Raw genomic sequence first — 72,089 nt, forward strand, 5'->3', positions numbered from 1 at the left:
TTATATCACTGTCCAAATGTAATATTCATTCAATACCCTGCTGATAAGGTTACTTTTCTCCTCAAAAATCTTTAAATCAGTGTTTCTCACATTTATCCCTGAAAAGCAATACACATGGATAGGATGAGCTCTGGGTTTGGAATCTGTAGCTTTAGATTAGAATCCTGACCCTACCACTCTCTCACTCTGGAATCTTACCAAATTCTTTCTCTTCTCTGGACATCAGTTTCCCAAACTATAAAACAATAACCATATGGGCTAGGTGGTTTACTATACAGCTCATTCCAGTTGTAAATCATGTGAGTTTACCTTTCTGTCCCTCTCTACCACCCTGGCCACATTCATGCTCTCACCATTTTCCATGAGTTTTTTCAATAGCTTTATTACAGACCTTCCTGCTTCTAGTCATTCTTCCAATTTATGTCCTTTATCTTTGCATTTTAAGTGCTCCATGCATGGTCACAGATGATAATGATTATCATCTACTACAATATAGGCTCAGGTTTGTTCATGAAATGGGATCATTTAAACTGGATAAGAGGAGAAATGATCAAACAATCCTTCATCACTCGTTTCTTTAGAATTAAATTTATAATTTAGTTTATAATTTTCAATCTTTACTTTGAGGTTTTTATTGAATATTGGTTTTTATTTTATCATGATGAGCATAAGATATATTTAATATTCTTTTTTGCATTTGCTTGTGAGGCTTTGTAATGCCTTAATACATGGCCAATGGCAGACACTGCTGTGAAATATATATATATATATATATATATATATATATATATATATGTTCATAATTAACAGAGATCAGTCATACAAGCTTATCCTTTAAGTATTTCAATTTTATGTGACTTGGTACAAATTTGTTCTTATTATATGGGTAGAATAATTCAATGCCTATGAGGCTTTTCAGCACAATTCTGTTTCCCTGATTTTCCAGGTGACTGGTTAGCTCAGTTTCATGTTAGGCATGTCTCTGTGTGACATTTCATGTTATAAAGAGGGAACAAATGAATGCATGGGTCTCTGTGTATGAAAGGAGACAAAGTTTAAATTTTCTTTTCCGATCTTCTGAAATTTCCTGCAAAAGGGATCAGGGCCAACCAACCCCATTACATAATCACAGTTTACATTCCAAGCAAGATTAGAAATGCCCATATAGAGACATAGAGCTAAGTCTAATGGACCAAAAGGTCTTCAGCATGAAAGAAGGTCAGTCATTGAAATCCTGGCACTCGAAGACAGGATAAAAAGGGGAATTTGTGTCTCTGGAACAGACAAGGATGAGAATAAGAATAATACTATCAGCAGCACCATCATCATCATTGACATCTACAACAACAACTCTCATACAATTTCTACCTAAACTGTAAAAAAAATTCTCCACATTTAATCTTGCAATATGAACAGGAAATGATTATCTAGTTTTCCATAAGAAATGGAGGTTCAGAAAGGATGAGCAACATCCAGGTTGGCAGGGGTAGTAGAAAAGAGAGTCAGGTTCTTCACCCAGTTTTTGCGATTCACAGCCAAGAACCCCTTCTACCATAACACATGGTGCCATTGTACCCAGGAGGGCAGGATGTCAACCATCTTTTTCTCTTCCATGTCAGGGAAGGTGAGAACCTAAACAAAGCTAATTGCCTGATCCAGCTACTCAACAGGCATTGTTATATCTGATGTTATTGGTACTAGACAAGTCAGTGACTGAGTTAGAAGCAAAACAAGCAAAGTTCCAATGTGATTCAGAGACACATCGGGAAGAGAGAACTGGGATTCAGACATCATCTATATTCCATTGGTAAGACAAATGAACTGAGCAGATGGGTTAGAGTCAGCAGAGCAGGACAGATCAAGAGTTTTCCCTACAGGGTATTGAGGATCTAGGGGATAATCATGGAGGTATCTGGGTCATCTGGAACAAAGATAATGAGTCCATATTGATATAAAGGCAGAGAGAGGGGAATTTCCTATTCTATAGCCCTTTGCGAGGGACCATTGTGACTCTGACTTTCCTCTGAGCTGGGAAATTTACAACTCATCCTCCACTTTACAGATTTGAACCTGAAGCTCCAGAAATTAGAAAGTTTTGAATCCTTCCCTAATCTGCACCATGGCTAGCCCAATTTCATCATAAATGGAAAAGCATGACATGGTTAATTTGGCTTCCCTAAAATCAAGAGAGATGAGACTCTCAGAGATTTGTTCTTTATCACTAAATTGGCCTGATCTCTGGGAACACTATAAGTATGTACCATGGAGAAAGAGAATTTGCTCACAGGTAATATTCAGTATCAATGGGTCACTTCTATTGACACTAACTGGGTTCCAGATTTCACACTGATAGGGTCCTTGGTCTTCTCTTCTGACATTGATGATTGGTTTAAGATAGTAAAAGAGATATGACAAAGTTGTATGTTGATCCCATATTTAATTAACTTATGGGCAAAATATGACATACAAAATGCCAGGCAAACAGAGAAAGAAGAAACAGAATTAGTATCAGATTTATATTCTTGGACTCAAAGATCAGTGCAGATGGTGACTAACATCTTGAAATTAAAAGACACTTGTTTCTTGGAAGGAAACTCTGGGAAATCTAGATAGCATATTAAAACCCAGAACTATCCCTTTGTCAGCAAAGGTCCATTTAGTCAAAACTATGGGTTGATCTTTCTTTTTTGGGTATAAAGATATGACTATGAGAGTAAAACTCTAAGGCAACTGAGCACTTCAGAACTCAAGCTTTTGAATTGTGGTGCTGTGCAGGACTTTTGAATGTCCCTTAGGCATCAAAGACATCAAAGTAGTCAATAACTAAAGATACTAAACCAGGGTATCCACTGGAAGGTCAACCACTGAAATTTAAGCTGAAATTTGGCCAAGAAATGAGGAGACAGATCTTATTGGAAAAACACCCTGAACTGGGAAGGATTGAGGGCAGTTTGGTAGAAGATGAAATGAATGTATAGTGTAATGAAAAACTTTGAGAGGAAGTGGAGGACAGAAAGGCCTAAAATGCTATGGTCCATGGGGATCACAAAGATATGGACCCACCTGAACAAGAACCACAGAAGAGATGATCTTCTCATATAACCTCATTTGATAGTGGAAGAAAGAGAATCAAAGACAGCAGAGACCAGTTCAGGGTCACAAAGGGAGGAAACATAAAATATGAGGTCCAAAGGCAGTTCTTCTGGTCCCAAGTGCAGTGCTCTATTTTCCTCAGCTTCAAGGAAAGCCTAGGCTCAACTTTGGGATTATAGAAGTGTGTGTGTCTGCTCCATTAATCTAGAAGGCTTCAATTGGGAGCTTTGGTTGGACAGGGTCTTTGAGTACAGAGGTTTTGGAGTTATGCGTTGCCATGTCATTAAGAAGAAATTTATGATGGACCCCTCTCTTCTTCCCTCTGTTCTTTGAGGCTAAGCCTGGGTCCCTGTGTATTCCCTGACCTCCCAGGAAAGTTGAGGTCCATTTTCCAATAGCTATATTCATTGCCCCTCCTGCCAAAGGATGAAAGTTACATTCCTTTAGCCATCTTTTGGTCATGATTAGCTCCTCTGTGGTCCATGTTTTGTGACTTTCTGGTTATATTCACTTTGCTATTTTTATGACCAGTCTAAAAACTGGACTTGTTCTGCTGTCTTCCTCCCATTGGCAGCCTCTAGATTTATGTTTGCCAGCTGTGTGGAGGAAGGGGGAGACACTGGAATTCAGGACACCAATGAAGAAACTGTTGAAATAGTGTAGGGCTGAGTTGATGATGTCATGAATTAGAATATAATTATGTTTGATAGGAAACATGGGAGTGGTGGGGAAAGAACACTTGGCATCTCCTTTATGGGAAGATTACCTGATATCAAGCTTCAAGTTCTGTAAATTCTATTCCTTGCCCACTATTGTGTCCCTTGGGAGCAAGGATGGTCAATCTAATCTCTCCCAAAATCTCATGCCTCCAGAGATACCCATCAATTCCTCACTACTACATCACCTCCAAAAGTTTTCTCTTCTCCAACCAGACTTCTTAACAATGTTAGTAATGCTCAGTCTTCTCTTTATCCTCCTTCACATATGTTCTAAGACTCAGTTCTAGAACTGTTCATAAAGATATCTTTCCTCTCCCTGATAGACACCCCAAAGTTCTGAAAGTGATGGAAGTAGACCTTCTGGCACCAATTGTGCAGGCAGAGTTGAGTCTTTTAGGCAAACAGTGTTTTCATATAGGGTGGCATCCCTACCTGGAAGGGGAGAAACCAAGATGAATATTTCCTGGGTGCATCCTGAGCCTCAATTCCATGAGGGACTGACTCTTCCTTCTTCCCATCCCTACTCACTCAGCAAATAGATCTTCCCTAGAGTTGGTCAGGACCACTGAGATTAGCAAGCTTGTTGACTCTGTCTCATGGATCCTTTAGGTCAACAGTCTGAGGAAGTCCAGAGATCCTTCTCAAAATTATTGTTTTAAAATCATAGGATGAATAAGAATGAAATAGAAAAGATTATAAAGGAAACAAAAAGTTAGGGGAAAGAAAGAAGTAATTCCCCTCCCCCCTTACATCTATGGATCTCCTGAAATTGATGAATCCCTAGTTCAGGTCAAAGGACTCAGTGTTAGAGGAGAAACCAGAGGTCTATTATTGTGTATTGTTTGTGACCAAGCAGCCAGCAAGTAATGGAGCTGAATTTAGATCCAGGGCTCCTGTTTCCATGATCAACTCTCTTTCCATCATAGGAAATTGCTCAAGGTTCAGGCATGAAATGGGCAACCATGGAACAACAAAAGGCAAGAATAACAAGAGAACTGATGAAAAAATGTAAAGGAAGGTGGCTTAGCTCTACCAGATCTAAAACTATACTATAAAGCAGCAGTCATCAAAACTGCCTGGTACTTGTTAAGAAATAGAGGAATGGATCAGTGGATTAGGAGAGGTTCAAAAGAAAACACAATAAATGACTACAGCAGTCTACTGTTTGACAAACATGAAGACAACAGCTTCTGGGATAAGAATTCACTTTTTGACAAAAACTGTTGGGAAAACCGGAAAATAGTATGGCAAAAACTAGGCACAGACCCACATAATATCCACAAAATAAGGACAAAATGGGTACCGGATTTAGACATAAAGAGTGACATCATAGATTAATATACTAAGATATTATCTATCAGGTCTATGGAAAGGGGATAACTTTATGGCCAAACAAGAACTGGAGCACATTATAAACTGCAAAATGAATGATTTTGACAATATTAAATTTAAAACATTTTGCACTAATAAAATCAATGCTACCAAAATTAGAAGGAATGCAGAAAGGTGGGAAACAATCTTTATTAACTAGGAGTTCTGATAGTGAAGGGGCAAATCTTCTGCTCTCTCTAGGTCTGAAAGGACTCTGAAGGGAAATTGACACAGTCTTTTTTTTCTGTTCTAATTTCTTGAGCTCCTATTATGGGTTATCTAGGTACCCCTTTCATTTTAGCCTCTTCAGAGAGTTAAATGGGCTGAATTTCCTTTTTTGGATGCCAAATGCTATAGTGTACTGTGCTGAGGAGGGCATCTATGTCCTTCAGTTTGGGATGTCCTTCTTTTGCCTTAAGGCCTACATCCTAATAAAGGAGCGTCAGGAACAGTCCCCACACCAAATAATCCCTCACTGCACCTCATGGTCTCTTGGGGCAGGTGAACTTCTGGAATAGGTTGCCTGCGTCAGACAAAACTGGAGGGGGCCAGGTGCCATTCTGATAAGATAAGGGATGCTCAGCAGTCTGGACCTAGAGATTCAGAATAGAGATCCATGCAAATTGCCTCTGCTCACCATTCTCTGTACTCATTTAGGGGATCGAAAGAGGCTCTACTCTGGGAGGAAAATAAGGAAGAACTTAAAGTGGAACTAGAAATCATGTCAGGACAAATTGTCCATGAGAACATAAGAAACTCAAGAGAAAATTAACACCTGGCAAGAGAAAATTAGCATCTCGCAATAAGAAAACAAATGCTTGGAAAATACAGTTGGACAAATACAAAAAGAAAATAATTCTCAGGGCAGCAAGGTGGCACAGTGGATAGACCATCGGCCCTGGAGTCAGGAGGACCTGAGTTCAAATCCGACCTCAGATGCTTAATAATTACCTAGCTGTGTGGCATTGGGCAAGGCACTTAACCCCATTTGCCTTGCAAAAAACCCCCCCTAAAATAAAAGGAAAATAATTCTCTCAAAACCTCAATTAGGCAAATGCAAAAAGAAAGTAATTCTCTCAAAACCTCAATTGAGCAAATGGAAAACACCTTCAAAAATAGAATTGACTAATTGGAAATGGAGTTACAAAAGGTAAATGAAGAAAATTCTTCTCTAAGTAAATAATGAAATCTATGGAAACTAATGACTTCATGAGATAACAAGAATCTGTTAAACAAAACCAAAAAAAATAAAAAAAAATATAAGAAAATATAAAATACATCATTGGCAAAGCCAATGACCTTGAGAATAGATAAGGAGAGACATCTTAAGAATCATTAGGTTTCTTGAAAACATTAGGGATAAATAAAAATCCTGGACTCAATATTATAGGATTTAGTGATGAAAAATTACCCTGATGTCATAGAACCAGAGGGCAAAATAATTATTGAAAGAATACATCGATCCCCTCTGGAAAGGGATCCCAAAAATGAAAACATCAAGGAATATTGTGGTCAAATTCCAGAACTATCAGATAAAAAGGGAAAATTCTACAAGAAGCCAGAAAGAAACAATTTAGATACTAAGGAGCCACAGTAAGGATTACATAGGACCTTGCTGAATCAACATTAAGATATTGAAAGACCTAGGATGCAATGTTCCAAAGAGCAAGGGAGCTTGGAATGCAGCCAAGAGTTCACTATCCAGCAAAACTGAGCTTTCTTTCCAGGAGAAATGATGGACATTTAATGAAATAGGAGACTTCCAACTTTTCCTGATGAAAAGACCAGAGCTAAATAGAAAATTTGGATTTCAAACAGGAGACTCAAGAGACACATAAAAAGGTTAAAAAAAAGGGGTAAAAAAACTGCTATCCAATAAGATGAAATTGGTTATATCCCTACCTGGGAGAAAGATTCTCATAATTCTTGAGAATGGTCACTCTATTAGAGAGTATATACTTAGCCAGAAGTAATGGACACTCAAGACTTATCTGTGACACTGATAGAATGATGAATGATTTAAAAACAATAATTCCTTAAAAAGGGGGGAAGAGGAGATTGAATGGGGGTAAATCACATAACATAAAAAGGTGCAAAGGACCTATTTCAATAGAGGGGAAGAAGAGAGGAGGTAAGAACCACCTGAATCTTACTCTCATGAGATTTGACTCAAAGTTCACATACATACATACACTAAGTTAAGAACCTTATCTTACCGTTCAAGTATTAGAAGGGGAAAGGGGTGGGGAGGAAAAGAGGAACTTACAGAAGGAAGGAAAAGATGAAGGGTCAAAGGGAAAGGAGAAAGAAAGGGGAAGGGGTTTGGATATAAGCGGGCAAACACCCTGAAGGAGGTGGTATTCAGAAGCAAAGTACTGGGGAATAAAGTCAAAAAGGGCAAAATGCATACAGAAGGAAGATAGCATGGAGGGAAATAAATAGTAATTATAACTTTGAATGTGAAAGGGATGAACTATCCTATAAAACATAAGTGAGTAGGAACATGGAATAGAAGCAGAATCCTACAATATGCTGCTTATAAGAAATTCATTTGAAGCAGAAAGATACATATAGAGTAAAAGTAAAATGTTGGAACAAAATATATTTTACTTCAGCTGAAGTGAAAAAGGCAGGGGTAGCAATCGTTATCTCAGACAAAGCAACTGCAAAAATAGATCCTATTAAAAGAGATAAGGAAAGAAATTATATCCTGCCAAATGATACCATAGACAATGAGGCAATTTTAATACTAAATATGTATGTGCCAAGTGGTATTGCATCCAAATTCTTAGAGGAGAAGCTGTGTAAGTTGCATGAAGACATAGACAGCAAAATTCTACTGGTGGTAGACCTCAAACTCCCTCTCTCAGATTTAGATATATCTAACCATAAAATAAACAAGAAGAAAGTTAAGGAGGTAAATAGAATGCTGGTAAAACTAAACATTTGGAGAAAATTGAATGGGGATAGAAAAAGAATATCCTTTTTGTTCCCTGCAGTACATGACACTTAACACAAGTACTAGGGCATAAAATCCTTGTAATGAAAGGCAGAAAGGCAGAAATAGTGAATACATCCTTCTCAGATCATAATGCAACAAAAATCACATGCAATGAAGGACCATGGAGAGAGAGAGAGACCTAAAACTAATTGGAAATTAAATAATGTCATTTTAAAGAATGAGTAGATCAAACAACAAATTATAGAAAGAATTAATGATTTCATCCTAGATAATGACAATAATGAAACAACATACCAAAACTTATGGGATACAGCCAAGGCAATTGTCAGGGGATAAATTTAAATATATGCTTACATGAATAAATTAGAGAAAGAGGAAATCAATGGATTAAATATGCAACTAAAAAAATTAGAGAAAGAGCAAATTAACCACCCCAATAAATACCAAATTAGAAATTCTAAAAATTAAAGAAGAAATTAATAAAATTAAAAGCAAGAAAGCTATTGAACTAACAAATAAAACCTGAGTTGGTTTTAGGAAAAAACAATGAAATTGATAAACCTCTTGTTATTTTGATTTAAAAAAGAAAGAAGAAAACCAAATTGCTAGTATCATAAATGAAAAAGGTGAACTCACCACCAATGAGGAGGAAATTAAAGAAATAATTTGGAATTATTTTGGCCAATTCTATGCCAATATATTTGATAAACTAATTGAAATGGATGAATATTTACAAAAATATAAGTTACCCAGGTTAAATGAGGAGGAGATTAAATACCCAAACAACTCTATGTCAGAAAAAGAAATTCAACAAGTCATTATTGAATTCCCATGAAAAATTCTCCAGGGCCAGATGGATTCACAAATGAATTCTACCAACAATTCAGAGAAAAATTGGTTCCAATTCTATATAAACTCTTTGGAAAAATAGGCAAAGATGTAACTCTGCTTAACTCTTTCTATGACAGCAATATGGTGCTGATACCTAAACCAGGAAGAATTTAAACAGAGAAAGAAAATTATAGATGTATCTCCCTAATGAATATAGATGTAAAAACCGTAAATAATATCTTAGCAAAGTGATGACAGTAGTTATCACTAGGATAATACTTTATGATCAAGCAGGATTCATCACAGGAATGTAGAGTTAGTTCAATATTAGGAAAACTGTTAGTATAATAGCTATATCAATAACAAATCTAATTTATGAACAAGTTAAGAATCACCCAGTGATTTCATTGGTCCACTTCAAAAATGAAGCACATGTGGAAACATGTTCCTTTCCTATTTCCTCCCTCCTATGCACAGATATTTCCCTGGAGAAGGCTTTTTCTTCCACAAGGGAAAAAGTGGTTACTCAATATTATCCATGGGCCCCTTGTAATCCTACCTCACTCCTTTCCCCAAAGTAAGAAGGTTCTGTGTGTGTGTGTGTGTGTGTGTGTGTGTGTGTGTTGTGTTGTGTTGTGTTTGTGAGAGACACACAGAGACAGAGAGATAGAGCAGGCTGCTTGTAATATATTTCTCTTTGACTTGGGAGTTCTGGAATTTGGCTATAATATTCCTAGGGGTTGGTTTTTTGGGATCTGTTTCTCAGAGGGATTGGTGGATTCTCTCCATTTCTATTTTGCCCTGTTCTTCTAGAATATCAGGGCAATTTTCCTGTAGTAATTCTTTGAAAATGATGTCAAGGCTCTTTTCCTGATTATGACTTTCAAGTATTCCAATAATTTTTAAATTATCTTTCCTAAGTCTGTTTTTCATATCAGTTGTTTTTTTCAATGAGATGTTTCACATTTTCTTCTAATTTTTCATTATTTTGGTTTTGAAGTATTGAGTCCGGTTTCTCATAAATTCATCAATCTCCCTGAGTTCTATTCTTTGTCTGAAGGATTTGTTCTCCTCAGAGAGTTTTCTTATCTCTTTTTCCATCTGGCCAGTTTTGCTTTTTAAAGCATTCTTCTCCTCAGTAAGTTTTTGAACTGTTTTATCCATTTGACCCAAGCTGGTTTTTAGCATGCTATTTTCTTCAACATTTTTTTGGATTTCCTTGACTAGGCTGCTGACTTCATTTTCATGTTTTTCCTGCATCTCTCTCATTTCTTTCCCCAGTTTTTCTTCTAACTCCCTCATTTGATTTTCAAAGTCTTTTTTGAGCTCTGTCATAGCCTGAGCCCAATTTCTATTTTTCTTGGAGTCATTAGATGCAGGAGCTTGTGCTTCCTCATCTTCAGACTGAGTATTTTGATCCTTCTTGGGCTCATATGCAAAATATTTCTCAATGATGTTCCTCTTGTTTCTCTACTTGCTCATTTTCCCAGCCTAATCCTGTTTTGGGGGTGCTTTCTGAGCTTTTGGGACACTCCTACAAGGGTCTCAGTGTGTGAGGCTCTGTCCTCCCTCCTGGTCTGTGAATGACCATATGCGTTCCCCTCTGCTACAGGGCTGAGGTGGGGGAGGCTGCTGTTCTATGGGCATGCCTAGACCATGATCAGGAACTGAATGTGGTCAGAGCCCCAGCTTCCTCTTCCAGGGGCAGAACTCAGCAGTCTCTCTCTTCACTCCCCTCCCTAGGTTAAATGGGCTCATGCCCTGGAGGCTCCTGCTTACCAGCTCTGCCTGCTTCTGTTTCCTGTAACTCTGTTGCACTGGCCATGTGGCTCTCTGTGTGCCCTGAGGGCTGGGCTTCATGTGCTTGCTCTGGCAGATGTCCTCCACTGTTCCCCCAATTTGTGCCTGGTGCTCCCCTGGGGCGTAGCTCAGGAAACCCCCCCTCTGCTGTGATCCGTGGCTCCCAGTGCCCTGGGGCTGCCTCCGGGAGGCTGAAGTTCTTTCATTCTGGTGGGCCACCCCTCTGGTGGACCACCCCAACAACCCTGGGGAGCAGAGCCTTTCTGCTCTTTTCCAGGTTATCCTGAGTAGGAGAACTGCCTCATTGGGTCCCTCTGTGGGTTCTGTCTCTTGAAAATTTAGTTAGAGACCTTAGCTTATAAATTTTATGAGACAGCGCCTAAGGCAAAGATCCGTTGTTGTCACCATCTTGGCTCCACCCTGATTTCATGCTTTTAAATTGTGGTGCTCTAGAGGACTTTTGAATGTCCCTAGGACAACAAAGGACATGAAAGTAGACAATAATAAAAGATAATAAATCAGGCTAACCACTGGAAGGTCAAATACTGAAGATTTAGCTTAAATACTTGGGCCAAAGAATGAAAAGACAGGTCTTGTTCGGAAAACACCCTGAATTTGGAAGGATTGAGAACATGAGATGAATGGGAAGGAAAGGAAAAGACTCCAAGATAGAGAAGGGGATAGACCACCTTCGAGTGGAATCACAGAGTTTTGGTCACAACTGAGCAACATCCACAAAAGAGATGATCTTTCCCTAAAACCTCATTTGACAGTGGGGAAAAAAGGTCTAACAGACCAGAATAATGCCCAGGTTCACAAAGGGAGGAAATATAAAAAATGAGATTCAAAGGTAAGTCTTCTGGCCCAAATACAATACTCTACCTTCCTCTGCCTCAAGCACAGCCTAGGTTCAGCTTTGGGACTCTTAAAGTGTGTGTATCCAGGAGAAGAAACAGCTCTATGCTCCATCAATTTAGGAGGCTTTGTTTGGTTGGACATGGCTTTGGGGTACAGGGGCTTTGGAGTCATGTGTTGCAGTGTTATTAAGGAGAAATTTTTCATGGTTCCCTTATTTTTATTCATCTTGATCTCCTGGGGAAACTGACAAGGGCTAGGCCCATTATCCCACTAGCCAAGAGGTGGGAGGTAGGACATTTAAACATTTCTTTTTAAAATTTTTTTTTTTTATTTAAGGCAATAGGGTTAAGGGAAGGTTACATAGCCAGGCAATTATTACGTGTCTGAGGTCACATTTGAACTCAGACCCTCCTGACTCCAGGGTTAGTGCTCTATCCACTGTGCCACATAACTTTCCAGGAGGTTCATTTCATTAGCCATCTTTTGAAGTCATGATTAGCCCCTCTATGGTCTAAGTTTTGAGACTTTCTTTTTTTGTTTTCCACCTTTGTTATTCTTGTAGCCTTTCCATAAATTGGACTCCTTGTTCTGCTGTCTTCACTCTGTATCAGTTCGCAAAATAACCCTCATATTTTTCTGAATCTATCAAATTCACATTTCTTATGACACAATAAAATTTCATCATATTTGTACATCACCATTTATTAATCCATGTTCCTTTGGATAGAAACCCATGTTGTTTTCAGTTCCTTGTTACAGCAACACAAATTATTTCTATAAAAACTCATTTACTTATATCTCCTTTCTTTCTGTTTTTGACCCTCTTTGGATATCTGCATGATAGGAGGCACTTCACCCAACTCATACTCCTATTCATTATTTAAGGTTTTCCCCAAAAGTTATGACTATTCTTTCTCAGAGAAAGCTGAAGGATTTTGAATATTTTTTTCTCATGAGTTCCTATCACTGTGTTCTATATTTGCAATAAAAAGAAAAACAATTGTTATTAGCAAATGCATTCATTGGGAGGAAGTATTAAGAATACTGGTACAAAACATGGACAGAAAATCAAAAAAATTGGGGTGCATTCTTCTATAAATATATCTGAAAGAGTTGGTACAAACTTAAAATAAAATGGTAGTGAGATGCCTATCTGAGGATGACTGTAGCTAAGGGTCCTACCCAGCTGCTGACCCTAGATATCCTTTTAACCTTTTGTTAAATACTAAATGAATAGAGTTCACCTTTGGGCTCCAAGGATAAATGTCATTAAAGATTATTTCTGGTATTTCTTTTTGTCATGCACATTCTTGCTCCCCACAACTGCCATTGTCCTTCTGCGATAGGTTTTCTCCATTTGTTTCATGATTTTTCTACCAGCATTAGTCAATTCTGCCTCTGATGGACTCACATGATTTGACCCATCCTTGAGATCATGTCATCCAGAGTCAAAGATTACTGGTTCACTGGAACTCAGGGCACAAAACCCTGGACCCTTTGACATTTAGGACTATGGAAAGCTGATGGATCATCTACACTTGAGTTCAGGACAAATAAGTGGAGAAGTTCTAAAAGAGATTTTACATGGATAAAATTCATAAAGAAAACAGCAAAATATGAAGATGCTGAAAATATTGAAGCACTTGCAGAGCAACAGAACATGTACCCAAATTTATTCCAAATTTGCCTTAGTTTTCACCCATCTCAGGCACACAGATCCTAGCTTCTTTCCCTCCTTGCAGTCTCATTTGGGGCATCTGGGTGCTCTTGGGTCCCTGGAAGCCTTCCCTCTTCTCAAATACAGCTTCTGGGTTTTTCCATTGACCCAGGTGTTTCAATACTCTCCTCTGAGAGATATCTCTGAACCACCTTTAATGAAGGATTTTCTTTTTTTCCTTAGGTTTGAGGGTTCTTCTTGGGAATGATCTTGTCATAGACATGCACTTTGGTGATGTCCAATGTCTGGAGATAGAGAGAAGAGATGTTACTGTCATCCCAGAATAGAGAATGGTGTTAAAAAAGACTCTTCCCTCAAAAATGTCTGTCTCCACTTTCCTCCATCCTGACCCTATTACTTTCTTTGTCCTATCAAGAAAGTTTAACAACAAGCAACATTTTGACTTCTTTCTTAGTTCCTGAGTAAGGTCTGGCTTCTTCTTAGGCACTTACCTGATAGATTCTCTCAGTTTGTACTTCAGGAGAAGTAGAGGAGGAACCCAAGCCCTGCAGAGGCAGAAAAACAACAGTCATAATCTCCAAATGACTAGCTTTCTAGAGCTGAAAGGAATTTAGGAAAGAGCAGGCTTGATCTAGAAGGAAAGTTATGATGTGAGACAATCAGAAGGGGTCTTAGAAATCTCACAATCATGGACCCCCTGAGTTAAAAGATATCTTATAGATCATCTAGTGGGACTCAGATATCAAGAACATTATTGATAAGTGGCCATCTAGGATGTCTTGGAGACTCAGTATAGAGGAGCCCATCATGTTCCAGGTAGCCCATTCCATCTGTATCCATTCTACAAGTATTTTATTAGTATCTACTGCATGCCACAAATCCTGGAAAACCTTCTGCTTTTCCAGCATGGTAATGCTGCTATTAATATACCTTTGTGTCTTGAATAGCACTTGCCTCAGTAGCTGCCCAGCATCCAAAGCTGGGGCTCTATCCAAGGGTTAATTCCTTTCTAGAACGTTTCCCACCATCTTCCCTGATTGATCCACAAAACCCTTCCATGTCTTAACCCTTTCACTCCTATAAACTACCCTTCTGGACATTTCACCCCAACCCTTCTCTCCTCCTTTCTTGTTCTGGAATCATAATCAAATCAACTCCAGCCTGACTTTTGATTCCATTAAACTTGCCAAAGAAAATGCCCCTATCTGTTCAATATTTCTTGGTGTGAAAGCTCCCTCAAAGTAACCACAAGTTCATTGTGGACAATTAGAAAATTCAGGGCAGAGTGTGATGGTGGTGTGAAGCTAACATGCTACTGAAACTTTGATCTACCAAAGATAAATGAAACCTCTATTCTGACATTCAAACACAGATCCCACCAAGAAAAAAAAGTTGAAAAGAAATTTTCAGTGGTAGACACAGTGGAGGATTTTCAGTGGTCTGTCTCTTTGGAGAAGTAAAGCCCAAGAGCAGAACAGGGAAAGCCAGCAGGAGACTTCTAGTCACAGTGCAATCCAGATCCTTGCAGTTTGACAATGCCAGAAGTCCGGGAAGCTAGATAGCAGCAGGGAAAATCTCAACCCAAACATAGTCTGAACCATGGGAACACTGGGGCAAAAGACAAGACATGGGTCTGGAACAAACCATTAATAAGTTGGAACCTGGACATAAAGGAGGAAACAAAACTCTGCAAAGACAGTTCTGGCCTGCATAGGCCACATGTTGGCCAATGACAAGCCAGGGATCAGACTCAAGCCCCAGCATAAAAAGTTTGTATCTATACTCCCTATACCCCAGGAACAGAGCTAAAACAACAAAAATAGGCAAAAAAGCTAAAAGAATGCTCACTATAGAAAATTATTTTATGAAGATGATAATGCCACATCTGAAGAAGAAATTAATGAAAAATCACTCACAAGGGAAGTGTCAAAACAGTCCATAAATTGGACTCAAATACAAAAGCTCATCAAAGAGCTTAAAAAAGAATTTAAAAACCAAAGAAGAGAGGAAGAAGAAAAATGGAAATAAGAAATGAGTCATACAGGAAAATTATGAAAAATTGACCAGAGAGTTCAACACCTTTAAAAAGGATACACAAAATGTATTTGAAGAAAATAAAACCCTAAAAATTAGAATTGAATGGAAGCCAATGAATCTATGAGACTACAAGATTCCATCAAACAAAATAAAAAGTCTCAAAAAATTGAAGAAAATGTAAAGTACCTTTTAGGGAAAACAAATGACCTGGTGAGACAATCTATGAATCATCTGACTATCAGAAAGCCTAGATCAAAAAAAAAGAACCTGGAAAATATCATGCAGGAAATTATAAGGGAAAACTGTCCAAATCTGCTAAAAATATAACTATTGAAAATACACAGAACCCTTTCAGAAGGAGATCCCAAGATAAAAACTCCAAGGGCTGTATTTCCAAATTCCAGAACTCTCAAATAAAGGAGAGAATATTGCAAGCAGCAAAAAGAAAATAATTCAGATACAAAGGAAACACAATCAGACTCACACAGACTCAACACTCAAGGACTGGAAGAAGTGGAATATCATACATTGAAGAGTTGAGGATCTAGGATTACAACCCAGAATGTACTACTCTGCAAAATTCAGCATATACTGTCAGGGGAAAAGATGGATGTTCAATGAAATGGAGGACTTCCAGAATTTCCTGACACAAAGACCAGAACTGAACAGACAATTTAATAGCCAAATACATGACTCAAGCATTGCCAAAAAAGGTAAATGAAAAGGGAAAGGAAAAAATGAACAAAGACAAATCAAATGATTGTCAAATTGTATACAACCCTAAAAGGAAAGCTATAATTTCTACTTCTTGAGAAATTGATTCAGGATAATTAAAAGGTAGAATATGATTGAAGAGAATGAACCTAAAGGATATGGGTATAGTTGGGTCCTGTGTCTCATTGAAGAGGTCCAAGATGGTATCACTATGTTTGAGGCAAAAGGTCCTGATGAAAAGCAGGGGTATTAACTTTAAATTTAAGTGTCTCATTATCCTTTGACCCACTTTAGTTCTGCTGTGCTGATGAAGCTTAGCATTTTTTCTAATGAGGGCATCATAAACTGGGCAGTCTTGAGTCAGTGTCTCTGTAATTTACAATCATTTGCAAAGTTCCCAGGTGAGACCTTCTGAGCCTCCAGTATTTAGAGATCTTTAAGATTCTTGCAGTTAATTAGATTAGGGTTTGACTTAATCCATGCTTCATTTAACAAGAGGTTAAGTACACTGGGTGGGGAGGGAAGGGTAAAATGTGAAAGAAGGAGTTAAGTGGGTGGGGTAAAGAGTGAGAGAAAACAGGACTGGAGGGAGGTACACAAATAGTTAAAGAAATGATTCTTTGACTCATGAGGTGGACTATGTGTCCTTGGAGGGTACTTGAAAAGGGGGCAAAATAAAAAATAAGTATAATTATAATTTGATGAAATTTGAGACAATGTTGCTTATCAAGCAATCAAGCAATCAATCTGTGATTATATTTGATAACAATAGGAATTTACCAAGCAATCAAATAATCAAAGCGTGATTGATTAATAGTATTAGAGTGATAAATAACACCAAGGGAAGAGGCACAAAGATTGATACTTTTAGAGGGAAAGAAGGGAGAATGTGAATGCTGAGTAAATTCTATTCAATAGATTTAGCCCAGAGAGGGAATAAATCTACTTAGATTTAAAAATCTATCCTAATCTACAGGGAAGGGCCGCAGGGAAAGGGAAAGATAAGGGAAGAAGGGACTGATAAAATGGAAGGCAAAATTGAAGGTATAAGTGAAAATAAACTGAAAGTTAATCTTTAAAAGAAAAGTCAAAGGAAAAAGGAGTAAAATTTGGTGAGGAGGAAAAAGAGGAAAGAAAAGAGGAAAAAGATAAATGGGAAAAGATAGCATGGAGGGGAAATGCAGAATTAGTAATTTTAACTATAAATGTGAATGGGAGGAACTGTCCCATAAAACAGAAGCAGATAGTAGAATGGATTAAAAACCAGAATCCTACAATATGTTGTTTACAAGAAACGCATTTGAAGCAGACAAATACATACAGAGTAAAGGTAAAAGGTTGTAGCAAAATATATTATGCCTCAGCTGAAGTAAAAAAAAATCAGGAGTAGAAATTCTGATCTCAGATAAAGAAAAAGTTAAAATCTGTCTCATTAAAAGGGATAAGGAAGGAAGGAAATTACATCTTCAGAAAATGCACCTTTGGTAATGAAGCTATACCATTACTAAATATGTATGTACCTTGTGGTATAGCATACAAATTCCTAGAGGAAAAGCTGAATGAATTACAAGGAGACATAGACAGCAAAACTTTAATAATGGGGGAACTCAATCTCTCTCTCTCAGAACAGAACTAGGTGAATCTAACCAGAAAATAAACAAGAAGGAAGTTAAGAAGATGAATGAAATCTCAGAAAACTTAGATATGATAGACCTCTGTAGAAAACTTAACGGGGATAGAAAAGAATATATCGTTTTCTTGGCAGTACATGGCACCTATACCAAATTGACCATGTATTAGGGCACAAAATCCTTACAATCAAATGCAAAAAGACAGAAATAATTAATATATACTTCTCAGACCATGATGCCAAGTTGGAAATTAAATAAATAATTATATCCAAGAAAATGACACTAATGAGACATATCAGAATTTATGGGATGTAGTTAAGGCAGTTTTGATCTCATAAGTAAAACTAAGAGTTAGTTTTATGAAAAAAGCCAATAAAGTAGACAAACCTTTGGTTAATCTGATTAAAAAAAAGAAAGAAGATAGCCAAGTTACCAGGATCAAAAATGAAAAGGGTGAACTAACCCCCAAAAGGGAAGAAATTAAAGAGATAATTTGTTGCTACTTTGCTGTACTGAATTCTACCAAATTTAAAGAATAATTAATTTCTATTTTACATAAACTATTTAAAAAATAAGAGTTCTTCCAAATTCCTTTTATGAAACCAATGTGGTGTTGATACCTAAACCAGAAAGAACCAAAAGAGACAAAGAAAATTATAGATCAATCTCCTTAATGAACATAGAATGGGGTAGAATTTATATGAGGTAGGCAGAGATGGTTCAATATTAGGAAAACACTCAACATATTTGAATATATCAATAGCAAAACTAATAGAAATCATATGAAAAGCCTTTGATAAAATACAACATCCATTCCTATTAAAAACACTAGAAAGTTTAGGAATAAATGGAGTTTTTCTCTTTTGTTTGAATTATATGGATTTTATTTATTTTGAGTTTTACGATTTTTTCTGCTAATCTTAATTGTCCCCCCCCCCCAAGGCAATTTGGCAGTTTTTTACATTCTTTCCATGGTATACATTGATTCAAATTGAATGTGATGAGAGACGGAACATATCCTTAAGGAAGAATCGTAAAGTATAAAAAAGATAGCAAGATCAGACAATAAGATTTCAGTTTTTTTCTAAATTAAAGGTAATAGTCCTTGGTCTTTGTTTAAGCTCCACAGTTCTTTCTCTGAATACAGATGGCATTCTCCATCACAGACAGCCCTAAATTGTCCCTGATTGTTGCACTGATGGAATCAGCAAGTCTATCAAGGTTGACCATCATTCCCATGTTGCTGTTACAGTGTTTTTCTGGTTCTGCTCATCTTGCTCAGCATCAGTTCATGCAGATCCCTCCATGCTTCCCTGAGTTCCTGTCCCTCCTGGTTTCTAATAGCACAATAGTGTTACATGACACACATATACCACAGTTTGCTAAGCCATTTTCCAATTGAAGGACATTTACTTGATTTCCAATTCTTTGTCACCACAAACAGGGCTGCTATGAATATTTTTGTACAAGTGATGTTTTAACCCTTTTTCATCATCTCTTCAGGGTATAGACCCAGTAGTGGTACTGCTAGATCAAAGAGTATGCACATTTTTGTTGCTCTTTGGGCATAGTTCTAAATTTCTCTCCAGAAAGGTTGGATGAGTTTACAGCTCCACCAACAATGTATTAGTGTCCCAGATTTCCCACATCCCTTCCAACATGGATCATTGTCCTTTCTGGTCATATTGGCCAGTCTGAGAGGTGTGAAGTGGTACCTCAGAGAAACTTTAATTTGCATTTCTCTAATAAGTAATTATTTAGAGCAATTTTTCATATTACTATGGATCCCTTTGATCTCCTCATCTGTAAATTGCTTTTGTATATCCTTTGACCATTTGTCAATTGGGGAATGGCTTGTTTTTTTTAATTTGACTCAGTTCTCTGTATATTTTAGAAATGAGTCCTTTGTCAGAAACACTAGTTCTAAAGATTGTTTTCCAGTTTACTACACTTCTCTTGATCTTGGTTACAGTGGTTTTGTCTGTGCAAAAAGTTTTTAAATTTAATGTAATCAAAATCATCTAGTTTGTTTTTAGTGATGTTCTCCATCTCTTCTTTAGTCATAAACTTCTCCCCTTTCCATAGATCTGACAGGTAAACTACTCCTTGATCTTCTAGTTTGCTTATATTGTTTTCTACGTCTAAATCCTGTATTCATTTTGATCTTATCTTGACATAGGGTGTGAGGTGTTGGTCTAATCCAAGTTTCTTCCATATTAAGTTCCAATTTTCCCAGCAGTTTTTTATCAAAGAGAGAGTTTTTATCCCAATAACTGGACTCTTTTGGTTTATCAAAGAGCAGATTACTAAAATCATTTCCTACTATTGCACCTAATCTATTCTGCTGGTCCTCCACTCTATTTCTTAGCCAATACCAGACAGTTTTGATGACTGATGCTTTATAATATAATTTTAGATCAGGTAGGGTTAAGCCACTTTCTTTTGCACTTCTTTTTCATTGAATCCCTGGAAATTCTTGACTTTTTATTTCTCCATTTGAAATTAATTACAACTTTTTCTAACTCTTTAAAGTAATTTTTTGGAATTTTGATTGGCAGGGCACTAAACAGGTAATTTAGTTTTGGTAGAATTGTCATTTTTATTATATTAGCTCAACTTATCCATGAACAGTTGATGCTTGCCCAGTTATTTAAATCTGATTTTATTTGTGTGAGAAGCATTTTGTAATTGTTTTCAAAAAATTTCTGAGTCTGCCTTGGCAAATAGACTCCCAAGTATTTTATATTGTCTGAGGTTACTTTGAATGGGATTTCACTTTCGAGCTCTTCCTGATGTATCTTGCTAGTCATATATAGAAAAGTTGAGGATTTATGAGGGTTTATTTTTTATTCTGCAACTTTGTTAAGTTGCTAATTGTTTTCAGTAGCTTTTTGGATGATTTCTTGGGATTCTCTAGGTATACCATCATGTCATCTGCAAAGAGAGAAAGTTTTGTCTCTTCCTTCCCAATTCTAGTTCCTTCAATTTCTTTTTTCTTCTCTTACTGCTGAAGCTAACATTTCTAATACAATATTGAATAGTAGTGGTGTTAATGGGCACCCTTGTTTCACCCCTGATCTTATTGGAAATGCCTCTGCCTCTATTGCATATAATACTTGTTGATGGTTTCAGATAGATACCGCTTATTATTCTAAGGAACAGTCCATTTATTCCTACATTCTCTAGTGTTTTTAGTAGGAATAGGAGCTGTATTTTTTTTTTTTTAGATTTTTTGCAAGGCAATGGGGTTAAGTGGCTTGCCCAAGGCCACTCAGCTAGGTAATTATCAAGTGTCTGAGGCTGGATTTGAATTCAGGTACTCCTGATTCCAGGGTCGCTGTTCTATCCACTGCCCCACCTAGCAGTCCCTGTGTGCCATATTTTGAACTTTCCCTCTAGCCTTGCTGGCAAGCCCCAGAGGGTCAGTACCACCACCAGTGCCTCTGCTCTCTAGTTGACCCAAGCCCCCATGGTCAACCAGGCTTTAGCCCAGCAGCTGATCAAGCCTGTCCGGTTCTCTGGCCCTCAGGCTCCTGGGTTCCAGCCCCTCCACTAATCAGTCTAATCTAGGCTCCCAGCCTCTTACCAGTCCCATGCTCCTGGCAGAGTCCACCCTCTGTGCCTAGACTCACCCACGATTGCAGAAGACAGATCCTGAGGTGGATGTTCTTCTCCTGGCTTTTATTTCTGGGTTTTGTTGATCGGATTTCTGTTAAGAGGTTTGTTTCATATTATTTATGAGGGAAGATCAGGAGACTTTAGAATTGTGCCTGTCTTCTCCCTGCCACCTTGGCCAGAAGTATGTAAATGGAGTTTTTCTTAAAATAATGCACAGTATCTATCTGAAACCATCAACAAATATTATATATAGTGGGAATAAACTGAGTATTTCCAATAAAATCAGGGGTGAAACAAGGATGCCCATTATTACCATTACTATTCAATACAGTCTTAGAATGCTAGCTGTAGCAATAAGAAAAGAGAAAGGAATGGAAAGAATCGAAAATGGAAAGAATAAGAGGAAGCAAAGCTTTTACTTTTTTGCAGATGATATGATGGTATACTTAGAGAACCTGAGAAAATCATCTAAAAAACTCTTGAAACAATTAACAAATTCAGCAAAGTAGCACGATATAAAATAAACACACACACACACACACACACATACACACACACACATAAATCACTAGCATTTCTATTTATGAACAACAAGGTCCAAGAGTAAAATATAGAAAGAAAAATTTCATTTAAAATAACTGTAGACAACATTAAATACTTGGGAATCTACCTCCCAAGACAAACCCAGAAACTGTATGAACACAACTATAAAGTACTTCTCACTTAAATAAAGTCAGATATAAATAATTGGAAAAATGTCAAATGCCCATGGTTAGTTCAAGCTTATATAATTAAAAAAATGATAATTTTACCCAAATTAAATTAACTTATTTAGTGTCATACCAATCAAACTACCAAATAACTATTTTACTAACCTAGGGAAAAAAAAGTAAAGGAAGGTAGCTTAGCTCTACCAGATCTAAAACTATACTCTTAAATGGCAGTCATCAAAACTGCCTGGTACTAGTTAAGAAATAGAGTCCTGGATCAGTGGATTCATAGGTTCAAAGGAAACCACAGTAAATGACTACAGCAGCCTACTATTTGACAAACCCAAAGACAACAGCTTCTGGAATAAGAATTTTGACAAAAATTGTTAGGAATACTAGAAAATAGTCTGGCAAAAACTCTACACCTCACACCCTATACCAAAATAAGGTCACAATGGGTACAGGATTTAGACATAAAGAGTGACACCAAAGATAAATTAATAGATCAAGAAATACTCTATCTGTCAGATTTATGGAAAGGGGACAAATTTATGACCATTCAAGAATGAGAGTACATTAAAAACTGGAAAATGAATGATTTCGACTATATTCAATTAAAAGTTTTTGCACTAATAAAATCAATGCTTCCAAAAATTAGATGGAGAGCAGAAAACTGGCAGTTCTGATAAAGGTTTCATCTCTAAAATGTATAGAGAACTGCATCAAATTTATAAGGTTACAAGTCATTCACCAATTGATAAATCATAAAGGATATGAATAGACAGTTATCAAATGAAGAAATTTAAAGCTATATATAATCATATGAAAAAATATTCCAAATGATTATTGATTAGAGAAATGTAAATTAAAAGAACAATGAGGTATCACTTCACATCTATCAGATTGGCTAAGATGACAAAAAGGGAAAATGATTAATGTTGGCAAGGTTGTGGGAGAGTTGGGACATTGATGCATTGCTGGTGGAGTTGTGAAATGATTCATCCATTCTGGAGAGCAATATAGAACTATGCCCAAAGAGCAATAAAACTTTTTATTCCCTTTGACCCAGCAATTCCAATTCTAGGCCTATATCCAGAAGAAATTATAAAAAGTAGGAAAAGTCCCACATGTTCAAAAATATTCCTAGCAGTTCTTTTTGTAGTGGCAAAGAATTGGAAATGGAGGGGATGCCCATCAATTGGGGAATGGCTAAACAAATTATGATATACGAATACCATGAAATATTCTCGTTCTATAAGAAACCATAAGTGGTCAGACTCTAGAGAATTATGGAATGACTTACAGGATCTGATGCTGAGTGAAAGGAGTAGAACCAAGAGAAAAATGTACACATTAATCACATTGTGAGATGATCAACCTTGATAGAAGCAGCTCCTTTCAGCAGTTCTGAGAGCTAGGATGACTGTATTAGACCAGTTATAGACAATGTTATCCCCATTTGGAGGAAGAAAAACAAAACAAAGCAAAAAAAAACCAGAATCTGATGAACACTTTATAAAAGTTATTTCTTATGTATATCTTTCCCTTAACGCTAAGTCCTCATACCAAAAATGTGATCTGTAAACATGTTTATCAAATTATGTACATAAAATACCAACTAGACTGCTGCTGAGGGGAGGAGGAGTCAGAAGGGAGAGTGGAAAGACATTTTTAACTTAAAAATATACATGTGGATATGAATGAAAAAAATAAATTTTAGAAAAGATTAAAAAAAAGAAGATTCATCACTTAGCAGACTGTTTGCCACATAGTAAGCATTGAATATTATTTGAATATGCATCATTCTCTATGTGATTTTTCATTCTTTCATTCATTGAATGACCAGAGAAGAATGAAACAGTCCAAGAATTGAATGGAATTGGATGGAAACAAGAGGTAATCAAACATCCAAGTACCAAACATATAGAGTATGAGGACCAGAGGTAGAGTACTAGGAATAGGAAAGAACACAAAAGGGTCAGGATTCAGTGAGAAGGAAATCAGGCGGGAACATCTTCCAGACATGGGACATAGCCTGAACAGAGGCCCAGGAAAGGCACGTTGATGGAACAATATAAGGATTAATTAAGTTGAACCTATGATTTCAGGAAGGACAATAAAATAAAATAAACCTGGAAACACTGATCTAAGAGCCATCCAATGAGGAAGGATTAGTGGGGAAAGAAATGATCTTGAAGTCAGAAGAAGCAGATTTTTGATCTGACCTGTTACCCAAACAGGCCTTAAAAAATCTGGGTAAATCCCTTAAGTTCAGTGCCTAGAAGAAGTTTAAAAACTACAGGTTCCCCTTTAACAGTGAGAATGGGAGTTCCATGAACCACTGTAATTGATAACTGAACCCAAATAGAAAATAGGGTTGTTTATAGTTTTTTTCCCTTCCAAAAGGCAGCTACTAGGTTTTATTGACTCAGTGGACACTTTGTCAAATCTGTGGCTCAGGTTTATGTTTGTCAACTGTGTGAAGGAGAGGGGAGACAATGGAACTCAGGACACCAATGAAGAATCTGTTGCAAGAGTCTGTGGCTGAGGTGATGAATTTTGTCATATTTGGTAGGAGAGAAGGGAGTGGTGAGGAAAGAACCACTGACATCTCACTTTTGGGAAAATTTCCTGACCTCAAGCTTCAACTTCTATAAATTCCATTCTTTAGTCCTTATTTTGCTGTTTGGAACCAAGGATGGTAAATCTCATCTTTCCCCAACATGTCATGCCTCTGGAGATACTAATTAGGTCTCCATATACTACCACATCACCTCCAAAAGTTTTCTCTTCTCCAGACCTGTCCCTAAACAGACTTCCTGATAATGTTATGAATAGTGAGTCTTCTCTTTACCCTTCTTTTTTATAAGGTAACCTTACAAAATTGTTCATTCCCTTTAACCCAGCAATTCTAATTCTAGGCATATATCCAAAAGAAATCATAAAAATAGGAAAAGTCCTACATGTTCCATCACTTGAGGGATGGCTAAACAAGTTATTGTATATGAATATCATGGAATATTATTCTATAAGAAACATAAATGGTCAGACTCAGTCAGGAATTGATTCAATCAGGAACAGTCTCAAGATTTGTTCATAGATTTTCCTTCCAGTCCCCTGACCAACATCTCAAAGTTCTGGAAGTGATTGAAATAGACCTTCTGTCCCTACCTGTACAGGCAAAGCTGAGTCTTTTAGGTAAGCTGTGTTTTCATATAGGGTGGTGTCCTCACCTATAGGGAAAGAAACCAAGACAGAATAATTCCTTAGTGTATCTTGAGTCTGAATTCTATCAGTGATTGACTTTTCCTCCTTCCCACCCTTACTCACTCAGTAAACAAATGAAGGACCGGAAGAGAATTCTTTCCTCCTCATCCCATCCTCAGACATTCATTTAGTGTCTATTTTTTGACAGGCTCTTTGTTAAAAAAAGCAGAAGTGGGGTGGCTAGGTGGTGTAGTGGATAAAGCACCGGCCTGGGAGTCAAGAGTACCTGGGTTCAAATCCGGTCTCAGACACTTAATAATTACCTAGCTGTGTGGCCTTGGGCAAGCCACTTAACCCCATTTGCCTTGCAAAAAAAAAAAAACCTAAAAAAAATAAAAAAAGCAGAAGCCACTACCTACTTTTAAGAAAATTTGTCTAAAAATTAGTCAACCTATAAACTAAGAACAAACAAGATATATAGACAGGATAAATTGGAAGGACAATCAACCGAGGGAAGACTTGATTCAAGGGATATCAGGAAAGACTTCTTGTGGAAGGTATGTTATTAATTGAATCTGAAAGAAAGTGAAGTCAGGAAGTGAAAAGAATGAGGTAGAACCTTATAGGTGTGGTAAGAGCTTGAGAAAAATCCAGTGGAAAAAAGTCCAGGATTTCTTTTATATGAGACTCTGAGGATCTGAGATTCTAAGATTTCATATATGGGATGAACACATTCAGATTTGTTAGGTCTTCAATGCTTTTGGTTCTAAGAGCCTGTCTTCTAAATCAAGCCTGAATCTTCAAAGATCCAATCCTATCTTCTCCCTTCATCTATGAATCTATCTTGATTGAGGGAACAGAGAAATTCTTGGAACGTAAAAGCTTAATGGATGTAAAAATTGTGTCATTTTGATCACAACACATATCTCAGATGACTCATCAAGGATAGGAGGTGACCCAGAGTTGCCAAAGACTTTTGTCACTGGGATGGAAACTCTGGAAAGTTTCTCTTCTCTGGAAGGACTTCTATCTCTAAATATAGAAAGTCTCATCTTCAATACATTGGTTTTGGTGAGGTGAAATCTTTGGCAATTGCAGCCCATGGTGACACAATGACTAATTTTGTGTTTAAAAGACAGCTTGCATTTGAGTAATAACTTCAAAGATAGATATTGAGGTTGAAGGGACTACAGAGGTCAGATACTCCAACTCTCTCTATGTATCACAAAATTGTGGGATATTTACCCTAGTGTTACACAGGTGCTAAGTTCTGTCAGAATGTGAACAGAGTAGTAGAAAAGAGAGTGGAGAATGGTAATAGTCCCCAACACAATGACCTGTACAAATAGCAACATAGCTGTTAGTCCTCTAAATACTATGGCTTTGAATCTGGCTAAAAAGTGTGTAATGATTATAAATACTGTTGAAAATGAGTCAAATGGAGGATCGTTTTCAGAGTTGCCTTTGTTTGGGCTTCATGATCTTTCTATCAGAGATAATCAAAAGAAGTTGACAATGATTAGAAGAACTTTCCATAGATTCTCTTTGAAATAAAGGACACTGTGGTTAGAGCAATATCTACCAAGGTTGTGGTTAAGTACCATTTTCATTGGAAGATGTTTTCACTTACCATGTTTGGGTGCTGAGTGGTTCTTCTCTGACAGGTAGTGTTTTCTAGCCCTAATGAAAGAAAAGTCAAGTGGGACTCACATTCCCAAGCAAAATAATCCCCACCCCCAGCTGGAATGGACCACTAGAGCAGGTTCAAATTGTATCTTTTGATACTACCAGCTGTCATGCCTTATCCCTAATAAAACTTCCTTACATTAGTTTCTTTACCTATAGATAGCATTATTCTCATTCTCAGCTTGTCTGTGCAGTCTGGATCTGGCTAAATAGTCTTTTCTTTCACTTGATTTTCCACTAGGTTGTGAGTAGTAACCTATTTCCTTTCTTTCTACGGCTCTTGTATTCTTTCCTTGTGTCTTCTTGGACCTCAGTGCCTTTGTTTGAGGATCTTAAAAAGGGTTAGGTCTAGTCCCCACAACACCATGAAATGAATGCCTGTTTCCAAGAGGCTATCAATCTGAGGAATGAAATTAGATGAAAACCCAGAGAAGATGATTCCCAATGAATTTAATCCAAAATGTATGAGTTTGGAAAAGGAAGGTAGAGCAGGTTTAAAAGAGGGTACAGGGTTCAGAAGATCATGCTTATATCTCTTCTCCATTCAGGGTGACAGATTAGGAAGGAGGAATACCAAAAGAAGCATTATTTTACCTTCCAGTCTTTCTGAAGAACAGGAAATAGATGAGACCCCCAATAAGAATCACTCCAGCCAGGACTCCAATCACAATTCCAATAATGGACCCTCCAGATATCAGGATGTCATTTCTTCTTGCTATAGACCAATAAGAGGAAAAAGAACTTTGAGTGTTTTTGATTGGTTTTTCAATAAAAATAGCCTAGCCCTTAAACATAGTGGCAGGTAGACTGTTAACACTAAAAATGCTTGATGAGCAGTGAAACAGACCAGGACTTTGTTCCTCACAGGCTGGGGATATCTTTGGCAAGATTCCAGTAGAAGGTGTTTGGTGAGTATTGGGAATCACCTGAATTTTGGGTAAGCACATCAAACCCTGTATATCCTGCTTCTGATCTCATGATTTCCTCCACACATTGAGCCCATTGCCCTTTCCTATTTCTGTTGTTGGCATCACTCACCTCTCAGTCACCCAGATGAATCCTTGCAAGCATTTTTGATTTTGCTCTTTCAGACTCACATCTAAACAATTTCTTTGCTAGTATTCCTAAGGTTAGTTTGTGCTGATTCAACTTGGATAGTAATTCTCTCATATCATCCCCTCCTTCCATCTTCTATGCCAGAGCCCCTCATTTTTTTTCTTTCTGGTAATAGTTTTCTGATCAGTGTTTCTGTTACTCTAGCACTTAATTAATTCATCTTTATATTACTGTCCAAATGTAATGGCCCTTAAATTCCATAGTAATAATGTTATTTTTTTCTTCAAAAACCTTTCAATGAATGTCCTCACTTTTATCATTGAAAGGTAATGCACAGGAAGAGAAGGAGTCCTATTTTTGGAATATGAGGGCTTAGATTGGAATCCTGGCCTATTATATGCTTACTATGAAATCTTGGTCTAATTTTTTCTCTTCTCTGGGCAACAATTTCCTTGGTTGACTTTTGTCCTTTATCAAAGAAGACCAAAATGACATCACTATGTTTGAGACAAATTACAGTCTGTCTGACTGTGACTGATCAGGCCAATATGAACTCAGCATGCTCTACCTCAGGTTGGGCACAAATAGTCCATGAGAACACTTGGGGTTGGTACTCTAAGCTTGTGAATGCCATGTTTCCTTTGAGCTGTTTCCATTCTGCCTTCCTCATAGAGAGTAGAGGGTATTTTCAGGATCTTCCTAAGACATTTTAAATGGAAGTTATTCAGTTTCCCGATATGGCATTGGTAGACCATCCCTTTCCCAGGAATAGTCTAGCAAGTTGCCATTGTGTATCTCTTCTAAGCCTTCTCATCCCCAGGCTACCCTTCTGAGGTCTCTTAGCTCACTGGTAGATCATATGGACTCTACACCCTTCACCAACCTGGCTGTCTTCCTCTGGACAAGCTTTGGCATATCAATCGCCTTTGTAAACTCATCTATAACCAATAGAATACTCTATTTTGCTCTTCAGAATCTCTCTTAACTCTTTATACCTGGAAATTAATCCATATTGTTATCTCAAAAAGATAATATTCCATTTAATAACTAAATTAGTATATGGGTCTTAGGAATCCTTACATATAGATTTAGGTCAAGAAAAAGTCATCCCTCCTTTAAGATATAATCTACCATGATCTCAGTTTTCCAAGGTCATATCCTCAGTCAACAATTCTACCTCTTTTTCCTACTTCCCATTCCACCTGCCTGAGTCAGGGGAAGGATGTTGTGGGGTTTTAACAATACTCCATGAATTTTGCCAAGCTCTTAATGGGACTTAGAAAGTAAAGGAAAATGATGCCAGAAATCAGAGAAGAAGGCAGAGAGAAGAGGTATTTTCTATTCTGTAACCCATAACTTGGTACCATTGTGTCTTTCTGACCCATTTCTGAGCTAGAAAATAATTCACAGCCCATCCTCTACTTCAGTATGGACTTAAGTGAGATCCCTGAACTTGGAAGGTTTTAAAGCCTTCCACACTATAGCATTATGGCTCACCCTGCTTCATCCTAGATGGAAAAGCATGACATAGCCTGTGTAGACTCCCTGAAATCAAGTGATATGGGAACCTCAGAATTTTGATTTTCAGTACTCAGGCAAATGACTGAATTAGACTGGGGAACACTCCACCAGACTACAACTGTGAGTAATGTAGAATAGAATTTACGCACAAGTATTATTAATTGTGAATGGTTCAACCCTATTGACATTAACTGAGTTCCAGTTTTCACACTGATAGGATCTGTGATCTTCTCTTGTGACATTGATCATAGTGAGTGTCCTGTTATCTGGGACAGCACTATGCTATGACCAGCTGGGGAGTTTTGTTTTATGAACCTCAAGGTATGCCATCTTGATTGGCAGACTGACATGTCAAGATGACATTGTCCTTGTTCTGTACTGGGGTCATAATTGCTACTGTTGATGGTAGGTTTGGAAAGTAATCCAGAAAATTGACATGAAATGGCTATGTGTGGTTCTTATTCTTACCCTTCCAACAAAATATCTGTTTTGGAAGTAGACTTCCTAAGATCTTGGAAGACCAGAGGCTCTGGAAGATGAGACCATGAAGCTGTGGTTTCATTGGCATGGACATCTCTTTCTCTGATGCAGGCCACAGCTTTTCTAGTCCTTAGAAGAAAGTTCATCCCTGAGTTGCTGTGACTATTATAAACATTCACCTGGAGTTCAAGCCTCCTGGTACTGAATCTTTTCAGGCTGAGGCAGGCTGGTCTAGGGATGACAGATTTCTCCATCCTCTCCCCAGGCTGTGCTTGCAACCTTTCTTCTTTGTCAAGATCTGAAAGAGTTTATGCTCCCTTGGCTTGGACTTCAATAAAGCTGGATTATCTCCACATCTTGGGAATATTGATGAAGGTCAGAGAGGATAGGCTAGGAAAAGACCCTGGGGGCCTGGTGCTCAGAGAGAGAGAAATGTTGTCTTCATTCCAAAGGAAAAACAAAAAAGAAAGAGACTGAGAATAGACGAGTTAGCAGCAGCATGTAGCAGAAAGAGTCTTTGACTGGAAAGCTAGAGCTGGTTCAAGCCCAAGAGTCTTTAATCGATAATTGCATCTCCTATGCCTAGGACTGAGTCTTTGCCCAAAGGGGTAGACCTTTCACATTTACAGAGTATTCTTGTGATCCCTTCTTTGGGTTGTTTCCTTTTCTTTGCAATTTCCTTTCCTACAAAATGAGGTGAAAGGAGAGCGAGAATAGCATAAATGAGAGTGGGGAGGAATAGGATGGAGGGAAATACAGCTAGCAATAGCAACTGTGGAGAAAAGTTTTAAAGCAATTTCTCTGATGGACTTATGACAAAGAAGGCTATCCATCCCAAAGACAGAGCTGATGGTGTCTGAATACAAAGAGAAGCATATATTTTTCCTCACTTTATTTTTCTTGAGGTTTCTCTTTTTTAGGAGGGTATTGTGTTTTCTTTTAAAAGATGACTTGTAGTAATGTTTTTCATGGCTACACATTTTTAATCTATACCAAATAACTTGCTTTCTCAATGAAGGGAATGGGGTGGGAGGAAGAATTTGGAACTCACAGTTTTGACACTTGCTCCTGCATATGGTTGGGGAAAATTAAAAAAAATTCCAAGTCCAACACTGTGCACTGGGCTACCTAGTCGCCCACTTCATTTAATGAAGTGGTGTGAGTAGAAGGAGTTAGTGGAGCAGCCAAGGAGTATAAAGATTCCCATCTCCATCACACTTGAAGGATCTTTCCTTAGGACAACCAGAGAAGAAGGAAATGCTGGGAGTATTATCCCTCCATCTTACAGATGAGACCAAGGTGAGTCAAAGAGCTGAGGTGCCTCACCCAGAGGTCACACAGTAAATGTTGGAACTGGATTAGGAATCCAGACCTTCTGACCCCACCTCTAGAGCTCTCTCTTCTTTGGTCCCACCCTTATATCAGAAGTTAGAAACTCTGGAAACCCAGCTCTGCTTGTATCTAGTGGCCAATCATTTGCTGCTTCCAAGCCTGAGAAGACTCTTCAGGGGAACTGAGGGGAACACAACCAAGTTCTTTGTCTCAGCACCCATCACTGGGTCCTCTTGGGCCTCTTTCTTCCCAGATTCTTCAGAGAGTTCAGTGGGCTGAACTTTCTTCTCTGGTCCCAACTACTATACTGTTCTTCCTCCCCCTTATAAAGCTTCTCCCTTCTTTCAGATGCCCCTTAAATGGAATAATTCCTAGGAGACCTTTCCTGATGCCATCATCTGCTGGTTTCCTCCCTGCCTATCGACCTTCTATTTAACTAGAGGGAGCCAAGCACCTGGGTGCTACTTCTGCCCCAGATACAAACCAACTGCTTAGGATTGGGCAGCTCTCTATGGACATGATTTGCAGACATTGATGGAGGGGCTGCCTCCCTCCAGAAGTTGGACTCATTCCTCTTCTCCTCACATGTTTATGTTTGCATATTTCCTTAATAGTACCCATGATCCTTGAAGTTAGTGGCTCTTTTTTTGGATGGGGGGGCGGTTCATTTCCTTTGCATGCAGTAGGTGCCTAATAAATGCTTGTGGAACAAAAGGTGGATGATTCCCAGATCCTTACTCCCACAATAGTCTCTGTCCAGGAGCTGAGGGACAGAAAGATAGACAGCGATGATCAACAGGGCCCTCCCCTAACACTGGCTCCTGCTTCTGACCCCATTGTCTTTGAATGTACCCTGCCTCAGACAGAAGTCTAAGACTATTTCTAGAATGCCCATCATGAAAGAAAGTCCTGGATATTCTGAGCTGTCAGTCCTCCCTAAGAGACCACACAATCTCAGAGCTAGAACCTACCCCCAAAAGGCCTCTGGGATTCTTGACATCTTCTCCCTTCTCCCTTCCAGACTTGATGAGGGATCCCTGGGTAGGGTCATCTGGTTTGGAGTTGAAGATTCCCAGGGCTGGGGAGGTCACTCTCTCCTGAGATAACCCTCTGTGCTAGGAAGCAGCTGGAGGGTACAGTGGACAGAATGTTAGGCATGGGAGTCAGGAAGGCCTGAATTTGAATTCTGTCCCAGCTATGGACTAGCTGTGTGACTGGCCAAATCTCTAAGTCTCTCTCAGTCTCATTTTCTTCTTGACAAAAATAGAGTACCTACATCACAGGTCTTGGTGAGAATTAAATGAAATATGATACACAGAGAGCATTTCACACACCCTCAGACACTATATGAATTGTAGCTTTATTGCCCAATTGGAAAGCTCTCCATGTTGGGAGAGCTGCCCCTGTCTGGAGCCAAAGATGAACTCTTTGTTCCCCATATAGAATTTAATTTGTCACCTCATTCAGCTGCATTCTCAGCAGAAGCTGGGACCTTCTGTCCCTTCAGACAAGCCTGGGCTTCACCTTCTTGGCCTTTCCTACAGGTATTTTGCCTCTATGCTCCCTCTTCCAGCACTGGGAGCCTCAGGATGAACCAGGGTCCAGATCATCCTGGGCACAAGGCAGCCAGGCTTCTGGCTCTTGGGGAGTGGGCACTCTGGACTGGAACTCCACTGATCCCAGTTGGCACATGAGTATCAGAGATTGTCCCCACCCCAACAAAGCTCCCCCTGCTTCATGGGCTCCTAAATATCTTGGGGCAGGTGAACTTCAGGAACAGGTTGCCTTGTCTCAGGCATACCTAGAGGGGTGCAGATGCCATCCTGTGCCCTCAGTGACCCTTCTACTTTCACAGTATGTCCTAGGAACAAGGAAGTTACCTTCCATCTGCCTAGAGCAGGCTTGAGGAACCTTTTCTTTTCTCCTAAAGGTCATTTGGATTTTGTAGACCTTATATGGTCTGTGGCTCTGTTCTTCTTGCTCCTAATCTGGGCCTCAGAAGCTGGGAAACTCTGAGCTTGCCTGGGCTCTCTGTGACCCATAATCATGTCGGTCTGGGTTTGGGGATTCTCACCCCCTTGGTCTACTCTATGTAGGGGTGCATCATGTTCTGGATTCTTCCTGCTCCCTGGGTGAGGAACTTAGCGGTGGCCACTCACACCAGACTGGGGGAGTTTGGGAGAAACTGCTTGGCCCAGGGGAAGGGTAGTGCTTACCATACACTGATAAATGTCCAGATGCTTGTCTTGACAGGCCCATTGAATCAACAATCAGAACAGAGTAGTTTTCAGTGTCATTGAGGGAGAGGTTGGGGATGAGCATGGAGCCATTGGAGAACACCTTCTCCCGGATATCATCTGGATACTGATTTGCAGAAGGAACATGGTAGAAAACTATCCTGTTCTTCTCCTCTACTGAATTTCTGTACCAAGTATATATGTAAGCCTGTCCTGAGAACTCGTGGATGTCCAAGATGACATCATCGCCCACTGTTCCATAGGGCGGGTTTGGCACAATGGTGATGGGAGCACCTTGAGCAGATGCTGACTGGATCCAGCAGCTGAGGATGGAGGCTGAGGGGGGGAGGAAGGAGGCAGAGGTCAGCAGGGTCCTCTGCCCTCCTGAGAGGCCCAGGTCCCTGAGCTGTCTTCAAGGTAAGGGTTGGGGCTGCTGAGTCTGCCCCCAGGTCTGCTGGGAGCTTACTGGGATTTATGTGGAGGGGATTCATGAACCTATATATTAGTGTTTCTGTCCCAGGCTCTACAGAGGATTTAAGCTCCCTCCAGAGACTGGATCCAGAAAGAACCTGCTAGTGTGGAAGGCCAGACACTGAAGGGAGAAATGAATCAGTAAAGTATTGTGGTTGAGGATGGAATCTTAGAGATCACAGAGAGAAACACCCTCAACTTACAGATGAGGCAGCTGAGACTCATAATGTAACACGTCTAGCCAGTATTAAATAGGAAATAGAAGAGACACCATTTGAACCCAGATCTTCTGACCCAAACCTAGGGAAAGTCTTTCCTACTTAACCGTGGAGACATTTTAAAGCTGAGAGAATTTGACTCCCAAACAGCCTTGGGAGGAATGTTCTAGGTAAATCCAAGCTCAGAGGGGCCTGTGGTCACATCCAGTAAGCCTCAGAGCTGGGCTCCCCGCCCCATTCTCCAATGACTGTAAGTCTCCTTTAGCCTCTTCAGAGGCTGCTGAGATCCAGGGCTGTATGATTCTCAGGGGATGTGGCCAGATGACCCTGAGCTGCCCCAGCTCAGGGAAGACTCCTCTTGGCTGGTCTGCACTGATTGTCTCTGGAACAGACCCCTGTGACTGGTTTCTCCTTTTGTTCTCCACCTGGACTAAGACTCCCCCAAATTCTCTTTTTTTCTCTCCTGGACCTCAGCAGAGCAGGTGTCTCACCTGTGATCAGGAGCCTCTTCCAAGGGCTGCCCCCATAGTGAGTTGCTTCTGAGGGACTTTCCATAGGTCTGTGCTGCTCACTGTATGGGACAATCTCTTTGCAGTCCCAGGAATCCTGACCTTCCCTGTACAGAGCCCAAGTACAGACTCTGGAGCTGTCCCTGCAGTTTCCAGTCTCAGGTGGTCCCTCTTTGCAGCCTAATCCTGCCTCTGCTCTGTCTTCTTCTTCCCCCAGAGGACAGAGGTCTCTCCAGGGATGGAGCTTTTATCTCAGCCCAGATCACATGGGCCCCATAGGGCAGGGACTCGGCCTCTGACTTCCTCTTATATCCCCTTTCTTCCTCTTTCTTCCTCTCCCAGTTGCTGTGGTTTCCTGCCTCTACGAAGGAATCCCTCCCCTACCCAGATCCCTTCCACTGTCCATGGACAAGGGCTTCTGTCCTACTGTCCAGCTGTGACACCTAACCCTTCCTTTGTTTTACTCCTCTCCTCCTCCACCCCTTCCACATAGTGTTCTGGTTTTTCCTCAGGTATTTTATTGAGGCATCTGGGAAGGTCCAATAGAGCTGGGAGTGGGGGTAGGGGATGATGTAGACTCAAGCTTCCTTCCCTATAGCGGGAACAGACAGCAGGCATCTCCCCCATTTCCTGAAATGCTTCCTTCCCAATCTACCCCACCCACGCTGGGTGATTAAGTTGAGAAAGGGCTGAGTCTGGAGTTAAGAACAGGGGAGTTCAAATCTAACCTCAGGCACTCAGGCAAATTACTTAAATTCTATCTGCCTCAGTTTCCTCAACTATACAATGAAAGTGATAATATTGGCACTATCTTCCAGACTTTCCAAGAGGATCAAAGAAGACATTATTTGTGAGCATTTAGGACAATAAAAGAGGACAACTAGACAGTTTTGGGAAGGAGTGGTGAGGGCTCAGGAGCTGGAGCCAAGATGGCAGGAATGGAACTGATTCAGAAGTATATAGAATGGGGGTAGTCAGGAAACTCAAGGGCCCTGTGATTATATTTGTCAGTCAGCAAACTTACATGTGGGTACCTAAAGTACCAGGCCAAACCCTAGGGTTCAGTTATAGGTAAAAGTTCCTGCTCTTTCCCAAAATATTCATAGTAGTTCTCTGTTAGTGATGAAGAATTGGAAATTGAGGGGATTCCTGTCAATTGGAGAATGGCTAAATAAGTCATGGTACACGAATACTATGGAAAATTATTGTTCCTTAAAAATGGTTGGACTCTAGAGAAGCATAAAATGAGTTACAGGATCTGATGCTGAGTAAAGCAGCAGAACCAAGAGAATAATGTACACATGAACAACATTGTGAGATGATCAACCTTGATGGAAGCAGCTCCTCTCAGCAGTTCGACAGAGCTAGGACAACTGTATAGACCAGTTATGAAGAATGTTATCCCCATCCAGACCAAGAAAAACAAAATAAAACAAAACCAAGCCCCCCCCCCAACCCCAACCCTTCAGAATCTAATGAAAACTTTATAAAAATTATCTCCCATGTATTGCTTTTCCTTAATCCTAATTTCTCATACTGAAAATGACTAATCTGGAAGAATGTTTATCAAAACTATGTATGTACAATGTTAACCTACCTGTTTGCTGCTGAGGGGAGGGGGAGGGGATGGGAAGGGAGGGTGGAAGAAAATTTTGCAACTTAAAAATATGCATATAAATATGGATGAATGTTATAAAAATAAAATAGATGAACTTGAAAGAAGAACAAAAAACAAGTTTCTGCTCTCCTGTGTACTGAAGGAGACAGCATGGACACAGTTCTGTCCAAATAAGATAAAACTGAGGACAAATTGGAGAACATTTCAGAGGAATGGCACCAGCATGGTGCCTTATCCTGAATGATGGGGTTTTGACTGATTTGAAGCAAGTCAGGGAGGAAGAGTTCAGTTCATTGGTTTCCCTCAAATATTAAGCCCAGACACTGTCCAAGCTCCATACTGGGGGAAGGGAAGCAGCATTGCTGTCTTCCTTCTTTCCCCTTCCCCCCTCCTACCCCCACTTCAAGAGCCCCAAAGTGGAGGAAACATGGCTAAGAATGGCCATTTCTCTAAAATCATTAAAGACATTCTCTGGTCAAAGAGCCCGATGAGTCTGCAGAGTTAGCTATTTCCCAACACTGAAGGGAAGGAAATTAACACAGCTCCTGGTCACACAGTGAACAAGTGGGAACCAGCATCCAACTTTCAGTCCATTAAGCCAAGGGCTAGACATCAGTGAAGTTCATATGACAGGGAGAGGAATTCTAGGAGAAGGGACCAGATGCAATGACATGTCCTTTCCTACAAAAAGAAGATGAGATTATGAGATCATTGGATTTGAAAGTGGAAGAAAGAGGCTCAAAAGGGGTAGTGATCTGTGTGAGGTCATAGAGGGAGTAAACAGGAAAGGTAGGAAGCAAATGAAGTCTTCAGATCCCGGATTTGGTTTCCACCTTCCTATGCCTCAGGCCCAGCCCAGGAAACTCTTGAAGTGTGTAACTTTGGAGAGGAAAACAGCCCCCTGCATAAAGAAGACTTCTAAGGGGTGTCCTGGTAGGACAGGGACTATGGAACTGCATGTTGCAGTCATTGCAGAATAACTTTGTGGTGAATCCAAGTCTAAGCTTGGATCCCAATGTATTCCCTGATCTCTCCAGGAAGTTCAAATCCATCCCCATAGGGTTTTTTCCATTACTCTCAAGAGGTTCAGGTGCCCTTATTTCTACTATGGGTCAGCTTCCCTTAGAGGCTCCTCAGAGAGGTCAAGTGTGGAACTGATGAAACTCCTTCTCTCTCCCTTGGGAGAGATGGATAATGGGTAACAGGACAGAACTATTTGTGTTCTTCTACTGTCTTCTGGAGGACTCAAGGAGAACTACCACAAGAGATTGTTGGGGCCAGGGTCCGCCATGAAGGGTGATTTGTGTCTGATTACAGTTGGCTAGATATTGACTCCCCTTCTCACTAACCAAGGTTTTGAGTTAATTGGGGGCCTTTCTGATGCTCTTGGCTCTGCTCCAGAGCCATTCCAGAAATATTATTCTTGGCCAGTGAAGCTAATAGGAAGTATAGAGGCCAATTTTTCATCCATCTAGGTCATGATCTGCTCCTATTACATGGGACTATGTCCTCTCCTGGTCTTGGCTGTCATTGTTGATAGACATCCTGGAAGGAATTCTGGAGAATCCAACTTTCTTTGGACACCTAAACACCTACACCTTCAGAGATTAAAGAATGGGACAACTGGATTTATTTCATTTTTACAAAGTCTTTAATTCAGTTGCATTTATTTTCAGATTACTTTGTACAGAAGATTTAGTCCATCATAGAGTTACCTAACTGAAGAAATAATAACAAAAAATTAAAATTTGCCTATTTATTGCTTTTCACATTATGGGAGTTTATAACTTTCCAATCATTTCATTGTCAGATTTTGCAAAAGTTGTAATCTAATGTAGCTTTCGATTTATCCCAACCTCATTTTAACATATCTCTATTTAGACATACTTTTCTATACTTTTTCTTGTCTTACACTGATTTTTAAATCATTTTTCAAAGCTCCCCAAATCAACCTTTTTACTTATACAAAACCAACCTGCTCAAACCTTCTTTCTACAAGCTTTAACCAACTTCCATGCTTAACAAATTATTTTAAAAAACACAAATTCTCTGCATATGCCTTTTCATTTTTCAACCTCCCTTTTTATTCTCTTCCCAATTCTTTCAGAACCCACTACTCAGACTGCACTACTTATACTTTCCCTTAATATACTATTCCACTATCTTTGCTATTAGCTATTTTTTATTTTAGTATATACTGTTCTGAACTAGATTCCCATAGCTTATTGAAAACTTTATTTTACAGTTATAAAACCACATACATGAGTCTTTTTTTTTAGTTTTTTTTTTGCAAGGTAATGGGGTTAATTGGTTTGCCCAAGGCCACACAGCTAGGTAATTATGTGTCTGAGGCTGTATTTGAACTCAGGTCCTCCTGACTCCAGGGCCAGTGCTCTATCCACTGTGCCATCTAGCTGCCCCTTGATTCCACTTTTCACAATACACTTTTCCATTCAAAGGTTTAACATTTAACACTTCTTGATTTTAACTGTTATAACTTTTAAAGGCAGAATCACACAGTTTTGTGTCCACTCAAATCCTTTGTCTCAGCTCCTCTCACCAGGTCCTCTTGGGTCCCTTTCCCCCAGGCTCTTCAGAGAGGCCAGTGGCTGAGTTTCCTTCCCTCTTGTCTTGTATCTGCACTTCAATGACTCAGGAAGAGAAAGTGAGGATAATGACTTTGCATAGCATTGCCTCACTTAAATCTAATTCATGATCAAGTCAAGATATCAACAAGTGATTTCATCGGTACTCTTCAAAAATGAAGAACAAAAAAAAATCTATTCCCCTCCTATTACCACTATTCCCTGCACAGATTTTTCCCACTTTCCTCAGAGAAGATTTTTTTTTGTCCCACAAGGGAAAGAGGAGTCATTCAATATTATCTACTGGTCCCTTGTAATGCTACCTGACTCCCTTTCCCAATGTAAGAAGATGCTGCATGTGTAGGTGATGGGTGTGTGTATGTGTATGTGTGTGTTTGTGTGTGTGTATGAGAAAGAGAGAGAGAGACAGAGAAAGAGAGACAGAGACACAGAAAGACAGAGAGAGACACAGAGAGACAGAGAGAGACAGAGACAGAGACAGACAGACAGACAGACAGAGGCAGAGAAAGAGAAAGATGCTTAGATCGATGATCAGAGCTTTTATGAGATCCAGGCTACTGAGTTCTCCTCCCATATCAAGCAAGACCAGGATGCCAATGCTGACAGTTACTCATTTTGTTTGAAGGGTCAAACATAGCTTGAGTGCAGGAAAAATGATGAATCAGGTGAGATTATCATCCCCTGCAGTGCCATACAAGAATTATTCTCATTTCATACACAATGAAATGTTTTGCTTAAGATTCTGCAAGCTAAACTCTATCAATGTATGAACTAAGAATTATAAGAAGAGCAGGTTTATTTTCAAAGAGGCAGAGGAACTAGATGCAAAATTGCCAAAATTTTCTCAGTTATTGAAACATCAAAGGAGTTCCTGAAAACCATCGTCTTCTGCTTTATTGACTACACTAAAGTCTTTGAGCATGGACCCCAACAAAATGGGCCCAGTGCTCAAAAGGATGGGAGGACCAGATCAGTTTACCTGTCTTTTGAGGAGACTGTACATTGAGCAAGAAGCAACAGTTAGAATGAACCAAGGAACAAATACTTGTTTCAAGGAATATGGCAAAATTCTTTATTTTCACCATATTTATTTACCTTGTAGGCAGATTATGATCTGCACAATGCCAGACAAAGAGAGAAAGAGGAATCGACATTAGTGTCAGATTTATAATCTTGGACCCAAAGATCATTGCAGATGGTGATGGCAGTCATGAAATTGAAAGCTACCTGCTTCTTCGAAGGAAACTCTGGCAAATATGGACAGCATACTAAAAAAGTTGAACTTTGCTAATGAAAGTTCATTTAGTCAAAGTTATGGTTTTTTTTATTATCAAAGTACAGTTGTGAGAGTTGAACTATATTAGGCAGCTAAGCATCACAGATATCATGCTTTTGAATTGTGGTGCTCTGGAGGACTTTTGAATGTCCCTAGGACAACACAAACATCAAAACATCCAATAATTAAAGATAATAAATTAGGCTATTGATTGGAAGATGAACTACTAAGACTTAAGCTTAAATACTTTGGTCAAAGAATGAGATGACAGGTCTTATTGAGAAAACATCCTGAATTTGGAAGGTTTCAGGTCAGAGGATGAGATGAATGGATAGTGTAATGAAAGTCTTTAAAAAAGAGAGTGGAACAAAGAAAGACCTGGAATGTTATGGTCCATGGGGTCACAAAGTTTTGAATACAACTGAGCAACAACCACAAAAGAGATGATCTATTCCTATAACCTCATTTGACAGTGGAAGAAATGAGGTCAAAGACAGTAGTGACCTTCCCAGGAGGAAATATATCTATATCTATATCTATATCTATATCTATATATATTTATATATGAAATTCAAAAGTAGGTTTTCTGGTCCCACATGAAGCACTCTAACTTTCTTTGACCCAAGCACAACCCAGGCTCAGCTATGGGACTCTTTTTAAAATTTTTAATTAATATTTTATTTGTTTTCTAATTATATACAATAGTAGTTTCCACCTATCATTTTTTGTAAGGTTTTGAATTGTACAGTTCCCCCTCCCTCCCCCATTCCTCTATGAAGAAGGCAGTCTGACAATCTTTACATTGTTTCCATGCTATACATTGATTGAAATTGAATGTGTTGAGACAGAATTCATATCCTTGAGGAGAAAATAAAATATCAGAGATATCAAAATTATGTAGTACATAAGGTATTAAAAAAAACTGAAAGTAATAGACTTTTGTCTTTGTTTAAAACTCCATATTTTTTTCCCTCTGGATACAGATGCTATTCTCCATCTCAGGTATTCTAAAATTGTCCCTGATTATTGCACTGATGGAATGAACAAGTTCATTAAGATTGATCATCCACCCCCATGTTGCTGTAGCTATGGGAGTCTTGAATTGTGTATGTCTGGTAGAGGAAACAGTTCCCTGCTCCGTTAACTTAGAACACTTCAATGGAGTGTCTTGTTTGAATAGGGATTTTGGGTATAGAGGCTTTGGAGTCATGTGGTGCAGTGTCATTAAGGAGACATTTAAGATGGGCCAGTCTCTTTCTCATTCCTGTGGGTCCCTCTGTATCCTCTGGACTCCCAATGATACTGAGGTGTATTTCTCAAGGACAATCAATGCCTGTTGACCCTCTAGCCAAGGGATTTTCATTAGCTATCTTTTGAAGTCATGATTACTCCCTCTGAGACTTTCTCATTGTCTTCATCTTTGATATTCTTCTGGCCACTCTATAAATTGAACTCCTTGTTTTGTTCTCTTCACTCTGGATCAGTTGGTCAAAATAAATCCATATTTTTCTGACTATCAAATAAACATTTCTTATGATTCAATACAATTACATCATATTTGTACATGACCGTTTAATAATCCATATTGTTGTTTCCAACTCTAGCTAAGGTGTCCCACCCAGCTCCTGACCCTGGAAATCCTTTTCTCTATTTGTTAAGTACTCAGTGAATATAGCTGACAATTGGGTTCCAAGGATCAATGTCATTAAAGGTCATTCCTGCCTTTTCTTTCTGTCATGAGCAGTCATGCTCTCCACAACTGTCATTGTCCTTTTTTTAATTAAAGATTTTATTTATTTTGAGTTTACAATTTTTCCCCCAATCTTACTTCCCTCCCCCCACCCCCTACAGAAGGCAATTTGTCAGTCTTTACATTGTTTCCAGGTTGTACATTGATCCAAATTGAGTGTGATGAGAGAGAAATCATATCCTTAAGGAAGAAACATAAAGTACAAGAGATAGCAAGATCAGACAATAAGATAGCAGTTTCCCCCCTAAATTAAAGGGAATAGTCCTTGTTCTTTGTTCAAACTCCACAGTTCTTTCTCTGGATACAGATGGTATTCTCCATCACAGATAGCCCCAAATTGTCCCTGATTGTTGCACTGATGGAATGAGTGAGTCCATCAAGGTTGAACATCACTCCCATGTTGCTGTTAGGGTGTACAGTGTTTTTCTGGTTCTGCTCATCTCACTCAGCATCAGTCCATGTCATTGTCCTTCTATGACTAACTTTCTTCATACATGGAATGGGTTGGCAATGTCATTAGTCACTTATGCCTCTAGTTGATTCAGGTGATTTGGTCCATCCTTAAGGCTATGTTAATGGAGAGCCAAAGATTTCTGGTTCCATAGAAATTCAGGAGTCCAAGACCATGGACTCTGACACAGGACTAGGGAGATATGATGGAATATCTACACCCAAATTCAGAAATATTAAATGGAGAAGTTTCTAAAAGAATTGATAAAAGGCATAAAGAAAACAGGAAAATAAGCAAATGTTGAAACTATCGAAGCACTTGCAGAGCACAGATTATACAACCAAACTTATTCCACAAGTTTCTTGACTTCTAAGCATCTCATCCACACATTTCACCTCCTTTTTTCATTCCTTTCAGTCCTATTTGAAACATCTGGGTACTTTTGGGTCCCTGGGAGTCTTCCATCTTCTCAAATATAACCTCTTCCTTTCTCCCAGTTAATTTTTCCCATTCCCAAGAAGTTTCTACTTTCTGCCCTGAGAGAGTATTGTCTTTAATGAAGGGAAAAGAAAGGTTGTCACAACATCCCTATGGACTTTCACATTTTTCTTAGGCTTGAGGATTCTTCCAGGGTACAATCTTATCATAAACATCCACTCTCATGATGTCCAATATCTGGAGATAAAAAGGAGAGATTTCACTGGCATTCCAGAGTAAAAGATGAGAATAAAAGATCTCTTTCCTCTTTAAATTGTGTTTCCACTTTCCTCCATTCTGGACCTATTCCCTGACTCATTAACAAGAAATCCATCATCAAATAGCATTTTTGCCTCTTCCTTTGTCCCTGAGCGAGGCCTGACCTGTTTCTTGTGCACATACCTGAGGATTCTCAGATGGGACTTCAGAAGTAGAGAAGAATCCCAGATTCTGTAGAGGTTGAAACAAAAGCTAGTCATAGTTGCCCAATCCTAGCATTGGAAAGGAATTTAGAACAGAGATTGCTTGATCTGGAAAGAACATTATTGCATGTGACTATTAGAAGGGGTCTTAGAAGTTCATAGTCGTGGATTCCCTGTCTTAGAAAAGACCTTAGAGCACATCTCTTGTGATTCAGACACTAATACCAACATCTTTTACAACTCATGTGAAAAATGGCCAGTTCATCTTTTTTGGAGTGCATGGAGGAGCCCATCATATTCCAGGTAGCTCTTTCATCTATTTCCATTCATAAGCATTTATTTATCACCTGCTGTATGCCAGATATTGTGCCACAAATCTAAGAAAGACTCTTGCTTTTTCTGTATCAAATTTTGGCTAGGAATAAAACCTTTCTCTCCTGAATGGTAGTTGCTTCAGTTGCTACCCAGCACCGAAGCCCTGGATCCTACCCATGAGTCACTTCCTTTCCTGAATGCTCCTCCCTAATGATTTCATAAAATAAACCCTCTTAGATTTGATCCTTTCACTCCTGCAGTTCCAAATCTCTGCATCCCCCTTCTCTCTTCTTTTCCTGTTTTAGAATCATAATCAAATCAACTCTGGCCTGCCTTCTGATTCCATTTAGCATCTTTGAATTTCCCGAAGCAAAATATCCCTTATCAGGTCACCATTTCTTGGTGTGAAATCCCCTCAATGTAAACACAGTCTCATTGTTGACCATGAATACTTTAACATGTATTAGAAAATTCTTCTCTTAGTAGTGTTTGTCATGCCTTAAACACTGAATATTATTTGAAAATGAATCATTCACTACACAATTTTTTTTATTCTTTCATTCATGGAATGAGCAGAGAAGAATGAAACATTAGAGTATTCAAGATGCTTATACTGTTTTGGGAGGAATCCATTAATAACCAATCAAATACCAAACGTACAGGGGATGACCAGAGGGAGGAAACTATAAATAGTAAAGAACAGGGTAGGCTTCTGGTAGGGTTGAACTAGACAGGTGAGTCAGGATTCAATGAGAAGGAGAATGGAAGAGCATACCCTTCAGCCATAGGACATACATAGCTTGAACAGAGTCCTAGAGGGGGCAAATGGAAGATGGTGTCCTTGGAACAATATAGGGGCTAATTAGGTTGAACCTTTGAGTTCAGGAAGGACAATACATCAAAATCAATCTGAAAGGCTTGACCTTAGAGTCATCCAAAGAGGAGGGGTTAGTAGGTAGAGAATGATCTGGAAGTCAGAAAAGCAGATTTCTGATCTGGTCTGTGACACAGACTAACCTTAAGAACCTGGGTAAGTTCTTGAAGGTTTCAGTGAGTAGCAGAACTCTAAGACCCTAGGCTGCTTATCAACAATAATAATGTGAGTTCCCTGCACCACGGAATCAGCACCGGACTCAAACAACCAAACAGGGCTGTTTATAGTTTCTATTTTCTTTCAGTAGGCAGACACTAGACCTTATCGATTCAGGAAGGCACTTTGTCCAAACTTTGCCTCTGGTTTCTGATGGCCAACTCGGTGGTGGAGAAGGGAGACACTAGAACTCGGGACACCAGTGAAGAAGCTGTTGGAAAAGTCTAGCATTAAGTTGATGATGTATTGAACTAGACTCTTATCATGTTTGAAGGAGAAATGGGAATGGTGGGGAAAGAACACTTGGCATCTCATTTATGGGAAGAATTCCTTGAAATCAAGCTTCATTTTCTGTAAATTACATTCCTTCCTCTCTCTTATGTCCTGTGGGATTAGAGATGATAAATCAAATCTCTCCCCAACATATCATGCCTCCAGAGGTACTTATAAGGTCCTCATTTACCACCACATCACCTCTAAAAGTTTACTCTTCTCCAGAATGTTCCCCAACAGATGTCTTCACAAGACTAGGAAATATTCACCCTTCTTTTTTTCCCCTTCTTTAGACACTCTCCAGCTCATTAGGATGCTCTAGTAATATTGCAATTTTTCAGAAACATTAAAAGCCTAAGACTCAACATCAAGAAAAATCTCCATATGTGCACACAGGGGCCCTTTCCCATATCCTGACAGACATTCCAAAGTTTTGAAAGTAATTGAAGAAAACCTTCTATCCCTACCTGTGCAGGCATTGCTGAGCCTTTTAGGCAAACAGTGTTATCAAACAGGGTGGTGTCCTTATCTGGAGGGAGAAACACAGACAGAAGATTTACTTATTATATTCTGAATCTGAATTCCACAGGGGACTACCTCTTCCTTCTTCCCACTCATGTTCACTCTGCAAATACACAGGAGAATTCCTTCCACGTAGAGAATCAGTCAAAATACATTCATTTAATTCCTATTAAGTGGAGGTGCAAAGGATGAGACAACTTGCAGTCAGTTCAAACAAGATAGAATTGGAGATACATCAAAAGAGGGAGTGTCTTAGAATTTGGGAGAATCAGGAGCAGTTTCTTGTGGGAGTTGTGATATTTACTGATACTCAAAGCATCCAGGTAACCAGGAAATGAAAAGAAGGAAGGAGACCCTATAGCTATGTGGGGACAGTCTGATGCAATTTTCATTGGAAAAATTTCAGGGTCTCTTAATCTAGGGTTCCGAGGGTCTGTGATGTGCACACTCAAAATTGTTAAGACTTCAAGGACTTTGGTTCCAAGAATTGTCCTTCTGGAATCTGATTTTAGAAGGGCCCTTTGTTATCATTTCCACTCATCTCTGAATCTATCTTGATGGAGAGTACAGAGAAGCTCCACAAGAATAAAAACTCAATGAGGCCAAGGAACATATCATTTTGATGCCTAGCTCTTGTGATTCATCCACCCAAGGAGGAGACCCAGAGGCTCCAGCGGCTGGAATGGCATCTCTGGAAGTGTTCTCTGTTCTGGAAGGACAAATGTCACTAAATATAGAGAGGTACATGGTGAGTAGACTGACCATTTTACCATTAATTCTTTGGTGATGACAGCCAATAGTGAAAAGAAAGCAACACATGGCTCCAATCTTGTGCTTAAAAGTATTTGAGAGGTGGCTAGGTGGTGCAGTGGATAGAGCACTGACCCTGGAGTCAGGGGTACCTGAGTTCAAATCCAGCCTCAGACACTTAATAATCATGTAGCTGTGTGGCCTTGGGCAAGTCACGTAACCCCATTGCCTTGCAAAAACTAAAAAAAAAAGTATTTGAGCATTGATTTAGAAGCCAGGATATTGAAGTGGAAGGGAGTGTGGACAACAGCTATTCCAAACCTCTCTGTATAGAAGAGAAAAGTAAGGCACAGGGATATTTCCCCAGGGTCACACATATACAGCATCAGAATGTGAGCAGAATAGAAGGCCCTATACAAATAGCAACTTAACTCTTAATTCTTTAAATATTAAGGCTTTGAACTTGCTTGCATAATGTTCACATTCATAAATATTATTTAAAATGAATAGAAGAAGGACTTTTTACACAGTGGAATTGTTTGAGACTTCATGGTCTTCTATCAAAGAAAAATAATGGCAGTTAGACCTCTTTAGAAGAATAATTCATAGGCTTTCTTTGGGATAAAGGAGTCTTTGATTGGTGTCATAGCTCTGAAGACCACCAAGAGATACGGGTTTCATTAATTGGCATTTTCACTTACCATGTTTGGGTGCCGAAAGGTTCTTCTCCGAAAGGTTGTGTTTGCTGGTCCTTAAGAAAGAACAGACGTGAGGGACTGCTATTCACTAGCAAAGCAAATTATTTTCCCCAGCTGGGAATGACCACTGAAATAAACCAAACTTGTCTTATCACTAAATACAACCTCCTCACTATTAGTGTCTTCACCCAGGGGAAGTTTTATTCTCCTACTCAGTTTCTCTATACACTTTCTGTCTGCCTCAGTGGCTTTTTCCTTCACTTTGGTTCTCATTAGGTTGTGAGTAATAATCCATTTTCTTTTCTGCAGTCCCTTCCAATTTTTCTCTCTATACTTTCTTGGACTTCTGTTCTTCGGTTTATGGGTCTCAGAAATCTGGTTATGTCTAATTCCCACTTTAATAGGAAAGTGAACACCTATTTCCAAGAGTTAGTCAAAGATGAGGGATAGAATAGAAAGAAAGCCCAGAACAGGAGGCTACCTAATTTAGTAAGTTTGAGAAAAGTAGCCATTGGGAAGGGAGATAGATCGGGTCTAAAAGAGAGCACAAGTTCCAGAAGTCACTACTGGCATTTCTCCTCCATACAGGCAAATAGATTAGGAGGGAGGACTACCAGAGGAAGTATTAATTTACCTCCAGTGTTTCTGAAGAATAGGATATAGATGAAGGCTCCAATTAGAGCCACTGAAATTAGAACTCCTATCACTGTTCCAATGATGTACCCTGTGCCCTGGAGACTTATCTGTGGTGGACAGAGAAGAGAAAATGAACCTGAAATGTTTTGGAGTGTTCTCTAAGATGAAATGCTTTTGTTCTCAAACCCTGGCACTATTTAAATATTTCTTTTTTAGGTTTTTTTTTTTTTTTTTTGCAAGGCAAATGGGGTTAAGTGGCTTGCCCAAGGCCACACAGCTAGGTAATTATTAAGTGTCTGAGACCGGATTTGAACCCAGGTACTCCTGACTCCAGGGCAGGTGCTTTATCCACTACACCACCTAGCCGCCCCTATTTAAATATTTTTAAAAGGCTCCTTGATCAATGGAGTAGGCTTGGTGTTCCTTATAGATTATGTATCCTTTGTTTGTATTTTCTTTCCTAATCCACTCTGGTAACTTTTGTTTTATGGATGAGCTAATCATACTTTATTTTTTCTAATTTTTATTTTTTATCTATTTATCCATTTATTTTTCTATTTACTTATTTACTTGTTGATTTATTTACTCATTTATTTATTTGCTTATTTATTTGTTCATTCATTAATTCATTCATTCATTCATTTATTTATTTTAGTTTTTGCAAGGCAATGGGGTTAAGTGGCTTGCCCAAGGCCACACAGCTAGGTCATTATTAAGTGTCTGAGGCCAGATTTGAACTCAAGTACCCCTGACTCCAGGGCCAGTGCTGTATCCATTGGACCACCTAGCCAGTCCTAATCATACTTTAAGACATTGCATAGTTTCCTCTTTTCTTCTATTGTAGTTTGTCTTCTCATTGCTGATTCTTTTTTCTTTAAAGAAAAGGGAAGTGAGAGAAGGGAATGCATGGGAGTCTGTCAATTTTATGAAAGTCCATGAACTCAGCTCTTGGAGAACTTTATTAGTTTTGTTGGATTTGTTATTCTTGCTTGTAAGTCTCTAATTTTGCCTTTCTGAATAACATATTCCAACATCCCCAGTCCTTTATAGTAACAGCTGCATATTTTATATGATCTTCACTGTAACTCCTTGGTATTTGAACTTTTTCCCAGATATTTACTTATCCTTTTCTTTGAATTTTGATCTATAGTTTTCCTAGAAGTTTTCTTCTCCTTTCTTCTCCTTCTTTCTGTCTATTTGTCTGTCTTTCTCTGTCTCTGTTTTTGTCTCTCTCTGTCTCTCTGTCTCTCTGTCTCTCTCTCTCTGTAATCTGGATTAAATGACTTGCTCAAGGATCACAAAGCTAATGAGTGTCTGAGGCTAAATCCGAACTCAGGTCTTCCTAATTCAAGGACCAATGCTCTATCCATGGCATCACCTAGCTGCCCCTGAAGATTTCTCTTGAATTATTTTAAGGAGAAGATTTTTTTCCCCTATTTTCATTTTTTCTACTTCTAGAGAATTTTCTTTCTTCATTTCTTGAAATTGATATTATAAACTTTTTTTTTTGCTTGTTTCTTTTGGATTTCTTTGTTTCATAGTTAATTTTTTTCATTTGAGATCACTTATATTTTCACTTCCTTTTCCTTTTTCTCCCTCTTCCTCTTCTTTAGTATTTGGATTTTGTTTTGATATTTTGTGTTATCTCATGGCTTTATTATTTTCTATTTGGTTCATTCCTCTTTTCAGGCAGTCTGTGATTTGAATAAGTTTTGAATCTCTTGTACTAAGTTGTCAATTCTCCTTTTAAATCTTTTTTCCATCATTAGGAAGGTAGAGTGGATCAAAAATAGCTGCATACTGAGTAATCATGGAGAAGTAGGTGAACTTTTGTCTTAGTTTTCTTATGTGTAAAATGGGGATATTAAGAGAATTGATCTTCCAGGGTTCATTTGAGGATTAAATGAGGTAATCCTTCTAAAGTTCTTTGCAAAGCTTAAATATTTCTATGTGCTCTAAATACTATTTAGAAAATTTTAAACTCTTAAAAAAGCTATTCTTTTATTTCTTCTAGAAATTCTAGTTGACCTTGTACCCAAGCTATATTTTTTTAATTTGATACTTTGCTTGTAGATATTTCACTATGGTCTTTCATTTTGGGTATTCTGTTTTTTTTTTATATTGAAGTATTTTCATTTATTCACTATTCTAGCCTTATTTCCTGAATTAGTACTTTGCTATTAGGACAAGTCTCTGGACACATCTGGAAGGAATATCTGGACTTTTTTTAGTCTTAGTTTGTATTCTCTGGTATCTTGTTGCTGCTTTCTCTAGGCATTAAGTATTATGTCATTTAAGGAAATGGCTCAGGCTGGAGATCTTCTAACTTTCACTATGGTCAAAAGAATCTTATCTAGAGAGACTTCTGATTTCTGCCATTCTTGTCTGAATTTTACAAGATCTTGGCATTAATTTAGGATTGGGCAACATCACTGCAGACTTGTCCCTAGTTAGGGTTCTAGTGAACTGCTGCTGTCCACAGCTCCTGTCAGCTAGTTAAGAGGGTATGTTGCTATAGAATTATAGACTGCTTCTTGTTCTGAACTTTCCCTCCAAGTTCCTCAGCTCCAAGCTTCAGACCCTGATAGAGGATGAAAATCTAGCTCCTTGTTCACTATTCAACCTCAGGATCACAGTTGCTCTCACCCCTTAGCCCAGGTCCCCTCTTTTTTGTTTTGTTTTATTTTTGCAAGGCAATGCAGTTAAGTGACTTGCCCAAGGTCACACAGCTAGGTAATTATTAAGCGTATGAGGTAGGATTTGAACTCGGGTCCTCCTGACTCCAGGGCCAGTGCTCTATCCACTGCACCACTTAGCTGCCCCTCAGGTCTCCTCTTTAGCACTGATTATGTGTCCTCACTCTGGGCCCAGACTGTAGAACTAATGAGTGACATTTTTGCTGCTCCTTGGACTGTGTGAGACTCATCTCAGATGAATCCCTGAACACTTTTTCCCTAAGTACACAGTCTAGGGCCCTCATTTAGTCTCTAGTCTTCTTACCTTCATAGTTAGTCCAAGTGATCAGACATTGGTGTTTCCAACTATGCTGAAATGGGCAGGAGAAATGTCTCCCTAGGTAGTTTTATCCTTGATCTTTTGATCTTTCAAGACCTAAGTGGAGAGGTTGTAATAGAGAACTGAGCCAGAGAGCTTCTTGTTGCTCTTATTTCTGCTACTTTCCCTTGCCCCTTAATGAGAAAAATATTTTATAAAAGCATTTGTCTAATGACTCATGCCCACTGATAGTTCTATTTACCATCTCATTATCTTATATTGTACTTGAGACCAATTATATTTGAAATTGAGGGGTTTGAAAAGGAACTTTAGACTCCCCAGATTTTCTCATATCTATGTTGTGTGACAGTTGGCACATTATACAAAAGTCTGACTCTTGAGTGTCAAATTCAACCTTCTTGATCTATCCAGAGTTGATAAATGACATTTCCAGCAGATATATATCTATGCTCATCTCTTCTTCAGTGGTAATTAGGCTTCAGTGACTCCCTTTTAACCACTGAGTAACCTTTGATGTTCTTAGACTGGCGTGCAAGACTTTTCATAAGATGGCAGCAGCTCTCTCTAATATTTTTTTCTGGCCATGTATTATCTATTCAGAATGCATTGTTCCACTTTCTGCACTCAGACACACATTGCACTTTTCCATCTCTGAATATTGGTTCATATTATTTCTCTATAGATATAGCATATTCTCCCCTTTGACATGTTAAACTTCCCCCTCCTCCCATCCCCTAGCCTTTAAGACAAAGTGTTAGTGATAGTGCTTCTGTGAAACCTGACCTGATTTCTGCCCACCTCCAAACTGAAATGGTCTTCCTCCACCTCCTCAGGCTTCCTATAATATTTCATTTTGTAGCCATAGTCTAAGTATGTCTACCATATAATATTGTATATCAGTTACCAGAGTTTGGGGTCTGAGCCCTCTACTAGATTGCAAGGTCCCTGAAAATATGAATGAAGTCTTAGCTAAACTGTGTCTGGCACAGTGCTCTGCTGAAGGTCTGCATCTAGATGTGTATCCAATGAAGAATGAATTTACATTGGACACAACAGTTTCTAAGATTATTGTAGAGAAAAGGAGAGTAGTCTCCATTTTTTACCAAGATCAAAATAGCAGTCATTGAACTGATGTTCACTACAAATCTGACAAAATTTTCTATAATAAAATCTATGAAGGTTCTTTCTTTGCATGTCCTCTCCAAATTCACCATGAAAAAATGTCACCTAAATGGGTTTGAGCAGCTCCTCCTCAAAAGTCTTATTCTTTGAGGGAAGGGAGATGCCACTTACCAACCACCTTGATTATGATGTCCTTAGAGACTGATAATTTTGTCGTCATTCTTGGCCAAACATGTATACTTTCCTGAATCTTCCCAAGATATAGTTTTGATTATAAAGACATTATCAGACAAGCCAGGTATCATGGTACCATTGACTTTCCATTTATAGTGGGCGGATAGGTAAGACTCAACATGACACACTAAGAAGAGTTCATCTTTGCATTTGACCTCAATCTCCTCTCTTTTAGGTCTCAGAGGAAACCTGATATTCTCTGGTCCATCTGTGTAAAGAAGAAAGAGAGAGGTGAGATATGAGTCATTGTTGGAGAAAGAATTGGAGAAGGCGACTCAGAGTCACGCATAGTACACAGTCAGGTTGAGGGGGTCACTCCTGTTGTGGCTGATTGGATTCTGGACTTCACACTGATAGGATCCAGCATCCTTCCTCTTCACACCCTTAATGATGAGGTTCAGGCTATTGTCATTGAATGACAGGGACTGGCTATTGAAGAACCACAAAATGCTCATCCCTTTATGTTCTGTCATACATATGAAGAGCAAAGTGCCATTCTCTATGATATCAGTCCTATTGTTGGCAATGATGTTAGGTTTGGATAGTTTTTCTATAGAGAGAAAAAGAAGAATGTGTTAGGTAAGTGAGTGACCTGTGTCTTCATCAGGTCATATCTTTAAGACAAAAATATCACAAGCTCCCATGTCTATTACAGAAATATGGCAAAAAAAATTTTGACCCCATGGGGAGGGCGATGCCCCCTGGTTCAATACTTGTGTTAATAAGGAAGCCGAGCAGAAAGTTCAGGGAATGTAGAGCTGTGTCCTGGACTATCCCCTCTCAGATCTTAAGACTGAGGTGGGGATGGGAATTGGGAATATAAGCATTTTCTGAAGGAAATTTCTTCATGCCTGTCTTCAATATTGTGTTATCTAACTTCATCCTCTCAACAATCTTGGGAGGTAGAGGCTAGGATTTTTTCTATTTTGCAGATGAAGAAACTGAGTCAGACAGTGGTTTAGTGACTTGTTCAGTATCTCAAAGCTAGTAATTATCTAAGGCAGGATTTGAACTCTAGTCTTTTTGAATTCATGTCCAATGCCATCAAATCCACTGAGACATCCCTGCTTCACACCAGTCATATCATTCTAATCCAAGAGTCCTTAACTAGAGATCAGTGCAGGGCCCCTGGGCTCCACCAGTTTGACCTCCCTAGTACTCTCTAGCACAAAAGAATGGGAAACATCCCTGGTTCCCATCATTTTCTGTATCCCAGTTTCCCTCTTAATTTATACAATTCTCTAACAGTGGTTTCAGTTATTATACATATTGTGATTCCAGGCGTTATTTCAACTCCGTATACTGACATTTTTCTGGATCTCAGTTAACCCATCCGTAAAATGAAGCAGCTGGACTTTTCATCTCCAAGTACATGATACCCTATGGGATCTGCAAGCCCCACTTTATAAAGGAATAAATAGCGGCTCAAAGAAATGACAGGTTTGCTCAAACACAGAGCGACTTCTCCTGTTCCAGTACTTAAGTACTGTCCATCTTTGATCAATGGTCCCTATTCATCTTTGTCAGACCATGCACCTGAAGGCTTAGAGTTGGCAGAGATCAGAGGATCCTGGGTCTCAATCTGGAAGGCCCTTCACCATCATCTAATACACTCCTTTATTTTCCCACTGAAAAAAATGAAGGCTCCCTGTGATTGAGCAACTCATATAATGTCCATTAGATAATAAATATCAAAACTTGGTTGGAACTAGGGCTTCCCAGTTCTGAAGCCAGGCTCTCTTCAGCACACTCTAATTCTCTCTCTCTGCTTTGAGCCTCTATCTGTTTCCCTATAGATAAGGGAATGATTGGCAGATGGACAGCACTGAGATCAGAGCTGCTTTCCTTGGGTTATACCCATTCTCAGATGTCTTAGGAGGGGTTCCCTGGTGGCCACCATGGTTCAGACCCAGGCTTCTTTCAAAAAGGAGACCCTTCTAAGGCTGGGCTCCCTTTTGGACACTGGGGGTAGTGCTCCTTTCCACAGACCTTCCCTAGGAGTGCTCCATATTCAGTGCTTCTAATGGAGTAACTTGCAGGATGTGAAGTTTGTATTCCCCACAGTGTCTCTTAGGCACTGCCCTGATCCAATGAGATACCATTTATAAAGAACTTAGCATGGTGATTGGCTCATAACAGACACTCAATACATGCTTATTACTTTTCTCTTCCTTTGCCTAACTTTTTTTTTCTCCTTGGCCAGCTGTAAACACAAAGAGCCTAGGAGATGCTCTCTGTCTAAAGAGAGATTCTAAGGCTTCCACTAAGAGCTCAGTGGTCTTGGCTGTGGTGAAACCTAGCATAGGCCAACAGTTAGCTACTTCCTAAGGAGCAGAGAACCAGAGATGGCAGGGGCATCTGGCCCAGGATTTCAGAGCACTCCTGGTCAATGGTCATCTAGCCTCTATTTATCCATGATCTTATCAGTTTTCAGGACTCTTCCCCAGGTGGACATTCTGCTTTTGAGGTCTCTCTGTGACTCCCTCCACCAACCCTTTGCCCAGGCCATATTCAGCACTATTGGCCCTGATTCCTCATAAGAGCCCTTAAGGGTCCTGTGAAATGTTCTCCATGGCCCCTCCTCTCTGATAAATTCCTCAAGTCATGATTGTGAGTCACTGTAAGATTGGATAATACAATGATTCAAATAACTGTGAGGAAGTTGTTCCTCCAATCCTATATTTTTCTGCCTATCTTTAGTAAACAAACATCATGAATTGTTGAACCCCAAAATCTATCTACTGTGGCCACGCTTGGGATGATGTCCTCTGTTTACTTGGCAAAGGCCAATTTTTGACAATGGACACCTAGGCCACCTAGAGGTCTCTCCTGCCATAGCTTGTATATGATAACCCAGGGTCACCTTCCTGGCTCAATGAGATATTGATAATCAGCTCCATGAATAGGTTCTTTTCCATGTGCATCTTAACATGTGGCGCCCAGAACTGATTACATTTGGTACCTTGCAGGCCTGTCTCTCCCAGAGCACAGAAGAACTGGTTTCTTGACTCCAGGCAGCATGTTTTTTTAATTGTAACTCATGATCAAGTTAGTTTTTGTTCCAACTAGTCCCTGAATCTTTTCTAAACCAATTGTTTTCAGGTCTTGCATCCTGCCTATGAATCCCAGAGCATTTCAAGATTTAACTCAATCCAACAATTTCTTTGTCTGGAGGTCACTACTGAAGAGAAGTGATCTACCTGCCAAGGCAAACCATTCCCCTTTTGGATCTCTTCATTAGGAAGAACCATATTAATATATGCCAACAATAAGCTTAATTCAAGCTCTCTGTCCCCTTGATTCACTTTTCTTTGTTCTTTGTTTTAGAGTCAGGTACAACAAGATCATTCCCTTTCTCCATGATAGATATAGAGAGTCTTGGAGACAAAATCATGGTGTTTTGGATTTGGTCAAACTTTAGTGACAATCAAATATGACTCACCCCTTAAATAGAATCTTTAGTACATTCCATTGCTCATCCAGCCTCCAAAGAGGAGAAAAGGAAGGATGAGGAAGGGAAGGATCGTTTATTAATTCCCCACTGTGTATTTTATAGATATGATTTCATTTGAACCTATCAACCCTTGAGGAAACTCTTTCTACTTTTGGAAAATTTTAGCTATTAGTGAGTTTTCCAATGAAGCCCTGAATGTAGATGTATGGAACATTCAAGGGCACTGTACCCTATCTCCATTTGCTTCTTTGCTTTCAATTCTTTCTGAGGTCAAGCAGAACATGGTTAAATCCCTTTCCCTGGAAGAGTCCAGCAAGTTGCCATCATGTGTTTCTCCCAAGCCTTGTTATCCCCAGGTTACTCTTCTAAGATCCCTCAACTGAATGGCGGATCATGTGGACTTTAGACCCTTCACCAACTGAATGCCTTCCTCTGGACATGTTCTAGTATACTGATATCCTTTGTAAACTGTGCCATCTATACCCTGAGTATTGCTGGTCAGTCCAGAAGGGCTGTTAACTCCTATTCTTGGAAATGCACGTACTTTGATTGCATTTGGCTTTTTGGCTCCTCTGTTACTCCAGACTTAAATATTAAGTTTGAAAGCCACTTAGATGTCTGAGGTTTTTCTGAAGGAATAACTATTTCAACATTGGATTCTAGATCCCTGAGATGATGCATTTTTCATGGGAGTGTGGTCTCTTTTTAGGCAACCTAGTATTGTATTCAAAAGCCAGGTAGCTTGTCTGCTCCCAAGCTCCCCTTTTTCTATGTCATCATTCCTACTTATTTTAAACGAATTTCCTATGGAATAGTGATCAATGATTCCCCTATCTGGAGCCAGGTTTATTTATGCTTTGGAATTTTTAAACCTAAGGGCAGGATCTGATACTGATCCCAAATAATTTCTAGCAGGTTTCATGTCATTCACCATGTCAGTTTTCTGAGGTGTTTCTGGATTCTAATTGTTACATTGATATAGAAATTGTTCTGTTACTATTTTCTTTCTTTCTTTTCTAAATCATTATAAAATTGGTATTTCAGTCTTTATAATTGTTAGAATATGAGTTATTATTTACATATTTCCTTATACATATCATTGCATTTGACCCAAGTCACCAATACAGAGCTCTACCAGGACAAGGTCAAGAACAGAACTCTCAGGAAATTTGTTTGAACTTAAACAGATTTGAGTGAGCAGAACTAAGAAAATAATGCAAATAATAACTACAATGCAATGAAGGCAAAGCCCTTTGAAAGACTTAAGTCTCTAGCTCATGTAGTGATCAACGAGAATTTCTGAAGACACATGGTGAAATAAGCTATTCACTTCCTACCACAGTGGTGATGGACTCAGTGTATGCTGATAGAGATATTTTTTGGTATAGCCAAACTGGGAATTAGTTTTTCTTGATTGTTACTATTTATCCCAATGATTTTCTATTTTTATAATATTGTGGACAAGAGGTAAGTGGAAGAAAAAATAGATTTTGATTAACTGAAAAAGGTATTTTACATTACAAGAATCAAATATAATTCCTACAGCAATCTCAAGTACAGTCTGAAACAGAATAAAATGCAATTTGGAAATAGTTAATAAGACAAATAAAAATATTATAACACATAGATAATATCCCATTTACACACTAAATCAGTATGTGGGCTTTAGGAATCCTTATTTACTGGGAATCTAGGTACTGCAGTGGATAGAGCACTGACTCCAGAGTAAGGAAGACCTGAGTTCAAATCCAACCTCAGACACTTAGTAATTACCTAGTTGTGTGGCCTTGGGCAAATCACAACCCCATTGCCTTGAAAAAGCTAAAAAAAAATCCTTATTTATAGATTTAGGCCAAGAAAAGGTCATCTCTTCTTTAATATATATATATATATATATATATATATATATATATATATATATATATATATATATATATCTGTATAGTACTGCAATAAGACATTCCCAAGGTCATTTCCCCAGACCACAATTCTACCTCTTTTCCCTGTTCTCCATTCTGCCTGCCTGAGTAAGGGGAAGGAAATTGTGAAGTTGTAACAATAAAACTCCATGAATTTTTGGAAAGTGAGGTCAGAGATGATATTTCTAGGGTCTCAGTGCTTACCAGTGTGAATTACTATGCAGAGGGTCTGTCATCTGTACATGTGAGTGAGACACAGCCTCCACCCACAAGCCACTGTCCATAGAGCTTGTATAGAGTGCTAAGAGAACTAACAGATCACAGAACTGAGGCAGAGGTGAAATGCTACCTAATGCCAAGGATATTTGATCCTTTACCTGTACTAGAGCCCAGCTTCATATCAGACATGTCTCCGTGTGATATTTTATGTCAAAAAGAAGGAAAATGACTTCTGACCAAGATAAAATGGCAGAGAGAAACCAGGCACTGTTTTAAGCTCTCCTGACCTTCCCTTAGAACTGACATGAATCAAGCTTCTTAACAGATTTTGAATCCACAGAGCCCATAGACCAACCGAGGGGAACATTTTCTAGCAAGGTCTATCATGGGGGAGTGTGGGTATGCCTGGGGCAGAGAGCAGAGGCCCCAGTTCAGGGGTAGTGGGGTGAGACTGGGGATTAACCTGAGACCTGTGGTGGAAATGTTTGATAGAAGAGCTCCAGTGCAGTGACTCAGATATCTATCTGGTGAGTTCAACTGGTCTAGGAAACCAAGGCTGTGAGCTACCCCCCCAACAGTCCCATGTTTCCAGATGAGCTCCCCATTATTCCTCTGTAGGAGACCTGAATTTCTCTGTAACATACAGAAATAGTCCATTAGGACCCTAAATGAAAACACCAAGAAATATTGTGGTCAAACTCCAGAACTATCAGATCAAGGAGAAAATCCTGAAAGTGGCCAGAAAGAAACAATTCAAAAACTAAGGAGCCACAATCAGAATTACACAGGACCTGACTGCATCAACAATAAGGGAAGGAAGGACTTGCAATTTGATATTCTTGAGAATGAGGGAGCTTGGATCATCACCAAGAATCCACTATTCAGTAAAACTGAGCCTTCCCTTCCAGAGAAAAGATGGACATTTAATGAAATAGGAAACTTTCAGTCTTCCCTGATGAGAAGACCAGAGCTAAACAGAAAATTTGATTTTCGAATAGGAGACTCAAGAGATTCATGAAAAAGTAAACAGGGAAAAAGAAAGAAACTGTTAGCCAATAAGATTAAACTGGTTACAACCCCACCTGGGAAGAAGATTCTCATAACTCTTGAGAATTGTAACTCTAGTAGAGGAAATATATTTAGGCAGAAATTATGGACATTCATGAAAAGTCCATGAATTTGTTGGAATGATTTAAAAATATCTCAATAAAAAGGGAGGACAGTAAAGAGACAGGTGGAAGGGAGAGATTAATGGGGTAAATTACATTGCATGGAGAGGTACAAATGATTTCCTACAAAAGAATGAAAGGAAGGAGAGGAGAACTGCCTGAATCTGACTCTCATCAGATTTGGTTCCAAGAGGGATTAACACACACTCTCAGATGAGTTTAATATTAAGAGGGGAGAAAGTTGGAGGAGAATAGGAGGGACTGATAGGAAGGGAAAGAAGAACAGGAAAAGGGAAAGGGGAAAGAAAAGGAACGTAGTTGGATGGAAGGGGGTAAACACACTGAAGGAGGTGGTATTGAGAACCAAAGTACTGGAGAGTAAGGCTAAGATGAAAAAATGGGAAAAATGCAAATGGAGGGGAGATTGCATGGGGCATAATAAAGAGTTAGCAATTATAATTTTGAATGGGATGAACTCTCCCCTAAAAGAGAAGCAGATAATAGAGTGGATTAAAAACTAGGATATCACAATATGCTGCTTATAAGAAACACATTTGAAGCAGAGAGATACATACAGCAGAGGAAAGATGTATGTTGAAGTGAACAAAATTGTCATTGTAATTGTTATCTCAGACAGAGCAGTTCCAAAAATAGATCTCATTAAAAGAGGGTAAATGAAGAAATATCCTCCTAAAAGGTACAATAGACAATGAAGTAATTTCAATACTAAATATGTATCCACCAAGTAGTATAGCATCCAAATTCTTAGAGGAGTAACTGAATGAGTTACAGAAAGCTATAGAGAGTAAAATTCTACTAATTGAAGACCTCAATCTCTCTCTCTCCCAGAATTAGATAAATCTAACCATAAAATAAACAAGAACAACATTAAGAAGGTAAATAAATTTTAGAAAACTTAGACATGATAGACCTTTGGAGAAAATTGAGTGGGGAGAGAAATGAATATAATTTTTTCTGCAGTACATGGTACCTTCACAAAAATTGACCATGTGATAGGGCACTAAAACCTCACAATCAAATGCAAATAAAGTCCATGGAGAGAGACCTGAAACTAACTGGAAACTAAATAACCTCATTTTAAAGAATGAGTGGATCAAACAACAAATTATAGATAGAATTTAATGATTTCATCCAAGACAATCACAATAATGAGAAAACATACCAAAAACTTTTCAGATACAGCCAAAGCAGTTATTAGGAGAAATATTATATCTCTTAAATACTTTGATGAATAAAACTAGAAAGAGGAAATCAATGAAGTGAGCATGCGACTAAAAAGTTAGAGAAAGGACAAATTAAAAATCCAAATTAAATCCCAAATTAGAAATTCTGAAAATTAAAGGTGAAATCAAATAAAATCAAAAGCAATAAAGCTATTGAACTAATATGTAAAACCAAGAGAGGGTTCTGTGAAAAAAAAAACAATAAAATGGATAAATCTTGGTTAATTTGGCTAAAAAAGAAAGAAGTAAATTGCAATAATAGTATCAAAAATGAAAAAAAGGTGAGTTCACCACCAATGAGAAGGAAATTAAAGAAATAATTAGGAATTATTTTGCTCGATTTTATACCAATAAATTTGATAAATCTAAGTAAATGTATGGATATTTACAAAAGTATAAATTACCCAGGTTAAAAGAAGAGGAAATTAAATACCTAAATAACCCTATCTCAGTAAAAGAAATTCAATAAACCATCAATGACCTCCCTAAGGAAAACTCTCCAGGGCCAGATGGATTCACAAATGAATTTTATCAAACATTCAAGGAACAATGTGTTCCAATTCTGTATAAATCTTATGAAAAAAATATGTGAAGAGAGAACTCTGCCTAATTCCTTCTATGACACCAATATTGTCCTGATACCTATACCAGGAAGAATCAAAACAGAGAAAGAAAATGATAGACCAATTTCCCTAATGAATATGGATGCAAAAATTTTAAATAAAACATTAGCAAAGTAATTATAGCAAGTTAACACTAGGATAATACACTATGGCCAAGTTTATACCAGGAATGCAGGGTTGATTCAATATTAGGAAAACTGTCAGCATAATTGACTATATCAATAAATCTAACAGAAATCACATGACTTTCAATAGACGCTGAAAATTTTTTGACAGAATACCTTCTAAAAAAATTCCTTCTAAAAACACTAGAAAAATGGGAATAAATGGATTATTCCTTAAAATGACAAAGAATACCTAGAGAATACTAAAAAATCATCTAAAAAACTATAGAAACAATTAACAACTTTAGTAAAGTCACAGGATATAAAATAAATCCACACAAATTCTCAGCATTTCTATATATTACTAATAAGATTAAGCAGCAAGCCAAAGAAAGAGAAATCTGATTTAAAACAACTTCAGGCAACATAAAATACTTGGGAGTCTACCTGCCAAGGCAAATTCAAAAACTTTATGAAACAACTATAAAACACACAAATAAAATCAGATTTAAGTAACTGGGAAATAACAATTGCTCATGGGTAGGACAAATTAATAAAATAAAAATGCCACATATTTAATGCCAATTAAATTTCCAATCAGATTTCCTTTTACAATGTTTTTAATTTAATATTTATTCTCATTTTGTACAAATAATGTTTTTTTACATTAGTAGGTGGCCTAGTGGATAAAGCACCGGCCCTGGAGTCAGGAGTACCTGGGTTCAAATCCGGTCTCAGACACTTAATAATTACTTAGCTGTGTGGCCTTGGGCAAGCCACTTAACCCCGTTTGCCTTGCAAAAAACCTAAAAAAAAAAACCATAATAAAAAAAAGAGTAAATGAAATACCCCTCCCCCATAAATATAGACTTGCTTGAGCAATAAAGGGGAGAGGAAAAAAGAATTAAAATTAAAAAAATAATAGTAATAATTGTAGGTATGGCCAGGTGGCACAATGGACAGAGCACCAGACCTGGAGCCATGAGGACCCGAGCCCACATTTGGCCCCACACACCCAAAAATCACCCAGCCGTGTGACATGCAAGCCACCTGAACCCCACTGCCCTGCAAAAACCAAAAAGAAAAAAGAAAAAAAGACCCAAAATAAAATAAAATAGTAATAATAGTAGGGGTGGCTGGATGGCAGACAGAGCATTGGCCCTTGAGCCAGGAGCACCTGGGTCCAAATCCGGCCTCAGACACCCATAGAGCACCCTGCTATGCGGCCCTAGGCAGGCCACCCAGCCCCATCTGCCCTGCACCCCCCCAAACAATAATAATAATAATAATAATAATAATAATAAAATGTGCTTGAGTCTTTGTTCCAACACCAACAACTCTGTCGTGGGTGGATCACATTCTTTATGATAAATCCATGGTAAAAGTTACTTCTATATTTTTCCACCATTGCCATTGCTGATCGCAACTCCCTCCTTTCTTATTTCTCCACTACCATGTACTATGTTTTCCTTCTCCTTTCACTCTGATTCTGCTGTAGGGTAGCTGAGTGGCACAGCAGACAGGTCCCCGGCTCTGGGCCGAGGCCCTGAGCCCCCATACCACCCCTTAGGCCCAGCATCCACCTGGCCCTATGGTCCCGGACAGGCCATCCAATCCCAGCCCCTTGCAAGAAGTAAAAAGAAAATGTGTTATATCTGACCACTCTCCCACCATGGTCCATCTTCTCCTCCTTCATTCACATCCCTACCCCTTCCCCCTGTCCCCCCCCTCTCCTTCTTACTCCAGATGCCTAAACCCCATTGAGTATATATATGCTGTTTCCTCTCCTAGCCACCTCTGACGAGAGAGAAGATTCCCTCATTCCCCCTTACCTTCCCCCCTTCCATATCATTGCAATAGCTCATTATAATAAAGAAAAATAGTATTATATGAAATATCTTGGCCTATTCCCCCTCTCCTTTTTATTTCTCCCATTACATTTCCCTTTTTTCTATTGACTCCATTTTTACACCATATTTTATCTTCAAATTCCACTTTCTCTTGTGCTTCAACTATAAAGGCTCCCTCTACCTGCTCTATTAACTGAGAAGGTTCATATGAGTATTATTAGTGTCATTCATTTTTTTCTATGCAAGAATACATGTAGTTCATCATCAAGTCCCTCATATTTTCCCCTTCTCCTCCAGTCTCTATGCTTCACCTGAGTCCTGTATCTGAAGATCAAACTTTCTGTTTAGCTCTGGCCATTCCAACAGGAACATTTGAAATTCCCCTGTTTCATTGAAAGACCATCTTTTTCCCTGGAAGAGGACATTCAGCCTTGCTGCTCAGTTGATTCTCGGTTGCATTCTAAGCTCTTTTGCCTTCTGGTATATTATATTCCAAGCCCTATGAGGCTTTTAATGTAGTTGCTGCTAAGTCCTGTGTGATCCTGACTGCAGATCCACAATAGTTGAACTGGGTCCTTCTGGCTGCTTGTAATATTTTCTCTTTGACTTGGGAGTTCTGGAACTTGGCTATAATATTCCTAGGGGTTGGTTTTTTGGGATCTCTTTCTCAGGGGGTTGGTGGATTCTCTCCATTTCTATTTTGTCCTCTGCTTCTAGAATATCAGGGCAATTTTGCTGTAGTAATTCTTTGAAAATGATGTCAAGGCTCTTTTCCTGATCATGACTTTCAGGTATTCCAATAATTTTTAAATTATCTTTCCTAAGTCTGTTTTCCATATCAGTTGTTTTTTCAATGAGATATATCACATTTTTCTTCTAATTTTTCATTTTTTTTGGTTTTGAAGTATTGATTCCTGATTTCTGGTAAATTCATCAATCTCCCTGAATTCTATTCTTTGTCTGAAGTATTTGTTCTCCTCAGAGAGTTTTCTTATCTCTTTTTCCATCTGGCCAATTTTGCTTTTTAAAGCAATGTTCTTCTCAATAACTTTTTGAACTGTTTTATCCATTTGACTTAAGCTGGTTTTTAGCATGCTATTTTCTTTAGTGTTTTTTTGAATTTCCTTAACTAGGCTGCTGACTTCGTTGTCATGTTTTTCCTACATCTCTCTCCTTTCTTTTCCCAGTTTTTCTTCTAACTCCCTCATTTGATTTTCAAAGTCTTTTTTTGAGCTCTGTCATAGCCTGAGCTCAATTTCTGCTTTTCTTGGAGTCTTTAGATGCAGGAGCTTGTGCTTTCTCATCTTCAGACTGAGTATTTTGATCCTTCTTGGGCTTATATGCAAAATATTTCTCAATGGTGTTCCTCTTTTTTTCTCTGCTTGCTCATTTTTGCAGCCTAAGCCTGTTTTTGGGGTGTTTCCTGAGCTTTTGGGACACTCCCACAAGGGTCTCAGTGTGTGAGGCTCTGTCCTCTCTCCTGGTCTGTGAATGACCATATGTGCCCCCCTCTGCCACGGGGTTGAGGTGGGAGGTGCCTGCTGTTCTATGGAGGGGCCTAGACTGCGATCAGGATCTGAATGTGGTCAGAACCCCAGAATCCTGTTCCAGGGGCAGAGGACAGAATTTGGCAATCTCTCTCTTCACTCTCCCCCCACGTTCAATGGACTCATGCCCTGGGGACTCCTGCTTACTGGCTCCGCCTGCTTCTGTTCCTGGTACTCAGCTGTGCTGGCCATGCAGCTCTTTGTGTGCCCTGAGGGCTGGACTTCATGTGTTCGCTCTGGCAGAGGTTCCCCCGCCCCGCTGTTCCCCCAATTTGTGCCGGATGCTCCCTGGGGCGTAGGTCAGGAAAGTCCCCCACTTTTGTGAGCCGCAGCTCCCAGCACCCTGGGGCTGCCTCCTGGAGGCTGAAGTTCTGTTGCTGTGGTGGGCCACACCTCTGGAGAGCCACCCCTCCAACCCTGGGGAGCAGAGCCTTTCTGCTCTTTTCCAGGTTACCTTAAGTTGGAGAACTGCTTCATTCGGTCCCTCTGTGGGTTCTGTCTCTTGAAAATTTAGAGTCCTTAGCTTATGAGTTTTATGAGAGAGTGCCTAAGACATGTTCCGTTCTTGTCACCAGCTTGGCTCCGCCCCTCCAATCACATTTCCAAAAAAAATTACTTTAGTGAGCTTGAAAAAATAGTAACTACATTCATATAGAGGAAATGATTATGACAATATACTGTTTGATAAACAAGAATCCAACTTCTGGAATAAGAACTCACTCTTCATTAAAAACTGCTAGAAAAACTAGAAGATAGTATGGTGGAAACTAGGATTAGACCAATATATCACACCCTATATGAAGATAGTCAACATGGGTGCAGGATTTAGACATAACAGACCATATTATAAGCAAATTAGGAGAATAAGGAATAGTTTACCTATTAAATCTATGGAAAGAGGAGCAGTTTATGACCAAAGAGGAGATAGAGAACACTTTAAGAAACTAACTGGATAATTTTGATTTCATTAAGTTAAAAATCTTTTTCACAAACAAAACCAATAACCAGTAACTAAGATCATAAGGAATGTAGTAAATGGGGAAGCAATTTTTATAATTAGTGGTTCTATCAAAAGACTTATTTCTAAAATATATATACAGAATTTGAGTCAAATATATATATATATGTATATATATACATACACACACACACGCACACACACACACACACACACACACACACACACATGTATACACATACACACACACACACACACACACACACACACACACACACACATATATAGAACCAAGTCATCCTCCAATTGACAAATGGTCGAAGAATATGCAAAAGCAATTCTTGGCTGAAGAAATTGAAGTTGTCTATAGTCATATAAAAAAATCACTCTAAACTATTTTTGATTAGAGAAATGAAAATTAAAACATCTTTGCAGTACCACCTCACACCTTGGATTTGGAGCCAGAGGGTCCTGGATTCAAATCCCTGCTCTTTTATGTGACCTTGATGAAGCCAGGCCTTAGTCTTTTCATCTGTAAATTGAGAAGGTTGTACTATTTGAGTTCATTTTCTAGAGTTAAATGAAGGATGCCATCATCCCTCATGATTAGGTTTCTATACCTTTTATGTGCTCCTTTAGCCCACCTAATATACCATTTTATTAAGTCATGTCACTACTCTACTCAAGGGTCTTTAGGGGCTCACTTTTAACTACCACCTCAGGGTCAGAGTCCTTTTACTGATGTTCAGGTCCCTTTGAACCATTCTTCCTCTGCAACCTTATCTCACCACACTCTTTTTTACCCATGCTATATATCCTCTGAACAAAGTTGATCACTGTTTGCTTATGAGATATACCCAAACTCTGCTACCTCCAAGTTTTGGATCACAATTCAAAGGTTTTTTAGGATATTAGTTTTGGAACTGGCAGGAATCCTGAAGATCATTAGAACTGCTGATTCTTCACCTTCATGTTACTGCATTTTCCCTTACTCACTGGTCTGAGGAAGCCTATGGATCCTACTTAGAGTCATGGTTTTAAATTTAAAAAAGAAGAACCTTCTCTTGGCTAGATTTTATCCTTCTCTTTAGATTCTAAATGTTCTAATACTTCCATCACAAAATTATTCATGTCAAGCAAGACCTGAAAGAGAATCTACCAGAACATAGGTAATCTTCCTTTGTCACCTGACATCATCCCTCTCCATACATTTTAACTCAAGGATCCCTGCAGAAATTCTCTTCCTACCATACTCAGCTCATTTTCTTCCTTCCCCAAGAATTCATTCCTCATGTCCCCTGTCCCAACTGACAGCCCCCTCCTCAATTTATCTTAGAACCCTTTCCCTGTGATGCACTGAGCCACCTCACTGCCAAATGATTGGAATTAAGTAGGTGAAGGCAATGTAACATTCAAAGAGTAGTAATGCTTCCCATCTCTATCATACTTGAAGTGTCTTTCCTCAGGACAGCCAGAGAAGAAGGGGATGCTGGGATTAGTACCCCCTCATTTTACAAATTAGACTTTGGAGAGTCAGATTTAAGGTCATTCCCTTAGGGTCATTCAGTAAATGCTGGTACTGGCTCCTTATGCCAAGTCTAGAGCTCTCTTCTTTCCTTGGCTCTATCCTTCTAGCAGAAGCTGGAAGCCCCAAGAGAACCTAGCTCATCCTGTGTATGTTGAAAGACTCAATCCTTTGCTGGTTCCAGGACCAAAAAGAGGAACTGAGGTGGTCCTGGCCTTACCAACCAAATTCCTTGTCTCAGCTGCTATCACTGGGTTGTCCTGATGCTCTCTTTCTTCCTTGGCTCATCTAAGAATCCTGTGGGTTGCCCTTCCTCCCCAGGTCCCAACTGCTAAACTATACCGTGTGGAGAAGGGATGCCTTCCTCCTACCCTTCCCCTCATAATTCTCATCTCTTCCCTCAAGGGATATCTTAAACAGGACCTTTCCTGATGCCTATGTGACTCTGGTCATGTCAGTCTCTCTCAATCTCATTTTTTTTCATTTACAAAAATATAGCATCTATATCACAAAGTATTTATGTGAATCAAATGACACACTTTGCATACCCTCAAGGACTATAGAAATGTTATATATTGTTAACCTGTTCCCCCCTCTGAAAGGCATTCTTTGTTGAAAGTGCTTCCCCATTTTGAGCCCCAAGTGATTTCTTTGCTACCTATATTGCATAGAATTTTTCTTCTCCTCTAGATGTAACTTCAATAGGAGCTGGGACTCTGTCTGTCCCTTCATGGAAGCCTTTTGACTTTTCCTTCAGAAAATGGCCAATGTGGTTGTCCTCCCTTTGGGTTCCCTCTTCCAGCACTGAGAGCCTCAGGATAAACAGACATCCAGATGGTGCCAGCAACATAGTAGCTAGGTTTCAGAATCTTGGGGAGTTGGTACTCTGGATTTGAGCTCTGCTGGGTTCAGCTGGCAAAGGTGTGTCAGTGACTGTCCTTCCTCTAGTTATGCTCCCCCTGACTCATGGACTCTTGAGTATCTTGGGGAAGATGAATGTCAGAAACAGGTTTTCTGTGTCAGGAACAACTGGAGGGGGCCAGATGCCATACTGTACCAACCCTCAGTGGCCTCTCCTAGTTTCACAGTATTATCTGAGAAAGTTGGGAGGAAGAAGGAAGTTAACCTCCAAATACTGACTTCCCTCTTCCAGTCACCATTATCTGCCAAGAACCACAGGACTCACAACCAATCTAAAGGAATTTATCTAGACTTTGGGCCTTGGACAATATATGAGAAAATGAGTCAGTATCGAGTTGTCACTCCAGAATCCTTCTTTGTCCCCCTTTACTTCAGACTTTCTAGAGTTAATTAGTACCCTATAAAGAGTTCCAACTCACTCCTCTTTTGGCAGGCAGGTCTTAGAGACAAAGCTTTGATTGCATAGAATCCTCTGTCAAATGTCAGACAAAGCTGCTCTTGTTAGGCTTCCTTGACCCTGCCTCACATGGACCCTAGATGGTCCCTGGGTCTAATTTCTCCTAGATTGTTCCTAGTTGTCTTGTTCTGAAATCTTCCTGTTCCCTTGGGAAGGAATATAGGAAAGAATTCTGAACTCCTAAAAGAGGGGGATATTGGAGTGACTGGTCTGGCCCATGGGAAGGGTAGCACTTATCATACACTGCTAATAGTCCTTCTGCTGTTACTATCGATCCTCTGGAATCAACTGTTTGTGCAATGTAGTCATCAATGTCACTGAGGCTATGGTTAGGGATGAGCAGGGAGCCATCGGAGAACACCTTTTGTGGATATCTGTTGGGGTCTGCGCTCCAGTCTGAATATTGTAGAAAGCAATCTGCTTGTTGTCTACTGACTTTCTGTACCAAGTATAGCTAAGAGCCTTCTCTGATAACCCCCGGATGTCCAAGATGCTGCTGCTGCCCACTGTCCCAAAGTTTGCCACAACTCTGATGGAATCATTTTGAGCAGATCTTGGGTGGATTAGGCAACTGAGAAGGAATAGAAGCTGAGAGGGGAGGAAGGAGGCAATGGTTAGCAGGGATCTGAGAGGCCCAGAACTCAGGGCTGTTTCCAACATAAGGTTGGGGTTGCTAAGCCTAACCAAGAATCTGCTGGGGGCTCACTGGGTCCTGTCTGAAGGATATTCATGTCCTACACTTCAGTCTCTCTGTCTGTCTCTGAAGAGGATTTGAGAATTGGTAACACATTTTGAGCGCCCTTAATGTATTTGCATCAGAAAGGTTTTACCTGTATGGAAGTCAGGACACTAGACAGAGAAGTGAATCAATAAAGTATTATGGCTGAAGATAGAAATTAGATCTTGGACCTGCATAGAAAATTGGAAATCACTAATCAAGCATAGATAAGGAAACTGAGACCAACATAATGTAATGTATGTGACCAACATTAAATAGGAAATAGCAGAGTTAGCGTTTGAACTCAGATCATCTTATTACAAAGCCAGGAAGAGCCTTAACCACTTAATGTTGGGTGCATTTTGAGACTAATAGAGTTTAGTTCTCAAACAATCCCTGGGAGAAAGGTGGTGTTCCTGGTAACAGAAGCAAAGAGTGTCAAGGGAGCTGCCTATGGTCACATGTTAGTCTCAGAGGTGGTATACACACCCAGGTCTCCTCTGACTGTCAGTACTCCCTTAGTTTATTCATTGGTTTCTCAGCTCCAGGGCTGGATGTTACCCTGAGTTTCAGGGATTATGGACTGATAACCTTGAGGTCCTACTTTCCTCCTGTCTCTGTCTCTGACTTTGGCCAAGTTTTCAGAGACTGTCTCTGTGACAACCCACTCTCCCCATCCTCTCCTCCTCAGGGACTGATCTCCTTCCTCTGGCTCCTTATAATGGGCTAGGGTTTAGGGCCCTCTCTCCTCTCCTAGGCTCCAACAGAGACAGCATCTCACCTGTGATCAGGAGTCCCTTCCAAGGGTTACCCCCATTTTACACTTAAAGCAAATTTTTGACCAAGTACCTTCCTGAAACAAAAAGGCTCAGTGACAGGAAGGGAAAATATAATCATTCCCTGTTTCTTTGTTTGGCAGATAGGTGGTGCAGTGAATAGAGCTCTGGCCTTGGAGTTTGCATTCAGCCTTAGACACTTTCCAGGTTTCAACTGGATGACTTTGGACAAATCATTTAACCCTGACTGCTTCACATCCAGGACAATATTAGTCATCCTTATCACTTGGTCATCTGGACCAAGATGACCCTGGAGGTGATGACTTTTCCCCTCACTCAAATCCAATTCATGTGCCTATCATTGTTGGTGATGGGATTTGGGGTCACCAATTAAAGATAGAAATCGAAGGTTACTGAAAGATGAAGGAATTTGAGTGCTCCCTGGGATTTTAAAACTGCTCAGGATTTTATTACAAATTATTACAAAGTACATAGATTAAAACTTTTCCTCCTCCTGAAGAGTCAACAAGCATTTAGGACAGGGTGAATAATGCAAGGCTAGAAAAGGTTGCTTGGGAGACAGAGACAGAGTGGGGGGGATAAAGAGAAGAGGAAAGACAATCAGGGAGAGTTGGCTTGTCCAGAGATTGGACCAAGCCCGAGAAGAGGTCTAGTTCAGACAGAATGAGCAAGTCCGTTAAGGTTGATCTTCACCCCCATATTGCTGTTAGGGTGTAAAATGTTCTTCTGGTTCTGCTCATCTTGCTCAGTAATAGATGCTATCTATTTCTATAGACCTCTTCCAGTGGAGGGTCAAGGAAGAATTGCCTCCACTATCTAAAAGAGAGCCCAGTTTTGGGAGATAGGAGAGGCTCTTACTGTGAAAAAAGAAAGATGGGTCTGCCCATGAAACTTCATGGGGGCCTCCAGGGCACCCCCCCCAGAGGCACATAAAGAACAACCAAAAAGACAGCAGCTTTAAACTCGTGAGGTCTCTCTACCAGTTGTTCCCATGTCTATAGGGAGGCATCATCCTGTAGAGAGAGAACTTGGTGTGTGCTAAGGTGATTCTTACTTCAGCCTTCTGGGTTCCAACTCCAGATCTGTTATTTATTATCCAATGAATCTTGTCTAAGTCAATCATCCTTAGAAGTCTCCATTGTTCTCATCAAGAAAATAAGGGGGTGCATTAGATGATGGTGAATAGTTTTCCATGTAGAACCCAGGATACTCGGAACCAGTTCTGAACCTTCAGGTGTTTGGTCTGAGAAACACCCACAAGAACCATCAGACAAGGAAGGACAGAGGTCAGATGCTGGAATAGGAAAAGTCACTCACTATCTGAACAATGACATCAGCCTTTTCTGGCCTCCATTTTCTCCTTTGTAAAGTGGGATATGAGGATTCTGGAGGACATCATGCACTTAGAGATGAAAGGGACCTAGAAACCAGTTAGTTCAGCTGCCTCATTCCTCTGAGCATACAAATGAAATAATATCTAAGAAGAGTTTAATAGGGTGCCTGGCACTCGATAAGAATTTTTTTTCTTTTTTTGTCCTTCATTCTTTTTTTTTTTTTTAGTTTTTTTTTGCAAGGCAAATGGGGTTAAGTGACTTGCCCAAGGCTACACAGCTAGGTAATTATTAAGTGTCTGAGACCGGATTTGAACCCAGGTACTCCTGACTCCAGGGCTGGTGCTTTATCCACTGTGCCACCTAGCCACCCCTTTTGTCCTTCATTCTTGAAGAAGACCATAGCACAGGGAGGTGGTACCATGGCAAACAGGGGAATTGGATTTGAGTGAGGGAATGTTGTTCTAAATCACCAGTCTCATTTTCTCTTCCAGAACCATTTGGAACCAGTAGCTAGATATGAATCAGAACCACTGATGATGATCCTGGATGTGAGGTGATCAGAGTTAAGTGACATGCCCAGGCTCACCAGATAGTTAATGTCAAGTACCTGAGGTTGGATTTGAACTCCTGTCCTCCTGATGCCAAGTCCAGTGCTCCACTCACTACACCACCTAGCTACACTCTGACACTCAGCATATTCTGTGCTCTTCACCCTGTGACCAACTTTAGTTCTTCCTTTCATAACCTGGAGACACAATGAGGTCAGCAGATGCTCTCTGCTTGGAACAAATTCTGTAGCTTCTCCTAAGGGCTCAGTATTTTTGACTATGATGAGACCCAGAGTAAGCCATCAGTCTGCTGCTTTTTCAACAAACTAATCCAAGATCACATAGTATTTCTCCCTTTCAACCTCTGCTTATCCATGACCTTATCTGTTTTAAAGCCTTTGTTTCCTGGGTGGACACCATTGCTTATGACATTTCTCTTATGTTGTATGATGTTGGCCTCCCTAGGACTCCTCTCCTCTGGGGTCATATCCATCAATGCTTTCTTGCTTCCACACAATGGCCCTTCAATCTCCCGAAGACTGGTTTTTGTGACTGTCAGACATCACATTCCTATAGAGTGAGTAGACACTGTATAGTCTCAATCAGCTGTGATTGTAGGAGGTGTTTCCTCCAACCTCATAATTCTCTACCCTTATACTTTTAGCAAATGGACATCGTGAACCTGAAAAATCCATATCTCTCTTACCA

General features: G+C 39.3%; 1 protein-coding gene across 1 annotated transcript; it reads right to left on the bottom strand.

Annotated features, from left to right (window-relative positions):
• Positions 1 to 11,351: 11,351 nt before the first annotated feature.
• Positions 11,352 to 35,001, bottom strand: LOC141509643 (cell adhesion molecule CEACAM3-like). Its single transcript, XM_074219333.1, has 7 exons — positions 34,722 to 35,001; positions 33,521 to 33,877; positions 27,510 to 27,630; positions 26,860 to 26,909; positions 25,194 to 25,255; positions 13,804 to 13,857; positions 11,352 to 13,596 (listed from the first exon to the last, which is right to left on the bottom strand). The coding sequence occupies exons 1-7, from the start codon at positions 34,783 to 34,785 to the stop codon at positions 13,531 to 13,533; spliced, it is 774 nt and encodes a 257-aa protein (XP_074075434.1). The 5' UTR covers positions 34,786 to 35,001; the 3' UTR covers positions 11,352 to 13,530.
• Positions 35,002 to 72,089: the final 37,088 nt, after the last annotated feature.

Source organism: Macrotis lagotis, chromosome 1, assembly GCF_037893015.1.
Source record: "Macrotis lagotis isolate mMagLag1 chromosome 1, bilby.v1.9.chrom.fasta, whole genome shotgun sequence".
Classification (NCBI taxonomy): Eukaryota; Metazoa; Chordata; class Mammalia; order Peramelemorphia; family Peramelidae; genus Macrotis; species Macrotis lagotis.

What these genes read in the sequence shown, in the direction of transcription:
- LOC141509643 (XM_074219333.1), bottom strand. Translation starts at nt 34,785, where the DNA reads ATGGAAAGTCCCTCAGAAGCAACTCACTATGGGGGCAGCCCTTGGAAG. An exon ending in GAAGAGGCTCCTGATCACAG is followed by an intron (nt 33,878 to 34,721) that starts GTGAGACACCTG and finishes TCCCCCCCTCAG; the next exon opens with CCTCCATCCTCAGCTGCTGG. An exon ending in AAACTGAGAGAATCTATCAG is followed by an intron (nt 13,597 to 13,803) that starts GTAAGTGCCTAA and finishes CTCTATCTCCAG; the next exon opens with ACATTGGACATCACCAAAGT.